This window comes from Rhagoletis zephyria, unplaced genomic scaffold (assembly GCF_001687245.7).
Source record: "Rhagoletis zephyria isolate East Lansing unplaced genomic scaffold, Rhagoletis_zephyria_1.1 Rzeph_scaffold_02122, whole genome shotgun sequence".
In the NCBI taxonomy this organism is placed as follows: domain Eukaryota; kingdom Metazoa; phylum Arthropoda; class Insecta; order Diptera; family Tephritidae; genus Rhagoletis; species Rhagoletis zephyria.
The window spans coordinates 9,311-81,399 of record NW_016159206.1 but is presented as its reverse complement, the minus strand read 5'-3'; the positions used below and the strand labels follow the sequence as shown (position 1 = coordinate 81,399).

The 72,089-nt window shown below is 33.8% G+C and overlaps 5 protein-coding genes across 7 annotated transcripts; 3 read left to right on the top strand and 2 right to left on the bottom strand.

Moving 5' to 3' along the window:
* Positions 1 to 16,679: 16,679 nt before the first annotated feature.
* Positions 16,680 to 20,400, top strand: LOC108366064 (venom protease-like). The gene is made up of 6 exons (XM_017620336.1): positions 16,680 to 17,016; positions 17,197 to 17,389; positions 19,171 to 19,445; positions 19,513 to 19,697; positions 19,755 to 19,856; positions 19,986 to 20,400. The coding sequence occupies exons 1-6, from the start codon at positions 16,988 to 16,990 to the stop codon at positions 20,324 to 20,326; spliced, it is 1,125 nt and encodes a 374-aa protein (XP_017475825.1). The 5' UTR covers positions 16,680 to 16,987; the 3' UTR covers positions 20,327 to 20,400.
* A 5,200-nt stretch (positions 20,401 to 25,600) lies between these two features.
* On the top strand, positions 25,601 to 32,050 carry Ttc7 (tetratricopeptide repeat domain 7). Of its 3 annotated transcripts, none has more exons than XM_017620333.1 (9): positions 25,601 to 26,634; positions 27,124 to 27,403; positions 27,465 to 27,576; positions 27,644 to 28,592; positions 28,645 to 29,235; positions 29,911 to 30,008; positions 30,076 to 30,189; positions 30,368 to 30,564; positions 30,637 to 32,050. In XM_017620333.1, exons 1-9 carry the CDS (start codon positions 26,511 to 26,513, stop codon positions 30,767 to 30,769), a joined length of 2,598 nt encoding a protein of 865 aa, XP_017475822.1. In that variant the 5' UTR covers positions 25,601 to 26,510; the 3' UTR covers positions 30,770 to 32,050. The 3 variants fall into 3 exon arrangements, with proteins under 3 accessions (XP_017475822.1, XP_017475823.1, XP_017475821.1); XM_017620334.1 differs by having other exon boundaries at positions 25,602 to 26,634; positions 28,645 to 29,205; XM_017620332.1 differs by having other exon boundaries at positions 25,603 to 26,634; positions 28,645 to 29,205; positions 29,881 to 30,008.
* LOC108366062 (uncharacterized) lies at positions 31,948 to 33,773 on the bottom strand. Its single transcript, XM_017620335.1, has 2 exons — positions 32,747 to 33,773; positions 31,948 to 32,671 (listed from the first exon to the last, which is right to left on the bottom strand). The coding sequence occupies exon 1, from the start codon at positions 33,480 to 33,482 to the stop codon at positions 32,796 to 32,798; it is 687 nt and encodes a 228-aa protein (XP_017475824.1). The 5' UTR covers positions 33,483 to 33,773; the 3' UTR covers positions 31,948 to 32,671; positions 32,747 to 32,795.
* Positions 33,774 to 34,157: 384 nt separating this feature from the next.
* LOC108366060 (SAM50-like protein CG7639) lies at positions 34,158 to 50,845 on the top strand. Its single transcript, XM_017620330.1, has 8 exons — positions 34,158 to 34,369; positions 43,916 to 44,053; positions 44,132 to 44,253; positions 44,327 to 44,647; positions 44,725 to 44,836; positions 44,911 to 45,342; positions 45,414 to 45,540; positions 49,244 to 50,845. The coding sequence occupies exons 2-8, from the start codon at positions 43,994 to 43,996 to the stop codon at positions 49,393 to 49,395; spliced, it is 1,326 nt and encodes a 441-aa protein (XP_017475819.1). The 5' UTR covers positions 34,158 to 34,369; positions 43,916 to 43,993; the 3' UTR covers positions 49,396 to 50,845.
* On the bottom strand, positions 40,391 to 43,551 carry pcs (SH3 domain-binding protein parcas). The gene is made up of 5 exons (XM_017620337.1): positions 43,514 to 43,551; positions 42,676 to 42,883; positions 42,099 to 42,276; positions 41,782 to 41,984; positions 40,391 to 41,692 (listed from the first exon to the last, which is right to left on the bottom strand). Exons 1-5 carry the CDS (start codon positions 43,549 to 43,551, stop codon positions 40,550 to 40,552), a joined length of 1,770 nt encoding a protein of 589 aa, XP_017475826.1. The 3' UTR covers positions 40,391 to 40,549.
* Positions 50,846 to 72,089: the final 21,244 nt, after the last annotated feature.

Below are 72,089 nucleotides of genomic sequence, written 5' to 3'. Positions count from 1 at the left end.
GTACACATTGTTTTATGTGAATTGTTTATTTAAATAATTTGAAAAATATTTAGTAGTATTTTACAGTCATCTTATATAAAGAAAATTAAAGCGAACAAAACTAGAAAATCAAGCGCAAAAGTTTAGATCAGTTTGAAAATATAGCTGAGCTAAAAATCTAACATTATTTTTTCAGTTTTGTATTTCAATTTGAAGAATGTTACACGTGCAGGCTTCAAAAATGTTGTATAATTTCTACGAGACTAAAATTAAAATATTTTTACGAATATGGGCTAACATAAGTAGGAAACACATACCAGTACATATGTACGAATATTTAACTATATAATATATATGTATGTACGCAAATTTAAGCGACTTACTTTTTGCCAGATCTGTCATTAATGGTATGAAATATAATCCTCACAAATTACCTACTTAAAGCGTACATATTGCACTCAAGCGAATTTCACAGCTCATTTACTAAATGTCGTCGATAACAGCAAACAAACGCACCTGAGCCTGAACGAAAGGAAATTTATGACTGACCAAGACAGAAGCGAAAACGAAATTTTTTTATGGATAAAAATTTGGTAAACTAACTATGTACAAGCATGTAAATACACACTTACGTATGTAAATTGCAAAGTATAAATAAGTTCATATATTTACACCTACAAATATACATAAATATATTCATGGATTCATAGGAATATACTCTGAGTATGAATGTCTACGAGCTTAGGATGAAATTTTCTGCAGACAAATTTAGACATAACGCATCTAGCCTCATATCCACGCATACAAATTTCCGTTATAATTAAATATATATGGATATAAATGTGAGTAAATAAATGTGTCAGCCTCTCCTCGTAGTCGTATGCACATTGAGCCCAAGATCTTTACTTGAGCCAAAGTATCAAGCGCTGCCACTCGCGCAGGTGAGTCAATCAGGGCGACATGCCAGCAACCAAGTGTTCAAGAGATATCACACTACCAACTTAGTACTGTTGCATGATTCACAGCTTTGAGCTGTTAGAGGTGTTGAACACTCTGAATTAGGACGAGTAGTTTCTCTTCTCAGCAACCACAACTAGGCATGGGGTGTGTCGATGGTGTCAGTTTGGTACAAGTAGTACTTGCCGTGTCACCGAGGCATTAGATTCATACATGTACATTGTACAAACATATAGTATGTATTCATCTCCCAGTGTTGGCATGGTTTCGTTGGAAAGTAGCAAGTAGCAATGGCATGCGACAAAAGCGTGACTGACGGTGTTTGACGCATAGCTGTTGACATAAATGGGTCTGAGCTTTTGAAAGTATTTGTGTATTTGATGCAACGCGTGTGCGTGGGTAGATAGTAGGTGGAGGAGGATATTGACATTGAAATTTTTTGAAAGTGAAGGCAGAATGCAAGTATTGTTACAAACGTACATACTTAAATGTAGTATAGACAGCTAATTTTTATACAAAAACTCGTCTCATTCAGTACTACTTACATATATATGTACGTGGTAATATGCATATCGCAGGACGACTTATTACTATTAGTTTACTTTGCTTTAATGCTTCAATTTCCTTTTTTGTGGAGATTTCGATCGGAGTTTCTAAAAGCTCTTAAATTATGCTATAATTTTTTATTGTTTTATTAAGATATTAGCCAAGTTTAAAAAGTGTTTTCGACTTAAAAAATTACTTTTACTCAGAAAAATAATAATGGTTATTTAATTTTGTTTTCATGACTATTGTAAGCAAAACAAATTTGTATGGTGCAAGAGTTAGTCGAAATTTTTGACCTATGTAATAAGAGAGAAGAAACAAAAAAGTATTCTCCAAATGGTCGAACCATTTTTTGAGTTGTTCAAAATTTCCGACCAATTNCAGAAAAATAATAATGGTTATTTAATTTTGTTTTCATGACTATTGTAAGCAAAACAAATTTGTATGGTGCAAGAGTTAGTCGAAATTTTTGACCTATGTAATAAGAAAGAAGAAACAAAAAAGTATTCTCCAAATGGTCGAACCATTTTTTGAGTTGTTCAAAATTTCCGACCTTTTTTTTTTACCAAAAAACTTAATTTACTCTCAAAGGGTTACATATTGAAATTTATTACGTTTTTTTAAGGTTAGACCAGTTTAGACCATATTTTAGACTAGTTTGTGAATAGATTTTAACCATATTTAGGCACAATTTAGATAGAAAAAAATATAATTTTAAAGTTTGTGCTAGTTGGTCAGTTTTTTCTAATATATACATACATATGTACATATACAAGCAGTGAGACCTCGATATAAAGAAATTGAAGGGGTTGGACAAATGCTTGGTTATATCTATAGTTTCGCTACATTTTTATTATATCAAAATCTCAATACAATGATGAATGCAAAATTTGAAAAAAAAAACTATATAAGTATAATTTCGTTTATCAGACTGCGTGCCCTCAGGTTCTGGAAAGAAAGACCGTTCGAGCACGGTTCCATCGTATACGCACTACCATCTGAAATTAATCCGGTCGAAGACCTGTGCTCACCACAAACCTCACACGAAAACCCCAAGCCGCAGTGACTGGAATCAAGATAGGGGCGAGTTCTTGCAAGGCTTAATTGTATTTACGGATTGGTCAAAGATGCAATGCGGAGTTGGTACAGGGGGTTTCATTGAACAATATAACCTAAAGTTATCCTTCCGCCTACCAGACTATGCAAGCGTTTTCCAGGCCGAAACATTAGCTATTAAGGAGGCAGTAAGATACATCAAAGAGAATATACCGGCGAGAACGCAGGTCAACATCCTCTCGGATAGCCAAGCGGCCATTCAGGCACTTTCTTCTACCTCCGTTAGATCTTGAAGTGCACAGATTTACTGGAGTGTGCATAGGGCACTGGCCCATTGGGGTGCATGCCGAAAGGATAGAACTGCCCTTCAACAGGTTATGTCGCAGTTGCGATAGCCCGGGCCAAACGAGACATTCGAACACTTCCTGTGTGAGTGTCCAGCCCTCGTACTCAAATTTATTAAAGCCGCCAAATGGCTGTAGGTTGTGCGAGTTGTGGAATCACAATGTCAAACTTACTAATTTCTTATCACCAGGGTGACAATCCACTTAAACCAACCAACCAAACATAGTTTCGTTTTTTTTTTTTCTTCTAACGGAACTCCAACTGTCAACATATTCAGCAATCGTTTTATATAGAAGGTTGTTCTAATGGGACTCTAACCGTAAACATATTCAGACTTTTCTATGTAGAGGCCTTAGACTTCGTTATATATATAAGCTTTTGCTAACGGGGTTTTAACCATCAATGTATTCCTAAGGTTTTCATGCACAAAATTTCTTCATTATATTCATATCTCTGAAGCATTTTTGTATATAAATTTCGCAACATCGAGGGTTTCACTTTATATACTGGCTATCAATTTGACATAATATGAAAAAATTGCACAGTAAGTGCGTATGTTCCGGTGGCGTTAAAAATTACGTGGGCAGGCAAGTATCATTATCATCTCGCACATCATGAAATGTGCTTATTTTTACATATGTATGTATGTAAGTACATACAAAACTCTAGAAACTATCCGGCGTGCAACATTTCACACTAATTGGACAGGCAAACATTGCTAAATGTGAAATGCTACGAATTCGAGTGCATAAATAAAGACGAAGCAGATTTGTGTAGGAATTGAGATGTGGATAATTTTCGCATTATTTATTCATCTCGACAGACAATGTACTTCTTTTAGTGCTCTTTAGTATCAAAATATATATTTTAGATATCTCGAAAATTTCCCTTTGAAGATATACCTACACTTCTATTAAATTTGAAAACAAAATACTATAATTTATTTATACTTCATTGGAGTCATATGAAAAATTGTTTACCAAAATCATAATTTTTACTCACTTATTTCTTTGTACTTTTTGAGGTGGAACATTTTTTTTTATTTCAACTTCACAAAATTCCACAACCGGCAATTACGAGTATTAAAATCATATCATTTCATCACATCATTTTACACATAAGCCCACATGCTAATCTACGCGCTCACATGCCACATTCCACGTACTTATCACCTGCTCAGGAGGCAACAGTGCCGACTATCCCGTCGCAGCAAGCGTCATTGTGCTCTTTCCAGCCGACAATAATGCTTTTTAATTATACTCTCACGTACTAGTTGGCATGTTTTGCTGTTTTTTTAAACAAATTTAAAATGAGCTTCGTTTTCATTGTTTATGTTATATTTATAAGTACATATGTGTGTACATATAATTTTTTTGCAAAAATTGTTTAGCCTGATTTCTATTTTGAAATAATATACATAGGTGCGAGTTTCTATGNTTTTAGTGCTCTTTAGTATCAAAATATATATTTTAGATATCTCGAAAATTTCCCTTTGAAGATATACCTACACTTCTATTAAATTTGAAAACAAAATACTATAATTTATTTATACTTCATTGGAGTCATATGAAAAATTGTTTACCAAAATCATAATTTTTACTCACTTATTTCTTTGTACTTTTTGAGGTGGAACATTTTTTTTTATTTCAACTTCACAAAATTCCACAACCGGCAATTACGAGTATTAAAATCATATCATTTCATCACATCATTTTACACATAAGCCCACATGCTAATCTACGCGCTCACATGCCACATTCCACGTACTTATCACCTGCTCAGGAGGCAACAGTGCCGACTATCCCGTCGCAGCAAGCGTCATTGTGCTCTTTCCAGCCGACAATAATGCTTTTTAATTATACTCTCACGTACTAGTTGGCATGTTTTGCTGTTTTTTTAAACAAATTTAAAATGAGCTTCGTTTTCATTGTTTATGTTATATTTATAAGTACATATGTGTGTACATATAATTTTTTTGCAAAAATTGTTTAGCCTGATTTCTATTTTGAAATAATATACATAGGTGCGAGTTTCTATGTATATACATATAATTATGTATGTATGTATAAACAGTTTATTTGCTTATTTAAAATGATAAATCTACANGTATATACATATAATTATGTATGTATGTATAAACAGTTTATTTGCTTATTAAAATGATAAATCTATTTATATGTATGAGTGTTAAGAATTATTTCTTTCTTCAAAGAGTTATGAACTGGAAATATGCTTTTGAAGTATTTAAATATTTTTGTTTCCTAATTTGAAAGAACCGGATACAAGAAGAGTATCTGTGCTTGATTTATGACTAGGAAATAATATATTGTCTATGATTTATAATCCTGTTTTCATAATTTTCAATATTTCTTAATGAAAAATAATCTTTTTAGACTCAATTAAATACTTAATTTATCCCATATCATGTTCATATCTCTTATACATAGATATGTACATACTTCTTTGTCATATTTTGGAATTAGACCAGTTTCGAAAAAAAATTCGACCAGTTTTAAAATGCTTTATAAATTATACTGAACTAACCTAGCACTGTTTTTAACGTTCGATGCAGTTTTCCCCGTTTTGGTTATATTGCATTTTTTATGTCTGCTAAGTATTGTCCACTGAAAACATGTTTAATGAATGATTGCTCTCAATCACGGCAGACACATTTTGGAGTCAGCTTTTCACCTTCAAGTGCTGTTTGCAGCTCTCAAGAAAATTCACAAAAAATTGTTTAAATTTTGCTTTGGCTCTAAAATTTTTTTGAAGAAATAAATATACGAGCATTTTTTCTTGAGAGCTGCAGACTGGTTTAAGAAATTTTGATAGAAAAAAATGCTTTTGCATTACTTGTGCGTCATTTTTATGAATTTTTCGTTTTTCTTGAGGGCTGCAAACAGCTCTTCAATTTCCAAAGTACTCTTTTGCTGGTTGAATATTTTAGTTATAACAGCCAAGTGTTTCCCAGCGAGAAAATGCCTGAAATTACTTGAATGTCCAGTTCTAATTAATATTCAGTGGAATAAAAGAGAAAGTTTTTGGAAAACTGCGATTATCAAATACTTGTACATGTATACATATGCACACAGTCGACAATCTCATTTTATTGTGAACGCCCCATTATTGTACATTGTACATTATCGCAATTGTTGAACAGCACATGTTTATAGAATATACTTAATTTTATTTGTCATAAAAAAACTCGTCTGAATCAGATTTTTTAGAAAAATTTAAGTAATTAATTGTTTCCGCTAAAATTTTAAGAAATAAAAACAAAATGTTTCCTAGATTTTTGCGGGGGATAACAACATTCGTTTGTTTTGTATATACATAAACAGGAAATTTAGCTGAAGCATTGCGATTTTTAGTAAGTCATGATAGCCTTGTATGTAGGTACATATGTAAATAAGTATGAATTTTTCGGCCTTACAAATACCTAAAAATTCAAAAACACATTAAGAAAAAATATTTACATAGAATGCTAACTGAAACGATTAGCAGCTCATTGGATTTTCCTACGTCTACGTCTTCAATTCAAACAAATTTTTAAGAAGCATTAAATTACTTCGCTAAATTTACCAGCAAAAACAATACTTTACGAAACCAATAAGTTCCAATAATTAAAATTCAATTATATACTTGTTTTCATTTTATTGCAGCTCTTGTGGTTTAATATTGCGCATTTCATTTCGTTTTTTTCTTTTCATTTCTACTTCGGTGGCTTGCATGTACTTAGTATGTACATATGTATGTAATAATGCGGGTTTATTTGCTTTTTTTAGCGGTCTACCATAAACTATTGCCGCTTGGCTTTTATGTTTTTTCCCAAGAATTGTTTTTAGAACATTTCCTACTCATTTCAATATTTACTTTGAAATATTTGTGTAAATGTAGTTATGCATTCTTGTTTATTTTTTATTTCTTTTAAGATTTTATTTAGAAAAGTCAAAAATTGTGTTGAAATTTTTTCATATCCGCTGAAGGCAAAAAAAACAGCTGTAGCGTTCGTCCGAAAGCTACCGATTTTTTAATGAATGTTGGAAATTGGTCTTAAACACTTGAGCTACATACATCCCATGGCAGTGACATTTAGGGCAGGGTGGTAAAATTTATTTTTTTGGCGAAAGGATAGAATACTCAGCACTGGGCGCCCACACTCCCGGGCTCACTCAGAAGCACAACAAACTTACACTATGCCTGCAGGTCTACAGAGCAGTTGAGTGTCTTATCAAAATCTGTTCACAATTTTCTAAGAATTTCGTTTTTAAGAATATTTCTAACTTCACAGACATAAAAGATTATCTGCTATTTTCATTTTCATTAGATTTTTCCAATCGTTATTCTCAGACTGAATCGCAAACTTCTGGCTCAGATAGTAAAAAGTCTTTCATAAGGCAAATCAAATACGGATTGCAAGATAGTTCGGAATTTTTTTTTATTCTAGCACAAAAGTCGTAGAAAAAGCTCTCTAATTCAACAATCGTGGTAAAAATCTATGTCGAGAGGGAGCACTTGTAGATAATTTAGCTCGCTTCGCTCCAACAATCGCAATAGTCGACTGAACAAAGCACAGGCGTGTCAGGCAGTGGCATTTTTTCCTTTTTATTTTAAATTTTTTTATTTCATTTACTATTTATTTATTTTTATTTAATTTACTTTTTAAAAAGTTATTCAATGTATTTTTTTAAATTTATTTTTCTTTCATAATTTTCTTTTAATTTTTAGATGTTATTCTTTTAAAAGGAAAACTAGTATTTTTTTAATTTAATTTAATCTTTAGGAGCGTATTTATCTTTTTCTTTTTTTTTAATAAATTGTTTCTTCATTTAGTTTAATTTCCTTTAAATTTTTAGACTTTATCGTTTTAAAAAGAAAAATACTTTTTTTTAGTTTAATTCAATTTTTAGAGACTTGTTTTATCTATTTTTGTTCATTTGGTTTAATATGCTTTTCTTTTTTTAATTAAATTTTCTTAAAATTATTGGGTTTTTTAAGAATAAAAATATTTTTTTGTTAATTTTTCGGTATCTACTATTTTCTTCTTTTTTTGATTTAATTTTTTTTTCTTTTTTGATTAAATTTTTTTCTTTTTCTAATATAATTTTTAGATTTTATTGTTTTAAAAGAAAAAAAATATTTTTAGTTTCGTTTAAATTTTAAAAATATTTTTATTTATTTTTGCTTTGTTTCCGAAAGGCAGAAGTACACTCGAGGAAAGTTTTTATGTTGGACGTGTTCGGAGCGGGAATCAAAGCTGGGTCCTCTGCTGATAGTATGCGCATCGGAGTATGATTTTGACTTAAAAATTGTACCTGTTTTAATCCATAAAAAAGTAGTATTTTTATATCCGAATGCATTTATGCATATGGGTATATTAACGGTTGTTTGTAATAGCCTAGCGGCATCAAGAGAGATATAGAGTCACGTATACTATACATATATGAAAATGTCTGACTGTGCGTCCGTCCATCCATACGATAATTCGAATTGAATTGATATATATTTCAATGCAAGTTGCTGTCTGGGTTATTCTTGGTTCAAGGTTAGTTTGTATTGAAAATGGGAGCAATAGCACTGAAACTATGCCTACCTCCCGAAAATGGGCGTAACACCGATTATTTATGATAAAATGGTACACGCATCTTGCTTTTGATCTCGCTAAGTTAGACGTTGAAATTTTTTGCAATAACTAGGCCTACTTCCCATATAACAATATTTCATAAAAATGCAAAAACTGTGACACTTAGCTATGTAATGGTGCTAAATTGGTCAGATTTGATAGTTGGAGTCAAATTTTAGCCAGAAATTGGATTGCTGCAAAATTTTGGAAAAGGACTGTGTGGCCACGCCAACGCCCGTATCCGGCAACGAACGGAAACGACTATAATATAATAATCGGGTTCGAATGCCATCAGGCGCTTCCTTATTTTTCTTTTTTCNAATATTTCATAAAAATGCAAAAGCTGTGACACTTCGCTATGTAATGGTGCTAAATTGGTCAGATTTGATAGTTGGAGTCAAATTTTAGCCAGAAATTGGATTGTTGCAAAATTTTGGCAAAGGACTGTGTGGCCACGCCAACGCCCGTATCCGGCAACGAACGGAAACGACTATAATATAATAATCGGGTTCGAATGCCATCAGGCGCTTCTTTATTTTTCTTTTTTCGAACCATGAAAAAGTATCCGTGAAGTGCAGAAGGAAAGCGTATTGAACGAAAAATTCAATCAATCGAAAAATTTCAGAAAACAGCCAAAAAAGTAACCGCTCCAAAACAATTTTCGGTTCTTGCTCGATGTATACTAAGTAACGAATAGCGAGGGGAGCTCGGAGCGAAATAACATACCGGAGCGGAGCTAGAGCGGAGCGATGAAAAAAAAACTCTGCTCATAAGCCCTGGTTATTAGTGTTTCTCTCTGGCGGCCGCATTTTTTTATTACTTTGAAGTTTTAAAGACATGATTAACCCAAAAAAAAAAATTATTTATAAAATTCAGTGCAATGTAGGATAATTATAGATTGGCGCTTGCAACCATATGTTAGTGTTTGCCCGAGCTGATATTGTCATACAACGAGGGACCTACAGTTTTACGCCGACTCAGAACGGCGATTGTATGCAAATAGAAAATTTTGTTGCATTGAAAAAAAAATAAATTGGTTAGTGCACTATTACGAAGAGATATTGAAAATGTCCTTTTAAAACTTTATGCTTGAATAGCCTTTCAATTTCNCTCGGAGCGAAATAACATACCGGAGCGGAGCTAGAGCGGAGCGATGAAAAGAAAACTCTGCTCATAAGCCCTGGTTATTAGTGTTTCTCTCTGGCGGCCGCATTTTTTTATTACTTTGAAGTTTTAAAGACATGATTAACCCAAAGAAAAATTATTTATAAAATTCAGTGCAATGTAGGATAATTATAGATTGGCGCTTGCAACCACATGTTAGTGTTTGCCCGAGCTGATATTGTCATACAAAGAGGGACCTACAGTTTTACGCCGAACGGCGATTGTATGGAAATAGAAAATTTTGTTGCATTGAAAAAAATAAATAAATTGGTTAGTGCACTATTACGAAGAGATATTGAAAATGTCCTTTTAAAACTTTATCCTTGAATATCCTTTCAATTTCAAATTTTCAATACCTATTCGTCTTTGTGCAACAAAAGCTTTAATTCTTTTCAATTCAACAGAATTTTCTCCTTTATTTGGTACCCATCTTAATATTGTACATTACACCGAATTTTTAAAATAATTGTTTGTATCAATCATATGTTTTAAATTTCAAAGAGACCGGCATAATAGGTCTGCGGTAAAAAAATTAGAAAAATAAATTTATTTTAACTTTAACTACAATAAAAAACGCTCGTTGAACGTTTTCTTATTTGCTTTAAAATTTATTTAATGAAACTATCTGATGTCTTACTGCATGTCATAAAAAATGTGTGGAAACCCAAATTGAATGTATGTAACTCATACGCCCCGTCGCTCTGTAAAATAAAAAGCTACAGGCTAGCAATTGCCGTTGGCAAATCTCATTTACATATTTATGTGACTTTGCTTATTTACAATTAAAGCAAAACAATTTCTGAAAACAAATAACAAAACAAGTGAAAGAAAATGGCCACGCAGAGAAAGTCATTACAACATATCNTTAAAGCAAAACAATTTCTGAAAACAAATAACAAAACAAGTGAAAGAAAACGGCCACGCAGAGAAAGTCATTACAACATATCGAACCCATTTCCAAAAAAAAGGTGTATTAGCAATCGTAAAAAAAAAAACAAGAAAATAGAAAACAACACCCCAAATAGCCAAATTTACCAACAAATGCGCATATAATATCAAATAAAATGTACCCGTGAATTGGTCAACTGCTGTTGTGTTTCCTCTTTAACTGCGCTGCGCTATGCTTGTCTGGTTGGCGTTGGCGTACACTTCCGCTTGTTCGATTATTCAGTTGAAACTTTTCATACACCACTTAAGTAATTAAGCAGTTAAAATTTGTTTATGCTGTTACACAAATTATTCTTTCAAATTCAAAAAGCACTTTTTACTTGCTCAGAATTTAACACGAAAAAAATGCTTGCAAATTCCCAAAATATTCAAATTTTTTTATTTTTGAAATTTTTTTTTTCTGTGGAATATTTTTGCACTTCCAAATAATTTTTGTACACAAGATTTTCAAGAGCGCGTCGCTTTTAACGTTTTAGCTGTTGAAGCGTTTGCTTTGAGAATCCTTTGCAGACTGTTCAGTTTACGTTCCGAAACAGGGTTTTTGCTTGAAAATTCCTGGCGATTGGTGGTGGTGTATCGGCATAAGGGCTCATATTATTGCCGAAGAGTTCACCACAGCAGCGCTACAATGTGGACAAGAGAGTGTGGAAGAATTGGAGAGAGAGAGAGCGAAATGGGTTTGAGTGTGAGCTAATAAATATTCCTGGGCATTCCATTATATACAAGAAAATCAGAGGGGGAAAAACGAGGTGGCGCGAAGCTATGAATGAAAATGTGAACTCCCTACGGTTGTGCTTGCAGCTGAATGAGGCAATATGTTGCTGCAACGAATGATGTCGCATGCAGATGGGTAAATGTAAGGTGGCGGTGAATGCGCGCGTGTTTGGGGTTCGACTCTCAATCAGCAAAGGTCCTTCTAACAAGATCGATTAGTACAAAAGCCTTGTTTCTTCCGACTTGATAGACTCTATTTAGATTTTTTGCTTAGGCATATATACATTAATTATAATTATAAATATTGTGTTGGATGAAGGCATTAATATAATTTTTTTAATCTATAATTGAAAATTTCATGATAAAACTGATCTTTTTCATGTGCACTTTTACTCAGAAAGGTATTCAAATGGCGAATGTGAAAGTTAAATTTACACTTCCCATCAAATTTTAAAATTATACCAGTTTTAAATTCTATGTATACTATACTAAAATAGTAGTAACTTTTTAACGTTAGACGTTTCTATATTTTAGACCACTTTCGACCAAATTTTCGACCACTTTCCATCAAATTTTCGTCCACTTTCGCCCAAATTTTCGACAACTTTCGACCAAATTTATGACCACTTGACAAATGATTTTCAAACCGGTGAACTTTTTTATATCTTTATCGAAATTGCACACTGTAGCTAAAATTCACCACACGGGCATCTCCACTCCAACCACCACGTCCTTCGCAACCTATGTAAATGTTGCTGCCCTGGCCAATACACACTCAGCACACATGCGCACCGAAAAAAATCACGTATAAACAGCAAAAAAACGCACAGAATTCTGCTTTGACTTGAGTTCTCTCTCGCGTTGATTTGATTTCAAAACAAACTGTTGGACGCGGCTACAACAACATATAAAAACAAAAATAGTCAAAATACGCGTAATAACAGTACAAAAGAAAAACAAAAACAAAGATGGTCGAACCTAGTGTGCACGATTGGAAAAGCAGAAAAAGAACTGAATCAATGTTTGTGAAGACACAACTCGGGATGGCTAAGAACCTACGAGTGAAACTAGACCAAATTTGGTAGTGTGAGATATTGAGCTGGGAATGGAAATGGGGGGTGAATAGATATTTGAGTAAATGGTTTAAGGCACGGAATATATGTAGTATGAATGTATAGTGTGATGGTACATACATATGTACACTGCCGGAAAAGAGATTTGGCACTGAGAATTTTTCCCAATGTATGCAAAATTTTTATTTTCATTTTTGTCCACTGATTTTTAATAAAAATAATATTACATAAATCGAAAAATAAAATTTCTTAACTTTGGGCAAAACGCGAGAAAATTCTATAAATATGCATACAAATTTGCAACTTTCTAGTCACATTTTGTTTCTGACGGTGTTATTACTTTGTGTGCAAACTATATTAAAAATATGCAATGGAAAATTTTAATAAAAAAATTTACATACACACACCGAACAAGCACAAAGAATTTTTCACAATATATGCAACAAGTTTAATTTTTTTCAGCTAATTTTTTATAAAAATACGGTTCATACTACAACAAAAAAACATAACAATATGATTTCTAAAATTTGTGATAATCTCTAGAAATTTGCATACAGATTTTCAACTTTTCAATCAGATTTTTTATAATTTTTTGAGTACGTAACCAATTTGAGTATCAAAAAATTCAAGCTTGAAGTTGTGGAAAAATCGCGTTGATTTTTGAGAATTTTTCTATACAAAGTATTTTCGAACTTTTTTATGGAAAAAGGGCTTAAAAAAGATTCCAAAAATCAACGGTAAGTTCTAGCTACATTAACAGGGCAATTCTGGCAACTATCCTCACCTCACCACAGTCTTTCGAAAGACAAAAGTCTTTCGTAAGACAGTTGTCTATTTGGCAACTATCTTATTTAAAAGCTCTTTACTGTCTTTCGAAAGACTAATTGAAAGACCTGCTAACAAGGAGGTTTTAAGTTATGCTGTTCGCCGTATAAGTTTTTTTAATTAAATTAAATTAAAAAAAAACATGTATTTCTCTTTTTAGAGCAATCGAAAGTGATGAATAAAAGTAATTTAAATAACAAATAATAATAAAATTCAAATAAAGCAAAACTAAATAAATAAATGGTTTTAAGAATCAAATAAAATTCAAATAATTTTTTTCTTAGTTAATTGAAGAGAAAAAAATTCATTAAAAAAAAGAAAAAAAGTTCCGTCGCCCGATAATCGAACTCGTGATCTTTCGAACTGCACGCCTATGCTCTGCTCACTCGGCCATTGAGACTGAAGCGACGCGAGCTAAATGACATACAAGTGCTTTCTCTCAAAATAGCTTTTCACCACCAGTGGTGAATGAGACAGCTTTTTTCAAAGACTTTTGTGCTAGAATAACAAAAGTCTTTCAAACTATCTTGCCATCTGTCATTCATTTATCTTACGAAAGACTATTTACTGTCTTAGCCAGAATTGCCCTGTAAACTTGCACTTTATTGCACTAAAATTTAATGGGCTAACTGCATACTCGAAAAAATTAGCGGAGACAAATAAAACATTTTGCATTTATTGTGAAAAATTCTCTGTGCGAATACTTATTTCCGACAGTGTTTGTATGCATGCATAAACTTATAAATATTTTTGTGAAGAGTTATTTAGACTCGCCTACCACCGCACAGCCAATGATTATCAGCCTTCTTCTTCTTATTTGGCACTACAACCGTTTGTCGGTTTGGGCCGAGACCAAAAAGCTTTTCCAATTGCTTCTCTCCTGCGCGAATTTGCGCCAGTTGGTTATCCCGAGCGCAGACAGGTCCTTCTGCACTTGGTCCTTCCAATACGTTCGTGGGCGCCCTTGCTTTCGTTGTCCACCCATGGGTGCGGAGTCGAAGGATCTTTTCACCGGAGAGTCGTCATCCATGCGTACAACATGTCCAAGCCAACGCAATCGCTGTATTTTTATGCGCTTAACTATGTCCATGTCGTTAAAAAGCTCATACAGTTCCTCATTCCATCTTCTCCGATATCCGCCATCCACGAAAACAGGGCCGTAGATTTTGCGTAGAATAGTTCTCTCGAAAGCCCCCAAAGCCTTCTCATCTTTGTTCGACATCGTCCAAGATTCTGCGCCATATAAAAGGACGGGCGTGATGAGAGATTTGTAGAGCGTGAGCTTCGTTCGTCGAGAGAGGGCTCTCCTTTTCAATTGCCTACCGAGCCCATAGGAGCACCTGTTGGCAAGAGTTATTCTTCGCTTGATCTCCAGGCTGACGTTGTTGGTGGTGTTTATGCTGGATCCTAGGTAGACAAAGTCCTTCACTACTTCAAAGTTATATCTGCCAACAGCGACGTGTGTCCCGTACCGCGTGGACTCTTTATATGTTGCCAGGAGGTACTTTGTCTTTCCCTCGTTCACCGCTAGACCAACCTCTTTAGCTTCTTTTTCTAAACTGGAAAATGCTGCGGTTATGATTATCAGCCACCCCTCGTATATTTAAGAACTTTCGTACATGCCTGGTATGTTTTTACAATGTACAAAATTGTTTTTTTATTTTTCTCTGCTATCATTATCCGATTTTTTTTTTACTACATATATACATATATTTTTCTATACAAATATTAATCATCAAATTAAATACGCGGTCTTGTTAAAGCAAGCGAAAATTCACAAACCAGCGGCTGTGGCGTCAACATAAACAAACGCATGTTTAAAAACTGTGCATTTGTTAGGGATGTACTTTTGTACTCTATAGTTATAGCTTTGAAATTTTACAGTACATACATACTTATTTGTTATTACATACGTACGTATTACATACATATTGATCATCATTTGAAAATCCGTTATCTCGGTTTTGACGTTCTATACAAATTAAATGCCACTTTCAAAGCGTCTCATAAAGGCATCAGTAATTTTTGCCGTAGTCTTTATGCAAACTGAAGAAGAAGAACGACCTTTTATCTGGTGTTCCGTAAAATTAACGGAAATGGGAGCCGTTCTTTTACTAAAAAGTTCCTTGGGGATACACATTTAATACATTTCACATTGTAGTTTTATTTAAATTTGGCCTTAAGGACACCGAAAAATTAATACAAAAAAATTATGAGATGTCAAAACTTTCATTTTTCCAAAATATTTATCTAAAATTTTGTGACCCAATATACCTACGCAGATTGTAAATTTTTTTTTTTCAGAAAAACGACCAGATTAAATTAGGACTTGCCTAATGTCTAAATATCAAATTAATGCACACATACATACCAACGTAAATAACTAATTAACATATTCCCAAGTCTGATAAGTTGCTAATATGGGGAAATACGTTGCGATTTCTCAGTGATCACCATGCATTATTTCCCACTGAATGTATGTATGTACAGTGAATCCCAGAAGTATTTTGCATTGATCTGTTTTTTCGATATTCCAAATTTTTTCATGTTATATTATTTTCATTATTTGTTTATAAAAATATACTCATTCTACAGGAACAACCATGCAAACCCATTTTTCAACCGTCGGATAAAATTAGGCAAAGTTCAGCAGATTTTTATCATATTTTTAAAATTATCTGAGATTTTTTACAAAAAATTCGAGCACGCAGTTTTCATAGCATAATATCTAAAGTGCATATTTGAAGTTGATAAAAAAATACCGTTGATTTTTGATAATGCATTATACGGAAAGAAAAGGTCAATACAGTCACCAAAAAAAATATCAAAAAATCAACGAAATTTTTTGGCAATTTAAAACTTGCGATTTGTTATACCAAAATTAAATGGGCTATAAAATTGCATACTTGAATTTTTCGTAAAAAATCTGCTTAAAAAGTTTGAAATTTCGATGAATACTTCTTGAATTTTGCCTAATTTTCTACGAAGTTTGAAATTTAGATTTACGTGGTGTTTGCTGTAGAATGAGCTATATTTTTTTTTATTAAAGATTAACGAAAAACATTGTAAATATCGTAAAAAAAATCAATGCAACATACTTCTGGGAGTCACTGTCTGTACATATATAGTATCGTTGAAGCTTGCATTTAGCGATAAGACAGCGTTGACTAGTGTTGTCTAAATCAAGGTACATAATTAATCGGTTTATTTAATGCTCGAAATATTATCAATATGTATTACTTTAACGATTTTCTTAAAAACTTAGGTATTTAAGCCGAAGCTCAGCAACTGCCGGCGAAGAAAAGAACTTGATTTTTTTTTTATAATTNCAATATGTATTACTTTAACGATTTTCTTAAAAACTTAGGTATTTAAGCCGCCTTTTACAAATTTCCGAAGCTCAGCAACTGCCGGCGAAGAAAAGAACTTGATTTTTTTTTTATAATCTAAACCTTCTTTACTGTTTATTATGATTCGGGAATCACCATCTAATTCTGCTATGACGCACTTGTTTTATCAATTTCTACATTTATGATTAAAGTCATCACAACATTATTAAATAACCGGTTTTTCCATAAGTGCTCTAATAGCCAAGCTTAGCAGCTGAACAACACTAAAGCAGCTGCAGCGACTTTCACATTAAATCTCAAGTTATTTGTAAACATTTCAAAAGATCACTTTTATTTCACGCCGAGACAGCGGCTACGGCAGATAGTCGGCAACAATTCGCAACTGCATACAAAGTAAACGGCTTGCAATGCGAAATCAAACATTAAATATTTCTTGGTAAGTTGAAGGGCCAGCTGTATAGTAAAAGATAAGACGAGGCTAATTTTTTCCACGAATTGCGTTGACAGATTAACAACTCAAACTTAATTTACTTAAAAAAACTAATTCAGATACATAAATAATTTTTCCACAATTTTTCTCAATCTCTGTTTTTTTTTTTTTAATTATCTTTTATAGTTTAACGCTACTCCTACTTTTGCAAGTGTGCATCCTGCCTAATGTCTATGCTCAAGCGGAAACTTGCATTGCGCCAAATGGTTCGGCGGGTTACTGCCTAGTCTATACAGAGTGCGCCAATTTGACGCAATGGCGCGAGCATCATAATCTTAAAACTAGCGAGGATGTGCAGAAAATGTTTTGCAAACAAGATGTGAGTACAATTTACTAATATTTATTTTTTGACCTAAGTCTTTTAAAATTTGCACTAGTGTGGGAACCCTAGCAAAAAATCGCGAGAATATTTGTCTATGAAAGTGGTGCATTTTATTTAACGCATACTTTAGCAAATACATTGTCCAGAATTCAAGTTAAAAAAAAAATAAAAAGTTAAAAAATTTCGATGGATAAAAAAAGGTGAAATTTAACATTGACTTGATCAATTTCAATTTTATGTTTGCTATAATATTCTGTTTTGATCAAATTGGCCTATGTGCAAGAAAAAAGTGAAATGTTTTTGCCAAAGAAGGAAACTATGAAGTGTTTAATAATAAACGAAGCCAAACACCTCGATTTAAGTGAAAACGAACTACACCTTTTTCATACATATAAAAAGGCAAATAATGAGGGAGAAGGAACTTATGCAAATTTTTTAATGCCAGAAATAAATGAATCAAACGAAATCAATGCTTGCTATCCTGGACTTCGAAAAGCCAAATGGCCAGAGCTACAATTTAATCAGGCTGCTTCAGATACGTAAGTGTTTTGGTCTCCCATGGGGACTTGCTGTATAAACGATTCGAAGGTAACTCTAAACCCAACAAAAAACAGTTTTAATTTAACAGCTGTTAGTTGCGTGCGACATAAGTCGAGGCCAGGTCAAGATTTTGTGTAATCTTCCCTCCCTACCTATTGTACCACCATTTTTTTTGAAAGCAAAAACATTTACAAAGAAATTTGGTGCGCTGAATCCGAATCTGGCCGCAGAATTGTTATTTCACGTGAGATTTTTGAAGGGGTATAAAACGACAAGACTTACTCTTTTAGGTGCCGTTGCTCAAATACCTATTTTTCGCTGAGCTTTCGCGTTCTCTAAAAATGTGTGGTTCAAAGGATTAATGGATTTTTTTTATTCATAAATATTAAAATTTTCAAATGCGATATCTTCGCGAAAGAAAAAAATATTTGGGCAATGGCATTGGAAAATGGGAGATTTGGTTTTTAAGATAATTTCGCTACTTTTCTGTGAAAAAATTTATTTACACTTACAAAAACACTTCGGAAATATATGTTAGTATATCTGACTCTTGTTGGCCGGTATTATTCATTATAATGAGACGTTACTTTTTTCGACACTAACTAAAAATGCGTACTTGTTTTAAATATTAAATATTTTTCATGAGAATTTGGGCTAGACTGTGGATAACTAGTGGAAATGGTCAGTTTGCAGAAGGTGAATGAAACATACAGCCATATCTTGAAACCTTCTGATTTTCAAAACTAGGGCCAACATTTTTTTCAGAGACGTCTAAAATTCTACTCGTAGTTCCTACTTATCATCTGCAGCAAAAATATTGTCTAGTTCAAAGTTTTACGCAGCAGTTTGTAGTTTTCGCATGATTTTTCCAGTTGGGTATTTCCCAGCAATATGACATACCTTGCGTGGTATATTGTTCACTGATAACATTCGGCCCTATGTCGAATATCGTCATCATTAGTAAAAGTGACGATACGGCCATCGTCAGCCTATTAGTTTACAGCCAAAAACGAACGAACGAAAGGATGCATGTTCGTCCGTGCATACTTTGCCGATGGTAAACGGATTCTCCAGTTATTAGTAACTTTGTGATTGGCCTTTGTTATTGAAAAAGCGGCATTTGACGATACCTCGAAAACTAGCGGGCTTGAACTGGTATAAGATTTCTGAATGATCATCGATTTTGGCCTTCTATTTTTGTAAATAATCTCCAAATAAATTATTCAACATTCACTTAGCAAATCCACGTTTGCTGCAACTACACCAATCCCTACTTCACCGGCGTCGACTATTTGTCCCAGTTGAACCCTGAAGGCTTGGCATTACTCCAATCAGTTCAATGTACTCGACCAATTAGCGACCGTGTGGCCAATGGAGAGAACGCGATACTTGGTGAATATCCCTTCATGGCATTGTTGCGTTACGACGAGGCAAAACGTCCATATTTATGTGGTGGATCGCTGATAACAAATCGTTTTGTGCTCACGGCAGCTCACTGTATCACACGAAAATTGTAAGTGCATGCCGATGCTGTGAATACCTCTGTACGAGCGTTTGTTTTATATTTATTCAAATTCCAGAGTTGGTGTTCGTTTGGGTGAGCATGATCTTAGAACTGATATCGATTGCGCGAGCGATACACTCTGCCTGCCGGAAGCAGAAGATTTTGAAATTGCACAGATAATCAAACATCCAAGCTATAATCAGCCATATATGACGCACGATGTGGCTTTGCTAAAACTCGATCGTAAAGTGAAATTTAAAGGTGAGTTTTTATTTGTGAAATAAATGATTTATTAATCATTTATAAATGTGTTCTTAGTGCACATTAAACCCATTTGTTTACCAATCACACCACTCGTCTTGGACTACAACAACCTGCCAAAGTCCTACTACATTGCTGGTTGGGGGCATACGGAGAATAGTAAGTCCAGTTGCTACATATGTATGTTGCCTTGTTTGTAGTATTTCTCATTTCCAAAACTACAAAATCTTACTCAAAAACATTAATTTATTTATACTTATGTATGTATTTGTATGTATTTTCGAATAGCAACTAGCACCTATATTTTGCAGCGCGCTGAAATTCCCCATCAGGATCGTGAAGTTTGCAAAAGAATATTCGGTCCTATAGGTGTAGGAATTACGAATGATCACATCTGCGCTGGTGGCGAGCGTCAAGTCGATACGTGTAAAGGAGATTCTGGAGGCCCACTTTTTGCTTCAGTGCCATTTAAGAAAGTCAAGAAAATTACATTTAATCGTCAAGTGCAATATGGCATAGTGTCGTTCGGCTTGATTGGTTGCGGGGGTGAGGGTACAAGCGCGGCAGCCTATGCAAATGTCTTTGAATATATGCCATGGATTACAGAAATGTTAGCCGAACATACTTGAGTAGAATATTGTTATTTATTTACATACATATGTATATTTAGAGATTTTTTAATATACACACATCCATAATCGTAGACCTTCAGTTTTTATTTAAAAAATTGTGTTTCAAAATTGGAATTTACGGATTTCCTTTTAACACATACACTAGGCGACAATCGAAAGTGTACATCTTATTCTAATATAATAATCTCAATTATTTTCTTGAACAATTTTTTGCATTAATTGTTTATGAAAATATCGTTCATTCCATGATACAAGTATTTTTTGAAGTTTGTCTACTTTATAAAATTTAAATTTTCAGAGCATCTCAAATGCCAAATAAAAGTAAAACAAAAAATAAATAAATGACGATATTAAATTTTGCTTTTACTTGAGACTGAGAGTGGGAATGTATGTGTGAGATTGAAAGTTTGAAATCATTTTTGTTATATCAGCAAACTTCAAAAATGTTGACGCTGTCCCTTAGCGGTTTAACCTTTAAATTTTTGTACCATGGTTTATTCTATATATAATATTAACCATAAAGTTTCACACTTTATATAAAGTTCCCAAAAATTCAAAAAATTTTCAAGTTTTTATTCAGAACTTCTAACTAGTAGGCATATTTTGTAGCCCATTCAATTTTAGTCAAGGCGAATTAATATAAGGTGATACCAGGAGTACAAAAACAAAAATTTACATGTATTTTGTTTTTGCTTTGGCGGCATAAACTGTCAAAATCTGTAAGAGTGTGTGTAGAAATTCAAACAAAATTTTTCAATTTGATATCAGAAGCCGTGCGGCGAAACACATACACAAAATCAGCTGAGCTAGTAACACCACCTTATATAAATTCGCCTTGATTTTAGTTTAATGAAGTGCAAGTTTCGAACGGCTAAAAAATCTTTCATTCTTGTTTTTTTTTTTTTTTGGTGACGGAGTTTTGCACTTTTTTCCATATAAGCATGAAGTTCTTATTTCAAAAAACGCGAGTTTTTGTAAATTGTATTTGTTATATAAAAAAACACAAAGGCAGTCCCCAAAAAAAGTCTCAAAAATGAACGCGATTTTTTAGCGGGTTGAAACTTGCACTTCAAGAGACAACTTCAATGGGCTACAAAACTGCATACTTGAGAATTTTCTAGAAATGGTGAATAAAAAGTTGAAGATTTTGATGAACATTCTTTTTAATTTTTGTGAACTTTATATAAAGCGAGAAACTGTGACTTATATGATTTATATCAAAGAATGAACTATATGTTCACAAATAATTAATGCAAAAATTTGTTCATGAAAATAACTGTGGAGTTTATATTAGAACAAGGTGTACACTTTCATTTGTCGCCTAGTGTAAGTGTGCCTAAGGGCCTGTAGTCATAGAGAAGTTAAGACAAGATTCTAACGACTATAATTGTGTTTTATAATAGTTGCGATCCCGTACGAGTCCGGACTAGTCAGAAATAGTCAGAATCAGTCAGATTTTACAGGAAATCGATCCCGTACTCGGTTCTCTGACTACTGAGAGGACAACAAAGATAGTAAATGAGGTCCTCTCTCAGTCAGAAGTTACCAGTTTTAGTCCGAGAATTTTTTGCTGGTAAATTCTGGTAAATGTGTCAAACGATCTATGGTGTGTTTGGCAACCAAATTGTAAACAAAAGAAAAGTGCACTCTGCTAGTTCATGTGGAAAAGTATAAATTACTTGTTTAAGTGGATTCTAATGAATTAAAAAGTATTTTTGGTTACTTACATGCATGATACAAATATTTAAAGGTAAAACCGCTCGCTCAATTCGTCCGCCATTGGATTTTTTTGCCGTTTGCTAGCATTTTGAGTTTTCTCTCTCGAAATGCGTTTAATATCAAAGAAATTCAAAATAAACAAATGAAAATTTATGATTTGAAGTATTCATTTATTCGGAAGTTGAGAAAACTAAAACAATTCGAAACGAAAAATTAGTTGCTGCTTTAACGGCTGCCCATATTCCTTTTCCTCTGCAAGCAAAGGAATCTAAAGATCCTCAAGTTCCCGCAACTATTGTATATATAGCAAAAATGGATCGAGGTTTCTGGTGTTATGAAAACGGATTTGCCAAAGTGCGCCTATGTATGCTCGACTCATTTTTTGCCACACCAGCTGACCCAATGTAAGCACAAGATAGTTCTTTGCAAAAGTGCAGTGCCCTTAAGGTTAAATATCTTCAAAATGCATGCCAAAAGCTTCGCCTTAACATGCGGGCACCTGAACTTTTCAATGTTACTCTCTCGCTCTGAGCGAATTTTTATTTTTTGACAGTTTTACTAGTTTTAGTCCGAGGAATACGGGATTGCACCTAATAATCACCATTTTAACACAATCCAAAAAAAAATTAATTGCAATTACAATTAACAGTTGAGAAGTTGAAAAAAAGGAAGGAAATATGTATGTATGTAATAGATTATTTTCTTAAATTTCTGGCCAAGTTTCGGGCAATTGCGTTACAAAATGTTTCTTAAGATGTCTACGATTGACAAAACTTAAAAATCTATACTAAACTTAAAGTTTACGACTATGACTATGGGCCGTTAAGCAAACGAGCGTGAGTATGAGATGCTCTCACAAATAAGGAAAACTGCCGCAAACCTTGGAAACCCAAAAACGCCCAATTTCGTGACCGAAACTAAACGTCAAGTCGTATAAAATGTTTGATTTAAAATTGCGCGAAAAGGAACTCATTAACGTAAAGTCGTAATGACTTATCAAAGAACAAACAGCTGAATATGCTTCCCACGACCCAGCTTTATATCTGGCCAGGAACTGTTCCTCCAGCATCACTCCCCAAAAACTCTTTGGGTAATTTTTATGCTGTTACAACGATAGCAACAGCTAAATATGCATATATTTGTTAGTTAAAAGCCGCCTGTTATTCATTGTTCTTCTGGCAGTGCGACAGTTTTTACAAACCAGTGATGCCAGATTGTGGGTAATTTCCCTATTTGAGGGATATTTTGCAACAAAAATTATTAAAAGGGAGAAAAAAGGGATTTTTACTTTACACAATTATCGATCCATAATTGATCAGAATTCAAGAACAGTCGACACTCTTACGAAACTAATCGTTCTGAAGTTGTGATGTGGAGTAAAGCTATGTATAAGTATTAAAAAAAGGAAAATTTGGAAATTTTTCTCACTTTAACCAATTCGAGCGCTGACTAAGAATGAATCTTTCCAATTGTAATTGGGTTTTAATGTAAAAAGCAGCCCAAATTATCTGATGAAAAGTTAAATAGTACATGTATGTATATAAAATAACGGTTGCTTTTGAATCAAAAAAAAAAATGTAAGTGATTCAGCTTTAAAGTCAACAAAAATCATATTTGCTTAGACAATGCAAATAAATTGTAACAGTGGTAGTTTTAAGAATTTCCAGAATTCTTTAAGGTTTTTAGTGCGTAATCTACCGATCTTTGCATTTCGAAAGAATATTATACGTACATGTATATTAATGTAACGAAGTAAGTACATATATGAATGCTAATTTTTTACTACTGAAATACATGTTTTGAATTGTTTGGGAATTTTGTGGGATAAATTTTTAAGATGTGGGTAATTGAGGGATTTTTTCCCGATTTCCGTGGGTAATTTAGCAGAAAATATCTGGCATCACTGTTACAAACTTGCCCAGAAAAATAATTCGGACTTTCTCGGGCTAGTGAGAAGCTCAAATTACTCTCACAAAGTGGCTCTCAACAGTCCGAGAACTCCAAGTTTCGAGCAAATGCTTTACAAAATAAGCCAATATTTACTCCCAATGAGTGAAATATGCAAGAAAGTACGAAAACGCAAAACAAGCAAGTTGCTAGTTTTATGAACAGATGATTAATTTGTGATTTTCCGATGCAATTTTCTTAGAAAACTAGTATTTTCCATCTTATTATATATTTAAATAGGTTTATTTTGTCAACTCCCTGCAAAAATAGCGACTACTCCATGCATGCATGTAAAGAGTACTCCCGAAGGACCAAGGAGTACTCCAAAATTAAAGAAGATATATACAAACTTTACCGAATCAAAAGCCTGTCAGATAGACGAAAGATTGCGGATTTGACCTTCTTCTACAAGGTGGTAAATGGTATCATCGATGCTCATGACATACACAGCTGCTTCGAATTAGCACCATCTGGATTAACCCTTAGACGAAGTCGATTACTGAAAACAACTATGTTTAACAAAAACTATATGATCCATTGCCCACGAAATAGGATAGTCAACCTTGTAAACTCGCTACATATAGATTTAGATTTCTATGGAGGCACATACAGCGCTTTTATCCGTAACATCAAAAATCATATTTTCTCTTAACAAAAATAAATAAATTTATTGATACACATGTCTGTGCAACGAAATATTGTAAACTCTCTTCATATTTACTTAGTGTTTTCATCCTCTATGTAATTTTATACCGTTTATGTATAATGCCGTTTGGCGTATGATTAATAATAAATTAAATTAAAAATTAACCACAATTCATATAAAAAATATGGCCCAATTAACATTGCGATGTCCCAGGGCAGGACCATATACTCCATCCCTGCATTACATCAGAGTAGCACAAAACTACTCCAACATATTAACAATGGCATTGTTGTTATATTTTTTCGTTTGTACACGCTTTTGTTCTTCACTTCTCAGATGCTTTTTCGAAATTAATAAAAACCAAGACAAAAATTAAAAATTACATGTTGCCTCTGACGGCATTCGAACACGAACATGCTGGGAGCTCACAATTAACAGCTAGCATCTCTACACGTTCAGCTACAGCCAGACATGCAAATGTACTTTCAAATGTTCAACTTCAATCACATTTCGTTAAAACACGAGCAGTTATCGGGTAACCAACAATAAGCTGGCGCAGACACGAGTTGGTCCGCTACAGCATGACAGAGGAACACTTTTGTAAGTACTCCAATATACCACAAATAGACTACATGGTCCAATGATTTTTGCAGGGTTGCAACTCCAAAATCACCACAAACAATTATTTTGGTAATGTGAATTACATTAAGCATCATGCCATCAGCTGTTTTTCTTACTAGCAAATAGTTGCTAGTAAAAATTCATCCAGTAGAAATCCAGTAAAACTTGCAGGTTCAGCTGTCATTTTTGCTCTCTCAATTTCCTCACTTTTGCTAGTTTCTTGCAAGTTTTTGCGTACGAAAACGACAACCAGTAAAAAAGCAGTAAAATTAGTACTGGATTTACTGGATAGTGCGTACGCGAACAGGGCTAAAGTTTCACAAAAGTGTAGAAAATACAAAAAAAAAAAAAAACGGGAAGACAAAAGGAAAATGTTTACTTACCTTGAATTAAACGATAAAACTTCATAGATATTGAGTTTAAATTTCCATCGATCGGAAAGCGGAACAAAGAAACAGTATTAAATAAAATATACATATACAGGCCGATTCCGAACAGAAACTCCCTGGGAGTTTTTTCTCTTCTTCCTTTCCTCCTCTCATGAATAAATATTCCCTGCGAATTTTTTATATTAATCGAAGTTCGAATTTCGTCTCAAGTTTTCGGGGAAAATGCTACTCCCTAGAATTAATTATTGGAGGATTTCTTTCCCAGGAGAAACAAATTCCCGGAGAACGAACGCCCCTGGAATATTAAGAACTGGGCTGATAAAAATTTTATAAAATAGGAGTGAATACGAAATAAAATTAATGTATAAAAAAATTGTGTACTTCTACAGCGTCACCCTGCGAGAACCTTCCTTGTACATGGCATAAAGCTGCTTTCTGGCATGTAGGACAACAACAACAAACTTTTATAAGCAGATGACAGCAATGACAGTAGTTGAGAAATATCAGCGAAAAAAATAAAAAAAACAGAAGTGCAAAAATTGATTAGAAAAAATTAAAAAAGCAAAATTGAAGTGCTTATTAAAAATAAATTTTAAGGATTTGCCTCGGTAACGAAAACTGCAGCGCAAGTACTTATGTAGAGCTGAGCAATTAGACATAAGCTAAAAGACTACGGGGCCCTCCGTTCAAGGAGGTGACGAAGTCCAGCAATTGTGGCATTTCCAGGTGTGACTTAACACTATCGCTCGCACATAAACCCAAGCAGAAAAAACCACGTTTGTATATGTACATATGTGCAGTTTAGTTAAATAAATAATACGAAAATCAAATAAACAAACGCTGGTGGAGTTAAAAAGTTATGACCGGCAGAATGCGTAACACCACAAAAGTTGAGGCACTTATTGAGAGCTGTCGCAGCGAAGGCAAGTGGCAGCGTGTCATCGAGCTGACCGAGGAACTCAAAACGGGCTCGCCCAACAATGGTGAGTGCTTAATGTAAATGGGTTGGAGAAATTTTTAATTTAATTAAACAATTAAGGTAAAAAACTTCAATTGTATAACGAAAACTACTTATTTAGCCATGAAAACCATAAAAAAAAATATTAAACGCTATTTAAAACAACAACAACAACACCGACCTTTGTTTAAGTGTGTCATTGAGAATAATAAATGGCAAATTAAGAAAGTAGTGTTAAAGGTTAAAGTATTATGTCATCAAACAGACAACAGCAACAAAACAAAATAAAAGACGCACTCCGCATGCGAAAGTAGTAGTTTCTTAATTGTGTCACTCACTACAAGCCATTGGAAAAGCGGGTCGCTTTTGCCTTATTGTGTTGATAGAAATCTACAAAACTTTACTTAAATTTTTAAGACAGTTGCGTATATAAAATTAAAAAGTTGTTTCATGTTATAATACGCTGAATATTAATCCCACAAAAATCTTGACCATTTTCTTATTTCCTTTCCAGAATACCTTGCAAATTTCCTTATTGGTGAGGCGAAACTGGAAAACTACCTCGAAGAAAATGCACCCATCGAAAGTAATTTTGCCAAAGCCAAAGCCGGACTGCAAGATGCGAGACGCTGTTTGCAACTAGTCACCGGTGAAAATGGCCAGAAGGCGGGCATTGCCCTTGACGCGTACTTGCTTCTGGCTAAGCTGTGCTACGCCTGCGGCGAGTACGAGAAAAGCTTGGAAAACTTTGTTAAAGCCGAGCTCAATACCTTGGCTGAAAAAGAATTGACACTGTAAGTTGAATGGTTTGCGGATTGCCTATATCGAGTATTTTACTTTTTATACATATTACAGCCGCAGCTTAAAAATCTTAGCTGAATCATATGCCATAAAAGGGTTGTGTTTGGAAAACCAGACCAGTAAACCCACATCGAAATTTAAAAAGGCCGAAAAAGAAACGGAAATGGTAGGATGAAATTTCGCTTCATATAGACCCAAGTTTTTATATACATTGTTTCCTCTATATCTCATAGATTTCTTGCTTTGAGCGCGCCACTGACTTGGGTCTATTGTATTTGCAAGAGCAAGATATTGCCACATATTCTTCAGCGACGAATAACGCAGTCAATGCGGGTTCTATGTTGGCCATAAACACCACTAGCAATATGGTTGGTCTACAATCTTCGCTGGGTGGTAGTAGTCTCACGATAAGCACCACCATACCTGCCAATCCACTCGAACTTAACCGTCGCATGGGTGCCATACTCGAGACAGCACTGCAACGCGCCCCAATTGTGCTCATTAAGGCGGGCAAATTACAAGAAGCCATCGAGCGTTATCGCACCATGCTGAATGCGATCGAAACGAAAACAACGCAATCATTGCGCTTAACACTGGCACGTCAATTGGCAGAAGTACTGCTGCGCGGTGTCTCAGGAACCATTTATACAGCGCCATTCACCAAGAAGCCAACAGGACAGGCACTCCGTTCGACCACAACAAAACGCTTGTGGAAACCACGCAAATATGCGGCACGAAATCAATTTACGCCACGTAACCAGCACGAGGAGACGATTCTGTTGTTACTTATTTCAGAAGCATTAGCGGTGCGCGACACAGTGCTCTCACAGAGTCCAGAATTTCGTGTAGCTCGTCAGCATGCAATGGGTAATGCTTCAGCAGTATATGATTTGCTTACACTTGCATCAGTGCGTTGGGGTTTGGTAAATATGCTGCAGGAATCTTTTGAAAAGGCGCTGAAATTCTCTTTCGGCGAACAACATGTCTGGCGGCAGTACGGTATAAGTTTAATGGCCGCAAACAAACATGCACATGCGCTGCGTGTTCTGCAGGAATCCATAAAATTGACGCCAAGTGATCCGCTGCCTTGCCTGCTGGCGGCGCGACTATGCTACGAGTCGTTATCGCAGATCAAGGAGGGTCTGGACCTTGCGCATCTAGCCCTCAAGCGCGAAACGAAAGGTTAGCAAAAAAAAATTTTAATTTTCAACTATTTTATCTACGCTCCTCACAGGCATACGTCCGTCACGCAGTCAGCTGTTCGTTGGTATTGGCTACCAACAATTGGCTATACTGACAACGCTAAAATCGGAGCGCGACTTGTACAATAAATTGGCATTGGAGGCTCTTGAAAAGGCGGTACAAAACGATGGCAACGATCATCTCTGCGAATATTATCTTTCGCTGCAATATGCGCTGCTCGGCAATATCACCGAAGCATTAACACATGTACGTTTTGCGCTGGCGCTGCGCACTGAGCATGCGCCCAGTTTGCATTTATTCGCACTGTTGCTGACCGCATCCCGACGTCCACGCGAAGCTCTGGCCGTTGCGGAGGATGCATTGGACGAGTTTCCGGACAATTTGAATTTATTGCATGTTAAAGCCCACCTTCAACTGCATTTACAAGACGCCGAATTATCACTGGTTTCGGTGCAAAAGATGCTGGCCATTTGGCGTGAGCTGTACGAGGGGCAAGTGAGTGCCGAGGAGGAAAAACAGTCGGATACCAAAAGTATTGTGGTGCATGTCAATCCGACGGCAGTCTCATCGCAAATGTCTGACAAGGATTCAAGTAAGTTGAGAGAGGACCAAGGAGCGTGTGGTAAGAAAAATGAGGGGAAAAAAATTGTTTGACGTCTTTTATTTATTTAATAATAATAAAATTTTAGATCAAAGTCATAATAAATAAATAAAATTCTCGATAATTGTGCATTTACAATAGTCAATTGAAGTTGAAATATATTTTTTTTAATATCCGAATAATTTTTAAAAAAACTTTTCTGGTATTATTTTACTTAAAACTTCATCTCTCTTACCTTTAGCGAATCTTCAACTAATCTTACAAATATTTTTACGTAATTTCAACTAATTTTCATTTACTTCACATGTTAAAAATTATCTTATTTCTACTGTTGACCACTTTTTGCGCAACAACGCATTTTGTAATTGTAAGTGTGACTTATTTATCTATACATTTTTTTAAGAAGAAATGACTTGGCTATGCTTGCAAATCACACGCAAATTTTAAATTTCCTAACTAAGTTTAAAACGCGAGCAGCATCACTTGCACTAACTAATTTACTATTTACTGCTAGTTTCCATTTACGAAAACAATTCTATTAGATTTACTCGTATTGCTCAACCTTTTAAGCTACTCTCAATTTTCACTCAGCTCTTCACAGTTGGCGTTTCATTTCTTATAATCACATTACTGCTTATTTGGTTAATAATTAACCTTGTTTTAAAGATTCGGTTTATGCTGCTTCCCTGGCGGCAGTTTCCCGCGTCGAACAGGCTTTGAGTGAGGCGGCTAGTTCGCTGAGTTCTTTTTCGCCGCGTCCCGGGCCCCAGCGACCATGGATGATACAGATAAAGGTAATTTTTAGATGAATTGTTTTACTGAATTTTGGACTTTGTAACGTTCGGTCTCTTTTATACACAGATTTGGCTTTTACTCGCTGATGTCTACTTGAATATCGAACAACCACATGAGGCTTTGAATTGTATACAAGAAGCCTCACAAATATATCCGCTCTCACATCAAATTATGTTTATGGTTAGCAGTATTTTTTATAAATTTCAACCTTTGATTTCACCCGCATAATGTTCCCCATTTTTGCGTACTTTACAACAATTTGAAAATATCACCAAATTCGTCCACCTTGAAAAAATAGTTTATACAGCATTTAAACAACATTAACCAAACAATTTACTCTAAATCCTATTTCTTTTAGCGCGGTCAAATTTACTTATATCTAGAGCAATGGAACGATGCCAAACAATGTTTCCTTAATGCCGTTTCGGCCAATCCAAATCACACAGAGGCATTGCGTGCACTTGGCGAGACACATCATGTACTTGGTGAGCCCAGGCTAGCGGAAAAAATGTTAAAAGATGCAGCACGTTTGGATCCCAACTGTCCGAAAATATGGTAAGCTATGTTAGAAGACACTGATTTGTATATTTTACTAATAAACGTTTCATATTTCCTATACACATCCAGGTTTAGCTTGGGCAAAGTCATGGAGACGCTAGGCGATTACACTGCCTCCGCCGATTGTATGGCTACAGCGCTGCAATTAGAGCCAACATGTCCAGTACTTCCATTTACCTCAATACCCCTGACCTTCGATTGAGGGCGAAAAATTCAATATTTGCGCGAAATACTGCTGCTGCGTGGAGTTGGTTGCACGTTGAGTTTAACCGGGTTGAGTATGTACATGGTAATACATTTAAAATCCTTGTGACTTGGGTGCAATAAAAATAATATGAAAGATGGGCGTAGTATATAGCGGTAAAATTTACTTTAACTTTTAACTAACTTTATCGGTGTGTCTATTGTATTATTAGCAAATATTAAAGTAGTTGATTGTTAATTATACACCGTTTAATTTTGATTTATTTACTTTCATCGTTATTTGGTATGAACCCCATGTATATTCCAAAAATTAAAAATGTGCATTCGTAAGTAGCAATGGTGCGAGATGGTAGAAAGAATTCGTTTATTTGTTTTTTTTTTCGACGCTATACAAGTACGCCTTTGGAAATTGCAATATTTACTTACATACTTGGAAACAGATAAATAAATTTGTTAAAAAGATGTGTATGTACATATATATATAAATTATCTTTCTATAAAATAAATGTGTGTTTCAGGAATTTATAGTTATACATTTACCTACATATGCATATACATACATATTTAGTGTATGTATTATATATACCTCCTTCACATTCATATTGTATATCAACAAATACTGTATTGCAAATAAACACTATTATACTTGCAAAAATATGTTAAATAAAAAATTTGCATTGAACGTATTTTCAAAGTTTACAAACCCGTACTCCCTTGTTCTTATAACTAACAGCAACTAATATCAATACACATTTGAGATACATATGTACATGGCATATCCCCCTATTCGGAAATGCAGCAAACCGAAGCTTCGGTGTCTTTTACTTCTAAACTATAATTGCCCAATTGGCGCAGCTAAGTTCCAATTCGGCATCTAACCACGTTTGCGCATATTGCAAATTTCCATCAATTATAGTTTAGAAAGAGGCTGATGCTTTGTTTGCTGCATTTCTGAATAGTCCCATATGTACATGTTATATAATAATAAAAATATATGTAATAGTTATGCTAATATTAAAAACTAATAATGTATGATAACAACATAGAAACGTATACTTTGAAACAATTATACAACTATGAACAACAACAGTATTAAAGCTCGTTGTATTTACAATTGCAACTTAAATTTGGTATAGGACTATTCCACTCACAGAGTATAGTTTCTTTCTTCTTTTGTTCTCGGGTGTTTTAGTTTTGTTTTAAAATACAGCATTAGTAAATTCCAGTTTAACGTAAGTTTTTTGAAACCAACGAAATATTCCAATGCGAGATTTGGTAATGTGTGTGGTACAGTTACCAAAAATAAATACAAATATAAAATTGTTGATGCTTGTTTGTGCACTTTGAAAACGGTATATTTTCTTCAAGATATTTTTAATACTTTTGACACCAAAAAATTCGGTCAATATTGCACTATTTAACTTTTCCCAATTATGTGAATAATGCAAATACAAAATACAAATAAATACAATACTTTGCATAGTATTTAAACATTAAAAAAAATATATAGCCAATCAACTGTGAATTTAGTTAAGCAATAGTTAAATTGTTCTCTTAGTTGTTTAGTACAAGGAAAATAATTCTTTAATTTATAATCGCTTAAATACATAGTGCATATTACCTTGGAGCCAACTGATTTATAATTGATTAGCTGTTCAATTACATATTTTTGTGTAAGAAAACGGAAAAATAAATACTGTACCCATAAATAAGCATGGATTATTAAAGTATTTAAAAATATCAATTATAATTGAAAAATAAATGTTTTGTTGATGTTTTTTTGGTCTTTTTGGATCCTTGAAAAAATAACAATTTTAAAAACAATAACATTGGGAGTGTGGCCATGACTAACTGTCCAATGGAAGGAAATTGCTCACCATCTATTACATTTTAGATATCCCTAACCGTTTAAATAGAAAAAAACTCGTGCAATTAGAATTTCGAATAAATGTGTTTTAACATTTGTTATATTTACTTTTCGCTCAATAACTCCTAATCCATGAATAAATACAAATCAAATACATTTAAAAATTCTTTGCTGCCTGCAGCAGCTTTTCTTCTTCAAGCTTCTCCTCCGCCAACTGTTCCAAGCGTCTCATTTTCATCTCTAAACGCCAATTCTGCATCTGTTCCTTATATGTGATATACATAGCTATCACCGCTTGCCCGGCAATTGCCGCTCCTAGCACCGGAAATATGGGTCGCGTCATATTTCGCCATAATCTAAATACCGCGATTGGTTCTTTTGTTATTGACGGCAAACGGTAGGTGAAGTGACGAGTGGCGAACATGAAGGCTGCAAATGGCGCCAATACGGTTGGATAGCAAACACCCACTCCTGCTTGAAAAGCGCCGGCGCGTATTTGTAAGCAAAGCGGACATTGGGTACCTTGATCCAATAAGACATTTCGTTGTATTAGAAATTTGTGTGACAGCACTGAGAACATAGCTGGTATGACTACGATGGGCAAGTAAGTAGATGCCTTGCCATAATTGCCCAGCTTTAACTTGTGACGGTAATGACTGTTTACGTAAATGCCCGTAGCCGCAGCCATTGCTCCAAGTGAACCGGGTCCGTACCGTAAGCTCCACACTTCCCAGCGATTCTCCCAGTTCGATATGACCCGCCACTGGTAAGCTAGCGCCTGCTCCTCATTGATAACAATGGCATCTTTGGGAATCTCTTCTTTGCGGGCGTGTGAAAGAGCCATTTGGGAGAAATGCAGCGATTACGTATATGGTGCACTACCAATGTGGTTTCCAGAGAGTATTTATAATCATGCACAGCTGTTTGTAGGGGGCGGCGGGCGGAATTGTTTTTATTCGAGTGAAAAATTAACAGCGATGCCACTTTGGAAATGCAGGCCCATTTTATTGTTTCTTTTATGATAAAGTTAATAGGAAGTGTTTAACCATTATTTTTAAGAGCACAAAAATCGCAATAATTAGGAGCAGAATATTGGTCTTCTTTTTGATTTTAATTAGCTGATTGATTTATATTTTTGCCAAAATCCACCACTAAATATACCGACTATTTTCCACATTGAGGAATTTCAGCGATGGGCTTGTCAGCTGTTTGATANAATGCAAGACTTTGCCATGCTAAACACTGTGGCGAAGCGAGAGAGTTATATGGACAAATATGAGCCACTATGATTCAATTGATTCATGTGAGCCCTACGGCATCAACTGAGTTACTGAGTTACATTTTTTTTGGACAGGGAGTCTGAGTTACCGATTCTCTTATAGGAATCAACTCAATAACTCAACTCTGAGTTGAGTTACCCACCTCTATTTGCTTGTGATTTTTGTAATTTTTGCACCAAATCGGGGGAAAACAAGTGCATAATTTAAAAAAAGTTGTGNAACTGTTTCCACTGACAGTTTTTACCGTTTGACAGTTAGCTGTATTGTTTTCTCGCGTGTGATTTGCATTTGCTTGTGATTTTTGTAATTTTTGCACCAAATCGGGGGAAAACAAGTGCATAATTTAAAAAAAGTTGTGTTCAGTCACTGAACTTCAGTGAATAAATAAAAGTGCATAAATAGAAAGAGGTGCTAATAGTGTGTAGCAATCAGTTGGCGTCTAAATTCCAAGGCAAGTTTAGCATTGTACAAATTTAGGTTATATAATTTGTAAGAAAATCGTTGGACGCTGTATTGGAAAAACTCGGCTTTTATTAATAAAACATCTAATTAGCTATATTACAGATATAAAATAATACAAAAAGCTTAAACAATACTTTGGTAAATCCATGGAAAAGAATATGTGCCCGAAATATGCAACTTTCGTGGGGCAACCACCTGGATGCCTTTATCCAGTGTCGGCAGGTGGTGAACGTCCAGCAAATAACTAATATAACATTCATTAGATTTTACCTTTTCCTACGCGTGTTTTAAATCAATGTAAGCAGTCGAGTGCAACAGGCGCATTTTCCCAAATATTTCACAATTCATTATTAAAGATGTCTAAAAAAATGTATGATGTCATAACTCTGTAATGTTGGACCAGTTTTGTTTCGGGTTCTTTGAAACGAAAATAGCATTTTGTAATGCTGAATAAAATTCGGAATTTAATGAAGAGTTCTGGTTGACACAGACGTAGGCACTTAGGTATGTACATATTTGTTCCGCCTCCGAACTTTTTTAGATACTTTTTCAAGGCATCGTTCGAAATGCAATCACAACCGCAGTGTTACCGCTTTTTTGCGAACAGGCCCGCACTCGGTGACCGATGGTAGAAAAAACTTTTTCTAATTTAGATGTTGCCCGGACCAGGATTCGAACCCTGTTGTTGTAGCGACACAACCCAAGTCCCACATATGTGTGTATATCACATTAAAATCAAACAAGAGTCTATATTTCATTATAATAATATTTATTCGATTTTCCTGAATTTATATAACGGCCTTATCCTGAGTTTCGCCAAAAAAAAATCACCTAAACATTTTCCTTCTGCCCATACTAAATACATAAAAATAAAAAGTGAACGGGTTCGGGGAAAATGTACCTCATGATAAGACTGATTATTTATAGGCTTAAATTCAAACATTTCAAGTGTGCATATTCGCCTGTTACGTATTACACTTAATTTTTAGTACATAAGGTGCAATATATGCGTTAAAATCGATAAAACAAATTTATGTCTTAAATTTAAATATACCGATTTAGAACAGCATCAAATGCCTACATAAAATGTAATTTTTATTGATGCATTGACATATGTTTGCACATGTACATACGTTCATTATTTTATTTTTATAGTTTATGTACATATTTGTATATGTACATACGTAGTAGTATGTACTTAGGTATAATATACACAAAGTATCACAAAATTTAGTTTGTTGGTTTATATCGTAGTAAATGTTTATGTTAACAAAATAAGACATATTAACTATTAAACTCACAAACTTTAAAATTTTAAAACTTGTAACTCATAAAAATCTTCAAAGATCAAGATAATATTGGGCGCTTTCGAAGTATTCAAATGCTTTTCCAATTCCTCTTTTACTTAGGCTTCTTAACAACGATTGTTTTCATAGAGATTACCGTTTCTATGTTTTAATTCTGGACAACGGATTATTTCCAGTTTTTTATGGGTCGAATACGGATGGCAACCGAACTTCAGATGCGTTCCCAGTGGCGAAAATGGTATTACAGATGGCAACTGAGTTGTTATCTGCACTTTAGTGATTGCAGCAGCGATTTGAATTAAGATTTTTTACCTTTTTCAACTGCTTCTGCAGCTAATTTCTTCTGTTACTCCAAAATTCTATAACCTTAACTTTCAACTATAGCTGCTACCAAGGTCTTAGTCGCTATTCGTAATATACAACCTAGGTTGTTATTTTCCAATAATTAGTCCCAAGTATTCCCGTGGATTTAAACGTTCTATTTTTTGAAGTTTTTTGTTTGATTTATACAAGTTTTCAATAGCATTTATTTATTTTTTTTTCAGTTTTGCAGATGTTTTTACACAAACTAATTACCTGCTTATATGGTATTCCATAATCTTTGAAATTAATAGGTACACCTTAGATATTTTTCTCGTGCCTACTGCGTACATACTTTTAAAGCTTTTATTTGTCTTTTCTTGAAATCGTTCTTCAAAAATCTGGCAACCCTTATACATACAAATCAATGCTGTTGAATAGCAGAAAGACTTCTATTAGGAGAACAAGCATTTTAGGACGATTACATATCTCGGTCGTTGAGCGATTTATCTTTACAGTCATGTTTTCTCAAGTGGGCCACCCAAAGTTGACTTCGATTTTTTATATTTCATTGACCGATTATGAAAGTTAGAATGGTGTGCAATGTTGACACCAAAGATTTTGCGCCAATTTTACTTTTTTGGCGAGTTATATGCAAACAAATTTGTAAGCAGGCTTTTACACTTGAAATATTTCAGAAACCATTCATTCGAATCTTATGATTTTTGACAGCATTTATAGAACTTTTTGGACAAAAGAAATAATAAAGGTGTCAGTTTGTAAAATTTCGATTCTTGTTTTATAAAAAATTTAATTTTTTAATAAATTAAATTTTTTTACCAACTTCTCATATACCTAGGAAAAGAATTCAAAAAACATTATTTGCGCTAAATATTCAATTTTACTTTCATAAAAAAATTTCCGTACCTTTGATGACTTAAAGCGTTTTACCAAAAAAATGAACCAAGTTTAAAAAAATATAATACAAATGAACTGAAAAGCACAAAATAAAATTTTCAAACTTAAATATCAACGCAAGAATTATCAAATTATATGTTTTTTTTGCTTTTCAGTTCATTTGTATTATAATTTTTTAAACTTGGTTCATTTTTTTTTTGGTAAACACTTTTAAGTCAATACAGTATTTTTTTTTTAAGTAAAATTAAATGTTTTGCGCAAAAAATGTTTTTTGAATTCTTTTCCTAGGTATATGAGAAGTTGATAAAAAAATCAGTTTATTAAAAAAATGAAATCTTTTATAAAACAAGAATCGAAATTTTACAACTGACTACTTTATTTTGTTGCCCAATAAGTTCTCTAACTGCTGCCAAAAAATTATAAGATACGAATGATAGGTTGCTGAAATATTTCAAAAAGTTTAAAAGCCTGCATAAAAATTTGCTTGCAAAAATAACTCGTCAAGGAAATAAAATTATCGCAAAATCTTTGGTGTCAATAATGCACACCATGTTAACTTTCAAAATCGGTCAATGAAAAGTAAAAAATCGAAAAGTCAGCTTTGGGTGGCCCAGTTGAGAAAACATGACTCATTAGTTACCCATTTTGCTGGGTGTTGAGCCGAGCTTCTCTAAACGGAACAACCGTTGTTAAAAACCCCCTTTTGGACGTCCANAATCTTTGGTGTCAATAATGCACACCATGTTAACTTTCAAAATCGGTCAAAGTAAAAAATCGAAAAGTCAACTTTGGGTGGCCCAGTTGAGAAAACATGACTCATTAGTTACCCATTTTGCTGGGTGTTGAGCCGAGCTTCTCTAAACGGAACAACCGTTGTTAAAAACCCCCTTTTGGACGTCCATCCGACCAGGAATTTCATCCTAGGTTCTTCCGGGTGTAGTACGTTTCTCGAACCACTTGGTCAAATCCAAATCTAAGCGTTTCCACATCTCGCCCTTAATCAGTAGTTCCAAAGTACGCCAAATAAGTTAAATTTATTTCCAATTTTTTTTTTGCAATACACAACCTAAAAAATAATTGCTACTCCGATATTTAAGCCTATTTTGCATGCTGCTGCGCTTTTAAANATCCGACCAGGAATTTCATCCTAGGTTCTTCCGGGTGTAGTACGTTTCTCTAACCACTTGGTCAAATCCAAATCTAAGCGTTTCCACATCTCGCCCTTAATCAGTAGTNGGTGTCAGTTTGTAAAATTTCGATTCTTGTTTTATAAAAAATTTAATTTTTTAATAAATTAAATTTTTTTACCAACTTCTCATATACCTAGGAAAAGAATTCAAAAAACATTATTTGCGCTAAATATTCAATTTTACTTTCATAAAAAAATTTCCGTACCTTTGATGACTTAAAACGTTTTACCAAAAAAATGAACCAAGTTTAAAAAAATATAATACAAATGAACTGAAAAGCACAAAATAAAATTTTCAAACTTAAATATCAACGCAAGAATTATCAAATTATATGTTTTTTTTTGCTTTTCAGTTCATTTGTATTATAATTTTTTAAACTTGGTTCATTTTTTTTTGGTAAACACTTTTAAGTCAATACAGTATTTTTTTTTAAGTAAAATTAAATGTTTTGCGCAAAAAATGTTTTTTGAATTCTTTTCCTAGGTATATGAGAAGTTGATAAAAAAATCAGTTTATTAAAAAAATGAAATCTTTTATAAAACAAGAATCGAAATTTTAAACTGACTACTTTATTTTGTTGCCCAATAAGTTCTCTAACTGCTGCCAAAAAATTATAAGATACGAATGATAGGTTGCTGAAATATTTCAAAAAGTTTAAAAGCCTGCATAAAAATTTGCTTGCAAAAATAACTCGTCAAGGAAATAAAATTATCGCAAAATCTTTGGTGTCAATAATGCACACCATGTTAACTTTCAAAATCGGTCAAAGTAAAAAATCGAAAAGTCAACTTTGGGTGGCCCAGTTGAGAAAACATGACTCATTAGTTACCCATTTTGCTGGGTGTTGAGCCGAGCTTCTCTAAACGGAACAACCGTTGTTAAAAACCCCCTTTTGGACGTCCATCCGACCAGGAATTTCATCCTAGGTTCTTCCGGGTGTAGTACGTTTCTCTAACCACTTGGTCAAATCCAAATCTAAGCGTTTCCACATCTCGCCCTTAATCAGTAGTTCCAAAGTACGCCAAATAAGTTAAAATTATTTCCGATTTTTTTTTTTTTTGCAATACACAACCTAAAAAATAATTGCTACTCCGATATTTAAGCCTATTTTGCATGCTGCTGCGCTTTTAACNAAAAATCAGTTTATTAAAAAAATGAAATCTTTTATAAAACAAGAATCGAAATTTTACAACTGACTACTTTATTTTGTTGCCCAATAAGTTCTCTAACTGCTGCCAAAAAATTATAAGATACGAATGATAGGTTGCTGAAATATTTCAAAAAGTTTAAAAGCCTGCATAAAAATTTGCTTGCAAAAATAACTCGTCAAGGAAATAAAATTATCGCAAAATCTTTGGTGTCAATAATGCACACCATGTTAACTTTCAAAATCGGTCAATGAAAAGTAAAAAATCGAAAAGTGAGCTTTGGGTGGCCCAGTTGAGAAAACATGACTCATTAGTTACCCATTTTGCTGGGTGTTGAGCCGAGCTTCTCTAAACGGAACAACCGTTGTTAAAAACCCCCTTTTGGACGTCCATCCGACCAGGAATTTCATCCTAGGTTCTTCCGGGTGTAGTACGTTTCTCTAACCACTTGGTCAAATCCAAATCTAAGCGTTTCCACATCTCGCCCTTAATCAGTAGTTCCAAAGTACGCCAAATAAGTTAAAATTATTTCCGATTTTTTTTTTTTTTGCAATACACAACCTAAAAAATAATTGCTACTCCGATATTTAAGCCTATTTTGCATGCTGCTGCGCTTTTAACATTAATTTTGAGAGAACTTGCTTACCTACCACTTAAAACAATTTTCTTAAAAATTATCAAGCAATCCAAAGCTCAAGTCGAGTTGTTACATATGTATGCATCGTTCTGAACTTTAAGCGTAGCTGTGATCTTCATTCAAATTGAAAGGTGCCTTTTCTTTGACAGAGCAATTTCAGATTTATTTCCATTTAATTTTCATTATGTGTAGTTGGAAATTTGCACTTTTTCTTCACTTTAATGATTTACCTATTTACATATAATAGCAATTAGTAATACAATCATTATTTTTAGNAATGATTTACCTATTTACATATAATAGCAATTAGTAATACAATCATTATTTACTTTTACAATTTCTCAAATAAATATTACATTCGATTTTTCAAACATGTTCACTTTTACATGGTAAACAATTTTAACTGCAAATATATTCATTGCAAATTTTTAACCTTTTCTCTATGCACAAAATAAATATTCCACAAATATATATGCATGTATGTTTAAAATTAGTGGCTTGTATGCTGTGTACCTAGTTGTAAAGTATTTTAACCCTCTTTTTTTCCACCCCTTCAGTAGTTCATATTCACATATAAATAGTACTCTCCCCGCTTAACGCTAATTAATGCTCCCTTAAATTAACCCACTTCAGGTGGCCACTGCAACTGGCACAAACACACACCCCCTTTTAGTCTAACGAACGTCGTCGCAGCTGACGGCCTTTATTATAGATTGCTGCACGATCTAGGATTTCGTTGGAGAGTCGCGCTAGCAGCGGCAATTCGCGCATCGAAACATTCACTGTTGGCAAGGGCCCCAATTTCTGTTGCAACTTTTTTACGGGTTGCACAGCATGTTCGGGTGTGGCTGGATAACTGACTACACCGGCATCGCCTTTCAGCTGCTGGAGCGACTGTTTGGCGTGTGTGATTTGTACGAGCGGTCCAGCCTTGCCCGCCACCATAATGACGTCAACGTCGTCTTCGTCGATTTCCTCAACAACCGCTACCGGCTTAGCGTGTACAATGTCATACATTTGTGCTGGTGCTTCGGCGCCCAACGAAACGGGGCGTACACCAGCGCCAATCACAGGGCGATCTTGCTGCTGCTGTTGTTGTTGTAGCTGATGTTTTACTTTTAATTGTTTCTGTTGCTTTAGCGCGCATTCATTCATTAGCATTAATTGATCCAGCTTGTCAACAGTGGCGGTCAACTCATGCTCCCACATATCATTGCGCTGTTGCTCACCATCGCCGCCCTCGATGGGACGCACTGCCAGTATTTTAACTTTCTGACGTAGCTCTTCAAGATCACGTTCATCAACAACTCCACGCAATTCGCCGCTATCCGCATAGTCGGCTTCACATTCTTCGGTTTCGGATTCGTCGCCAGCGCTGTGACCGATGGAGGCAGGTTGTGTGCTGACGCTAGCTAAATCGCTGGAACGATGCGAATTGCCACTCAGCGAGATCTGACTGCCCGCAATCGAAGGGTAATCACACTTCTCCAACTCTAGTTGGAAGTCGGGTAACGGCGGTAGAGTGGTCGTTGTAGGCGAATTCAGTTCGGCGCCGACACCAGGTTCACGCGGCCCTGGTGGTGGTGCGCCCATTTGCGGAAAATCGCCACGTTGGCGATGAATATCGTCGCTGATGCGTTCCAGGTTGCGTAGCGCTGTAGAATAGGTGTTCTTTGCCGATTGTACTTGCTGTTGCAATTCTTGAATGCGGTTCTTTTGAGTTTGCAGCTGGTCTTGGCAGATTTGCTTCTCCTCAAAGTAAGGGCGCGATTTTGTAATGCTACGACGAAAGCGCTCCTCCAACTGCTGGACCTGGAAGTTGAGTGAAATATTAAATTAGATTTTTTGTGTTTTAGTGTTCTCTAAATAACACGCTAGGCTGGCTTATAGCGTTTGCTTACCTTTTGCTCAGCTGTATTGAAGATTTTAGTGCGACGTTGGTGTTCCGCATGGCATTCGGCCTTTTGTTTTTCCGCGTCCATCACCTTTTGTGTGGCATGATTCAACATTTCCTGCCAAGCATTGTCGAATTGCCACTCATGTGAATTGGACATGAAGCGTTCTTCAGCTAAGGCTACAGTCTCCTTGGCAGCGGTGTGAATTTCTGAGGAAATTATAAAATGAGTAATTTTTTCAAATCTTTAAGTGCTAGAGAAAAGCTTTTTGAAATGAACTTTACACGTTGAAGCATTAAAAAGAAATTTTATATTTCACTCACCATTGGCGCGTTGAAATTTCACAGCTGCCTTCTGGCACTCAATTTGCGCTTCTCGTGCTTTCTCCAACGCTTCATAGTAGGGACGAGCCTTCTCAATACAGCTACCTAATTTTTTTGATGATAATTTCAGGCGTCTTGTAGATTCATTTAACAATATGCGGAAGGTTGAATTTGCTTCCTATAAGGAAATGAAAGTAAAAAAAATTTTAAAATAAGTTTAAAAATTGCAAGTACTAATTGAGGAAATTGATTGGTGCATGCGCGGTTCAAAAGGTTCATATGTACATATGTACATTCAGTCACTCACAGAAGTATTCGTAATTTAGTTTTTTCACAATATGGAAAATATTTTCCATCATCATCTTTTTTGTTAATTTTTATTTAAAATATAGCTCATTCTATAGCAAAAAACATATAAATCAATTTTGCCAGCTTTGTACAAAATTCACAATAATTAGTCACAAAATTTTCATCAAATTTTCAAACTTTAGAACATACGCTTTGAGCTATTTTTTTTTGTTTTTTACCGACACCAATCATTTTGCCTTCACAGTTTTACAAAAATGTTTATTTGTACCTCTAATTCAATTTCGAGTTTATTAATCTCATCTGTTGCACTATTGAGATTCTCCAATTCGATCTGCAAATAAAAAGGAAAAATAGAATTAGACAATTTCGTTTCAACCGTGGAATATAGGATAGATGTGCTTTGATATGAAAGTAGGTATTTTTGAATAATCAGAAGATCATGGAAAAGTTGGTGAAAGTTATAATTAGTTGTATAACTAAAAATATTCAGAATTAGAGCAGAGACAATATTACAAATTAACGAGTTTTGTCAGTCTCACCCCTTCAATCGGTAACCCCTGCAAACCAAAGTTCCCGAAATCTTAACGAAATCTTTAGGAGTATCTGATTTCTGTAACGATTTTTTTCCGAATCTTCAAAGAAAATTATATGAAGTGGTTGACACGAACTCGTAAAGAAATTTCTGTACGAAAAATAAAGAAAATTCTGAAAGAAGTCTGCAAGAAATTCTTCACATAGCAGCATTATTTTCATTTCTTTACCGATTTTCTTCCGAAATTTCGTAAAAGAATGGAAGTGTGCGTAATTTATTTCATTTTAGAAAATTCGGCAAAAAATCTGATGGGATCTTTCCGAATTCTTTAAAAATTCTTTACGATTCAGAATACTCTGAAAAAATGGTTTGCAGGGACACCACTGTCATAAATATCACATATAAATGTTGGTCCCGATGGACTCAAAAAATTAAAAAATATGTGTTTTCATTTAATGCACATATAAATTTTAGTCCCGATTGAAGTCGGTTAAAACGGCGTCATAGGGTAATCTGAACTTTGACCTTTGTGCGACACGCCAAAACCGACTTCAACCGGGACCAAAATTTATACGTGATATCCTCGACAATTATAGCATCGATTTTGGGCATTAGGCGAAAAAAATTGATTTAAATTTTTCGAGTCTCCATAGAGCTGGGAGCTTGAGAAGGCAGCGAAAGCTTCATTCAATTGCACGACTTGTTGGCATGCACACAGTGACATCAATTACACGCACACTACAACAATTCTCTGCCGAGGCTGCGCACGTCTGCCATAGAGGAATCTGAAGTTTGCCCCCCTGTGCGACACGACTTTATCGCTTCAATCGAGAACAAAATTTATATGTGATATCTACGACTATAGTAGCATCCACGTAGGGGTTAGGAAATCTGATGTAAAAATTTTCTCCCTACATTTATGGACCACCCTAATGTACATATATTGATACTAATATAACTTATATTTTCTTTACAGACGTCATTATTCGCATTAATTGCATTTAAAACAACGGACATATATCGTATTAGAAAATAAATTAAAATCAGCAGCAAAATGCCGAGACCCACACGTACGGTGAAGGAGCAGGCAAAAGTGGATTTATCCAAAATACCGGTGAGTTTATGCCTCACTACTTATTGTACATATTACGAAAAGAGATTTCATGCTCTATCCCTTTTTTTTAACTTCCAGGCACACGTGGAGCGCGTTAACGTCAGCGGTTTGTTGCGCACACACAATGACTATGTGTTGAAGGCAGCCGAAGGGCTCTTCAAAGCGCGTAATTTTCAAGATGTTATGATTGAATCGATGAAGTAAGTAGCTAATAAAGACATACAAGTCGCTTCTTTTTTGTCTAATCTTCTAAAATATTTTTATTACCAACAGCGCCAAAACGTACCTACATGAATTGGGCATTTTCAAGGATGTGCTAGTACGCATCGATGTTAGCAAAGGTGAGAATGCCTCACCCAATGGCTATGAGGTCACATTAAAGGGTCAAGAGCTTTCGCGTCTTGTCGGCTCTGTCGGCACTGAGGTTGGCCAAAATGAGGGCTCACTACGCACCGAATTAAGTATACCAAATTTATTTGGACGCGGTGAAAGCATCTCATTGCATGGTTCCTACGCAACAACACGCGCCAATGAATTACAGCTAAAATTCTGGAAGTCATTCTTTCACACGCATTTCGTCGAAAATCGACCAGAGTGAGTAATGCATGGCAACATACATACAATAAGCGGTTCAATAATTTTTCAAACTTGATTATCTTATCTTTGCACAGAGTCTCCTTCTCGCTCTTTCGTCACGTCGATCGCATGGACATCAGCTCATTCCAAAATGCTAATTTGGGTTTCGTTGCTGACTTCTCAGTGAATTCACTGCTGCCATTTGAGGTAATAATTTAGCAATATATTTTTTTGTTTAATATTATGGTTATTTAAGCATTTTTTTTCTTCTCCCCCAACAGCTCACCCACTCCATACAGTATGAAGCCTCTATACGCGAACTTTCGCTGCTGGCAAAGACCGTGCCTTTTGTCATACGCGAGCATTGCGGTCCAAAACTGGCATCATTAGTGCGTTATTCTGTAATCTATGATCAACGTGATAATCCTGTTTTTCCAACACAAGGCATCATGTTGAAATCAGTCAATGAGTATTGTGGTTTGGGTGGCAATGTAGCTTATATGAGTACAACAACGCATGGTGAGATCAGCGTACCCTTGTTTGCCGGACTTGTAGCGCAGATTTGTGGCCGAGTTGGTGTGATCAAAGAGACTAAAAATACGACAGTGCTGCCTATTAGTAGCTTATTCTACTGCGGTGGACCGCTGACACTGCGAGGATTCAAATTTGGTGGCGCTGGACCTGTGGTGGATGGCACATCGATTGGTGCGCAAGTAAGTTGATACACATTTATTTACATACATATGCTTACCGTTTCTAATAACTTTTCCTTACAATTTTTCAGACTCACTGGTCCACAGGCTTTCACTTATGGGGACCACTGCCATTCAATCATGTTTTCAAGGGATTGGCTAAGAACTTCCGCACGCATTTGTTCTACAACTGCGGTGGCTTCAACACGCTTTCCGCAGGTAAGTGAACGTTTATATATTTCGAAGCTAGTTTAGTCGAGTTTTAAGCATTCCAATAAAATGTTGCCGAATGCTTAAAACTCAGCGAATTCGAAAGTAGCTTAAATTTGGTATGTTTATAGTTTTAGTTGAAAATGAGAACAACGCAAAATATTTTTAAACGCAATAGTATGATTGAGATGGCTATACAATTAAAAACATATGTAAATATAAACCTCTAAGTTCGTATGAAGTATTAGAATGCAACATTTAAATTTCAATGTTAAAAAAGTAAAAGGAAAAATTTCTGCTTACAAATTTTCTTAAAGGATATACAATGTTATTCCACTTTCACTTTCAAAGGTTTAGGCTTTGAAAGGAAGGAAATTACATATAAACATATGTATGTAAAATGAGTCCACTGCAGATAATACTTTGTGCGATTTTAAATGTCTAGCATAAGCTCTCCTATCGCGCCGATCATACTAATGAATGAATTTCAAAAATATTTTGCGTTCTCAGTTTCAACTAAAGCTATAAATGTGCCAAATTTGAGAAAAATTTTGATGGGGGGTGCGTTTCTTCGTTTTTTTAGATGTACACTGCATAACACAGACTAACCTTCCCCCCTAGAAAAGTTAGCACTTGAAATAACACATTTTTACCAATGCTTCCAAATCAGCTAGAGGCATTTCCCATTTTTGTAAAAAATTGATTTGAGCTGGAATTTCATTAATACACTATTGCTGTCGCTTCAATTGTTCTTGATTACGGCTTTTGTTCATATAAAATGCACAATTTTCAAGGATAAAATGGGTTACTTTGTATTCAAATTTTGACTGAAGAAAACCCTTTAGAAAGCGAGAGATATTGAAATTAAAAGGTGTTTGAAGCAAAGTTTATTTATTTCTAAGAATTTCAATTAAAATGCAACACATTCACTGACAAAACCCATATAAACCCTAGTTTAAGACTTTGTTGTAAATTAAAAAAATAACAAATATTCATCCAAATTTCAAAATTTGTTCTCGGAAGTTTTCGAATTTTCGAGTATACAGTTTTATAGCCAATGTAATTTTAATAATGTGTAAGTTTCAAGTGGCTAAAAATTACCGTTAAATTTATAGAATTTTTTCTCCGAAGATGACGCGGTTTTCTTCCATATAAAAATTAAATGTGTTTATTCGCTATATCCCTGCAGTGAAAAATTATCGGTCGTTAAAAATAACCGATTTATACTTAGCTTTTTATTGGGATTTCGACAAATACCTCACTTTTAATTAGGTATGAGTTGTAAAGTCACGCAGGAGTCATGCAGACGCAATCGGGAGCTTGTTTTCTTTACAATTTTTTATTTAAAAATCCTCATACAAAAACTGCTTGATTACATTTGATTTTTGCACTTCACAAATTCTTGTTCGACAAATAAAATAAAGTTCCAAATTTTACATTATCATTTTTTATGTTATGTCTGACGGAATTCCTATATAGTACCACCTGCTGCAGAATATGTAAACAAATATGCAACGTTGAATATAAATAAAATAAGTAAAAATTAAAAAAATAAAATTAATAGAATGTTTTTTTATTGATATTGTATGTCCAAAAGTATTTAATTACAAATAAGTTGACATGTAATGCAGAGGTATCCACGTCTGACTTTTTTGCGGTCATCGCCCCATAAAAGTAGTTAGCTTTTTTCGAACAAAATATACAGTTAATAGTTAGTACTAGTGTAAACAGACTAAAGTTGGATTGGGTCACGTCCTGCAGGTATGGAAGTAAAATCGACAAAAAAAAATCTAAAAATTCAACGCCAATTTTTAGCCACTTGAAACTTGCATATTTTTACACTAAAATTGAATGGGCAATTAAACTGTATACTCAAACAAAATTCTAACACTTCTGAAAAAAAAAAATTGGAAAGTTGGATAAAAATTTGTTGAATTTTGTTTAGCTTGTTTTAAACTTGGGTTTTTATATAAGTTTTGTTAGAGAATGAACTGCATTCTAAATGAAAATTTTTAAAAATAAATAAATAAAAGTGGCAAACCGATACCGTATTTGTTATCTTTTTTTCGCTTTGTCAGTTTTCTTTTTGTTTAAAACACATTTCAATTCAAATTTGCATTTTGAGGCTTTTTCATAGTTTTAAGCGTAGAAAAATCATTTTATCCTTAAAAATTATGCAAAACTGCTCAAAACTGAATCAAGGACATGCTCACGGACAAAACAAAATTTTACAAAAATGGGTTATCTCTTTTTTGCTAGCCAGGAAGTATTGCTAAAAATCTGTTATTTCAAATGCTAAGGAATTTGGCAGGGGCACGCTGCTCGATTTTAAAAATCACACACGAGAGTCGCGCGAGTACGCTCCCCCGTTCAGTGTAGCTGAATCCAATAGTGCAAGAGTGTTTTCTATTCTTAAGTTTACTCGTGTTTTTGTGGCATTTGAGATTTAAATAAAGTTAAAATTGAATTTTGGAAAACAGGTAACCATAAGCTTTACTATAAACTCATGCGTCCACCAAATTTCTTGCAATAATATGCTGATGATTTTCGAAAAAAATATGAAAAATTTAATATGTACCTGCGAAACTCACATTACAAAACCATAAATAACTATTTCCAATTTAAATCTCAAATGTTTCAAAAACAAGAGTTGACCAAGAAATAGAAAACTCACATGCACCATTGGTTTCAGCTAGATTTGTGGTAAATTTAAAATAATTAGAAATTGTATTTTTGATAATTTTGCAAATGAATAAAAAAGTTAAATGTCGAAAAATAAAAAAAGGAGTTTTAATTTGTAATCTTTGGTAATGAGGGGTTGGAAAAAAACTACTACTACTATTAAAATAAGTTCAATAAAATAGAAGTCTTTAAATAATGAATATGCAATGATCTAAAAATTAAAATCCGCAAAATAAAAATTTTACACCTGAAAATGTCAGGTATTCTTTGCCTCTTCAAAATTTAACTTTTCAAAAATACTTTTGAACACTATTTTGATAACTTTTATAGTAATAAAAAAATATAATCAAGTCTGAACATTACGTTTTTTTTTTTCGAAAACATAATATTCAAACACAATTTTAAATTTGAGTTGTCAATTTCTAAATGAGAAAAAAATCGACCATAAGTTTTTTGGCGAATGTTAAAATGGGAGAATTTAAAAAAATATATATCTACATCTACAGCCAAAATAATAAAACACGACTTTGTGCAGTAATTAGAAAGAAATAAACAATTTCATAAAAATCACCAACTTTTTAATCAGAATTTTTCGAATAATTTTCTTCCATACTATTTCCAACATTTTGTTTTTTTCGTGGGGAAAGTGTGCACACCCGCAGCAAAAAAAATATATATATATATATTAAAAATCAACGCGATTATTAAGCAATTTAAAACTTGCATTTTGATTAAATGGGCTATAAAACTGCATACTTTTTTTCTAACAATTCTGATTAAAAAGGTTGAAATTTTGTTGAGACTTTCTTGGCTTTTCCTAATTTTTGCACAAAATTTTAAATTTGGTTTTAAATGGCTTTTTTAGATAAAAAGCTTCAAATAAATAAAAGAAATGTAATAAAAATTGGTCAAAGCGTCGTGTTTTTATTATTTTAGCCATATATGCCTCCCAGCTTATAGGACACCAAAACTGAAAAAATTTAAAGACATTTTTATTCTCAATTACATTTTCTTTTTTTTTCTTTTTCAGACAACATGCGCAGCGCTCTCGGCGTTGGTCTGGCATTTAAATTAGCTGAACGTGCGCGTATCGAATTGAATTATTGCATACCTGTGCGAAAATATGCCACCGACAAGCCAGTGAATGGTTTTCAATTTGGCATTGGCTATGAATTTGTCTAGGTGGGTTTCTTGTTGCATAGATGCGCTCATAGAGCTGGAGAGCATGCGCCTAGTAGCAGAGGAAAAGGCGGTGGAAGGTAGCAATGTAATAACACTACTACGACCACCATACAGCTCCTTTTTTATCGTTAAAAATCATTTATTCATTCACTGACTGTCATCTGTTTGTCGTTCGACTTTTTGTTGTTCGCTAATCAAAGACATTAATTGTTTAATATTTGTTATTATTGTAGAGATTTAAGTTAAATATCAAATAAGCCAGACAAGTCACATCATGGAGACATAAATGCGTATGTACATACATATGTTTGCATGAAACAGCAAGCATGAAAAAAGGCAAATATGAAAAAGGCTACCAGACGAATAACGTAGAATACGTGTACAATTATTTAAACGAATACAAATAAATTTAAATTATACGAAAAAAACCCCAAATAAAAATTTATTTAAAAACGAAATGCGTGGTTTGTTAAAATGTGTGTATAATTAATTCATGTTACAACCCTGCAAAATTGTTTTTAAAATTAATTACTTTAATTTGAATAATTATTTAAAAGCTGTAATTATGCAACAGACAATTGTAAATTTCAGATTATAAAATATAGACATTTGTGGCACTAACAGAGCACACAAAAGCATTCTTCCATCAATTAGTAAACCTCCCCCACCCCATCACAAGTAAGATATGTATGTGTGAAAATTTTACCCCACTATTATGAATTCCCATACGATAGACAATAAACACTTGCAAGCGGGTCATATGAAATGAGTTTTCGTATTATCGTTTCAAATGCTCTATCCTCTTCTAGAGAAACTACCTGTGAAGTTATGTGTATACAAAAATTAAACGATTAACTAAACGATCTTAATCAAAACGAATGAACTGAAAACGAGCTTGCACCCAGCGACGTGCTTACAATTCAATTAATTTAAAACATCATACAAGAGATTTATTTTATTACGAACAATAGAGAGGAACTCTGGCTGATCAAGCGTTATGCACTTCCACTAAGCACTTCACATGCGGATGATGCTCGCACTGCTACGGAAAGTGGGTCAGTGCTATTAAAAAAAAAAAAAAAAAACTATTTAAAACAATTTAAGTAATCTTCGCCAAAGAACATTCATTTGCAGCTTCAGTAAAGCAACGTTTAATTTGTTAACTTTGTGGGGGACACAATCGAATGAAACTGAGTTTTTTTAGACTATGTTAAGTGGCGTAGTTTCTCGAATAAACAATTTACACAATGAGAATTTTTGTTTTGATTTAGTTATTTTCTTTTTTTTAATTTCTCATAGAAATTTTTTTTCTAACATTGCATTTGTGAAGCGCTCAGAGCTGAGAAAAGTGATGATACATTATAGAACTGTTGAACAAATGTTTGATCATGTGTTATATGGAATAAAATGCGCAACACCCTCCATAAAAAAAATTCTAAAAAATCGACGGTACTTTTTAACGGCGTTAAAATTGTAAATTAAACTAAAATACTAAATTATACTAAAATTGAATGGGCTACAAAACGGCATACCCGAAAAATTTCCAAATATTCTAATTAAAGATTTTGCAATTTTGATGACAATTTTTTGAAGTTTGATTAACTTTTTTGCAACTTGTGCAAGCTTTTAAACTTTTATTATTGTGGTTTCTGTTATAGAGTGAATTATATTTTAAATGAAAATTATTAAAAATAAATAAATGAACATAATATGCAAACAATATCATTTTGAATTTCGTTGCTAATTAGTTGATCGCATATGTACATATGTGCTCCTCGATTCGAATCACAAGCGTTCAGATTTAAAAATGAAAACTGGTCCATAGGCATGTCGTTCTCATGAGCTGTTAAGGCGTCAAAAATACCGAATACGGGACATATAAGGGACATTAAAAGAAATACAGAATATTTGGCGTTCCATATGAAATAAATAAATTACCAGGACAACTGACGAAAAAAGAGGACTGTCCCGTATAATGCAGGACGGATAGTCACCTTATGTATGGTATCAAATTGCTTAATACATAGATATTTTTTAGTTCAATACTTTATATTATTTTACAACTTTCCTCCACCAATTTAAACAATCTGAAAAAGTGGGCACGCCAAAGATTTTTGCTATGAATACTTCGCTTTAGTTTTTAATCGTTTCAAATAAAAATTAAAAAACCTTAAGTGAATGTATTTTCAAAATGTGCCAAGATCACCTTTCGAAAAAATTTGGTTGCCTTCATTTCTCGTTTCAAATGCAAAAACAAAAACAATCAGTTAAGCGAAGCGTTCACAAGTTTACTATTATTTTTGCGGTTTTACTTTGTGCTTCTAATTAAAAATATTAAATTTTAAAAGCTTTCTTGGGAAAAAACTTCCATTTACTAAAAAAAAATTCCAAACAATTTGAAAAGAAAAAATCCTCAGAATCAAGCCCAAAAATACTTTGCAGATTTATTTACAACAAAGTAGTTATTTCGTGAAAATACCAAAGTATTTTTATGTATTAGATAATTTTAGTATCAAACATTAGGACTTCCGATTTCGAGCTATATCGTTGCTTTTCCAGCTTATTATTGTTTATGCTTTTTATGTGCATATGCATGTATGTATGTACATATGTTTGTATGTATGTATACTGTACTCAACTTTTATTTTTCATTATTTTATTTATTAATAACGCTACTGCCTATACGTACTTATCGTTTTTGCGGCTTTAAAAATATGCATTACATATACTATATCCCCATAGCTTTTATTTACATCACTTATTTTGTATTTATCACTCGCAGATTAGTTTAAAATATTGTAAATAATAGTTTTTAAGTTAAACTATTCTTTGCTTCTAGTAGCTTTAAAGTTAAACTGGCCTAAAACGTAAAATTCCTATAGTTAATATAGATGTACATACTTGTGTATTTTTTCCTCTACATTAAAATTATATAATAAACGAAAGAAAAGAAAAAAAATATTGTATTCCTCTGAGAGTGGGGTCGAAAAGCGCTCCATTTACGCAATGAGCCCGCGGCTGGGTAACAAAGGGGAAATTAATTATAATATTTTTCTATAGCCTCGTCTGTGTAGGAAAACCGCATTTAAAACAGCAACTTCCCCTGTTGGCATTGGGCAAACATAAAATTCTATAAATACAACAAAATTTCCAAGCGTAAAAACTGCTGCGCCGCGATTCGAACTCGCGACCACTTGGTAAAGCAAGTATTTACAACAAAATCGTCACATATCTAAACCACTTTGGCTACGGAAGCCATCGTCCTACGTTGTGTCAAATGGCTCAATTGACTGCCAAGCAGTGGCGATGTTCTTCGCTAATTCACAACGGTGTGAGCGAAAAAGAAATATGTACATGCGTAGATGTTAGGTAGCACAGGGTGACCACAGATTTTATTTANGTGGGGTCGAAAAGCGCTCCATTTACGCAATGAGCCCGCGGCTGGGTAACAAAGGGGAAATTAATTATAATATTTTTCTATAGCCTCGTCTGTGTAGGAAAACCGCATTTAAAACAGCAACTTCCCCTGTTGGCATTGGGCAAACATAAAATTCTATAAATACAACAAAATTTCCAAGCGTAAAAACTGCTGCGCCGCGATTCGAACTCGCGACCACTTGGTAAAGCAAGTATTTACAACAAAATCGTCACATATCTAAACCACTTTGGCTACGGAAGCCATCGTCCTACGTTGTGTCAAATGGCTCAATTGACTGCCAAGCAGTGGTGATGTTCTTCGCTAATTCACAACGGTGTGAGCGAAAAAGAAATATGTACATGCGTAGACCACAGATTTTATTTATTATTTTAGTTTTCACAAAATATCCCAGTGAAAATGGGAATGCATTACAACGCTGTCTTTTCGTGCATAGGTTATAGGGGCTATCCACTACTTTATGCATTCCCAAATATTACCTTTTCGCTCTGGATCTTTAGATAAAAAATTATTTATATGTATGTACATACATATGTAGTGCGCGTGAATCAGTTAGTGAATGTATTCTATTATATTCTCATAGCTTTATTTACATCACAGTAATATGAACTTGTGTATTCGTTTCCTCTTGATTAAAATTGTATAATAAACGAAACAAAAGAAAAAAATATTGTATCCCTGGGGTTAGTGGGGTCGAAAGCTTTGTATTTACGCAGTGATCCCGTGGAGTGAAAAGGGAATATTTCCTATAGCCCCGTCGTGTACTGGAAAAACGCATTTAAAACAGCAACTTTCCGTTTGGTACAGCAATGGGGCACCACACAAAATTCTATAAATACAACAAAATTTCCAAGCGTAAAACCGCTTGCGTCGCGATTTGAACTCGCGACCACTTGGTAAAAGGCACACCTCAACCACATCGGCTACAGAAGCGATTGCCATGCGTTGTCAAATGTCTCAATTGACCGCTAAGCAGTGGTGATGTTCTTCGCTAATTCAAAACAGTGTGAGCGAAAAAGAATTATGTACACACAGCACAGGGTGACCAGATAATTAATTATTTAAAATAAGATATGTATGTAAAAAAATGTGAGTGTGATATCTACCGTAAATGTTTTTCACAAAAGTTTAAATACATATTTTAAATAAAAAATTATTTATATGTATGTCCATAAGCAGATTGTGTGAATCGAAAATTATGGATAGATGAGAGGAGGTTATTAACATTTATGATGTTTGACAAAACCATAAAAGAATTGGAGGTTTATGTTTAACAGTTTTCGTCAAAATGTGCCTTTTTAAATATTCACAATGATTTCCAAGTAAAAATGTAATATAATTTTTTATAAAATATTTTTCATGCTATAACCATAACCGTATGAATCAGCCAAAGTTTCAAACTTTATAGACAGTTTAGGAAAATTCAACATATTTTCATCGAAAATTCAACCTTTTTAATCTACATTTTTGCACTTTTTAACCGACTTCAAAAACAGCAGAAGATTATCAATGTATGTTTTTTTAATGTATGTATGTATGTTACCGCATAACTTTGGACGACGTTCACCGACTTTGTATTTCGATTTTTAAAAGAAAGCTGGTACCTCAGATGTGGTCCCATACTAATTTGGTTTAGATCAGATTATTGGATCATGAAGAAAATAACGGTACTCTTAAATTTTTATATGAGAGTTGAACTCGGTTTTGTTTTTTGCTTAAAATTACTTGTTTCCATATAAATACGAATCCCTTCTGGAAGAAATGCGTAATACCGTTTGCAAATAAAATTCAAAAAATAACGCCAGTTTTTATAAGACCGCAAAAGACCGACGAAAAAAAAAAAATATTAAAAATCACCGCGAATTCTTAGGTACTTCAAATATGCACTTTGTAATCCTAAAATTTCATTGGCTATGAAACTTCGTGTCCAAAAAATATATACAAATTCAGATTAAAAACTTCAAATTTTTATGAACACTTTTAGTAAATTTTTTATAAAGTATGAAACCTTGATTAATACGGTTATGGTTATAGCAAAAACAAAATGGGTATTCATGGAAACGCGTAAATGCTTCGTAGCCACGCAAACTTCTTAAATAAACCGATTTTCCATACAAAATTAAGCAAGTTTAGATAAATTGCCCTAAATTGCCTGTTTAAAATTGTAACATGCCGATGTCTGTACCTTATAGATATTAAACAAAAATTCATTTGGGGGGTCTTTATTAGAGCAACAGAAGATAAATCAACAATTTTTAGAATTTTTGTCTATCTTTCTATCTTTCTGTCTGTCTGTATGTTTGTAAAAATAATGCATGGAATTGAATGCAGTTTCCGCCTTGTATTGCTAGAGGTCTAACTTAAAATATAGATAGAAAAAAAATTGGAGAGTTGCCCCCTGTTTGAAAATTGCAGCTTAGGTAAATTGGCAAGATAAAGAAAATATTGCAATATGGCTGTCAAAAGAAAGACGGTTAACAAGGCTCACAGCCAAAAATATTTTTGTTGCAGGTTGCCACCTGTTTTATAATATTAATTTAATGTAATTGATAAGCTAAATTGCATATGCAATATGGGTATCCAACTAAAGAGGTTTACAAAAGTTTACTGCCGGAAATGTGTTTGAGGAGGGTTGCTACCTGTTTGAAAAATTTAATTCAATTAAATTGATCAAATAAATGAAATGTTACAATACGAGTAATACTTTTAAGTTGCAGTGAAGCACGCCGGTTATTTGCTAGTATTTATGTATATAAATATTAACAAAAAAAATGTTGGCTTAAAAACTATTGTTAATATTAAAAAAATCTTCACTCACTCAGTTTTGGGCGCCAGAGTACGTATGTATGTATGTTCAATGTACATATGTATACATAATATGTTGGACGATTTTTCTTGATTAAAGCAAATCAAAAAATATGTATGTATGTACATACATATGTAGTGGGCCGAAAATCCGCGTTTTTAGAATTTTGATTGGGAATAGCAAAAATATGGTTAATTATACTTTAAAAAAATTTGTGTGAAATTTGGAATTTGTTGGCTAATGTCCTAGGCTCGCCCAAGTCCATCAAAGTTCAATATGCTCAAAAAATAAAAATTTATAATTTAATTAATTAATACATTTTTTTACTAAAATTGCAATAATCTTCTTAGTCCTACATAATTTGGTATATGGACCTTTTCTATAGAGAACTGACGTTAGCTAAGAAAAAAAAATTGTAGTACTAGAACTTTTTTGGACTTGGGCGAGCCTAGGCTATTGACGCAAAAATTTCCACATTTCACACAGATTTTTTTTAGAGCATAATGAACCATATCGAGCCCTAACCGCCAAAATAACGTAAGCGACATTTTTTTCAAAATTTTCTTTTTGATGCAGAAATGCATCTAGATGCTCTAGGAATATTTCTGCATCAAAAAGAAAATTTTGAAAAAAATGTCGCTTACGTTGTTTTGGCGGTTAGGGCTGGATATTTTTGCTATTACCAATCAAAATTCTAAAAAAGCGGATTTTCGGCCCACGCTAATATGTAGTAAGCAAATATTTCAACTTAAACTCATATGTGTTTAACATTTTTACAATAAAGTGCTTTAGAAACAGCGTCACCTCGAATTTCAATTACTTAAATATAAGAAATTACGACATCATCATCAGTCGATGTTTATGGCATTCATTATTAAACATTTTTTCATAGCCACAACACATCCAATTCCTACAATCGTATCTCTGAGCACGCACTCGTAAACAAATATTTGTTTTTTTAAGTACACTTGAATGAAATTCCCAACGCAAATGTGCATTAATAATTTAATAATCAAATATGTGCTCAATTCATTTAAATTTGACATAAAGCAAAAACAACACGGTTTCGCATAAAGATTAAGCGAGTACTTACCCACTCAGTTCGATTGCCTTTGGTATAAAAGAGAGCAAAACAAAGCTGAGCAGAGTAGGATATATCCAAAATTATGATAAAGTATTGTTATAGCAACAAAATTGATGATAGTAATAAAGCGGTAAAGTGAATGTCAATGCGAAAAATATTGAAAGTTGTGCACGTATGAGCATAGTTATGAAAAGCCAATATGTGGGAGTTTCACTTTACACAATAAAAAGGCAGTTGATGGACTTATTTTAAAATGGGAATAAAAAGAAAGTTGTACGAATTTGTTAGTGGGCATTTCAACATCTTTGACAACCATAACTCATTGCCTCAATAAATCTAAATGTGGTCGTACAACTCGTTTGTTTTGAAAGAGGTTAGCTGGCAGGAAAGTCCGTCTCATAGACGTTTTTATCGAGTAAATGGTAAAAATAGTTCCGTTCCACTTTGCTTATGAGGTGCGAGAAATGGATGTAGCGGTGAAAAAGAAATCAGTGTTCTTGTTTGTTTAGTAAAACCAACTGTATCTATTTGCTTAATACATACAAATGTATTCAAAAGCTATGAATTTTACTACATAAAATAATAGGAATGCGATATTTTGACCAGTTTCGTTAAAGGGCTATAAAACTGCATACCTAAAAATTTTTTTTTAAACGTCTGAATAAAATGTTTGAAATTTGAATGGAAATTGGGCTGGGTTCGCGAAAAGTATCTGCTAGTTCAAGGCTGGTACCAAAAAATTAAGGGGGCGTGGTACCGTCACTTTTCCAGCTTGAAAGAGCAAATACCAAGGAATGAATCTTTTTCTCGTCCGACACCAGGGCTCCTCAGAGCCTCCTCAAAATAGGGGAAAAATGGTTGATTTTGCTTACAACCTGCCACAAATGTTTAAAGTAAAATAAATAGCAATTTTTTGCTGGGACTAAAAATATTCGGAACATTTCTCTGGAAATTTGCTGAATGTTTGCCTTTGTTTTGGATTTCACGAACAATCGCAGTAAATCGAAATGATAGAAAATTTGTTTCACATACAATTAGTAAAATTTCNCTTTGTTTTGGATTTCACGAACAATCGCAGTAAATCGAAATGATAGAAAACACATACAATTAGTAAAATTTTTCTAATTTATTTTAGGTAAATTATTTTCTCTCTCTGCAACCAGCATAAATTATTTTCTCTATTTCGTGGAGTACACTTATCTTTATGGAGAAATAGTTGACTAGGAGTTTACAACGAGGTAATCTGGCAATCGAGGGCGGCGCAACACAGCTAAAAATTGATTGCTGAACTAATTAGTAACATCTTTTGTGGTCGCTTTTTTAACACAGTAAAGCAGAGACTCTACAAAACCATGTCGAAATCTTAGTTTCCTTCAAACTCCTAAATGATTACGCTTCACTGAAAAATTAATAGAAAACGAGTTCATCCCATTTCATACATACTTTTTTCCATCTCTTTTTGCCAGCCGAAAACCAAATGAGGTACCTTCAGAAAGTAAACCAAAATCTAACTATCAAAAAGCTGAGCGGAAAGAGGCAACTTTATCAAGTTTACACAATGCAACCGCTTCGTGTGTTTGTTTGGAATGAAAGCAGAAAAATACAATCAAAATGAAATAACAAAACAATCGCGTTAGCGAAAAACAGTTAAAAGTGAATAAATGGGAAAAAAATAACTTTGCTAAAAAATTTTCCAGCAGCAGCAAACAAAGTTGCAAATTCAATACGCCCGCTTACTTTTCGCTAAACGCTTTAAATGCATTTCGCTAAGTAGGTATATTTTGCATTGAATATCGTCGAGCAACCCCAACCGTCACGCCATCATACCAGCGCTAGCCCAAGCCGGAAAGCCAATGAACTTTGGACAAAAGCTTGGTTCGAAAAAACGACGATAGCAATTGCTGCCGCTGCTGTTATGGATGCAGTTGCAACGATGCAGCGCGTTGCAAATACAACTTCAAGGGGGAGTAGCAACAAAAGAGGAAGAACGGCGTATAAACCTNTCGAGCAACCCCAACCGTCACGCCATCATACCAGCGCTAGCCCAAGCCGGGAAGCCAATGAACTTTGGACAAAAGCTTGGTTCGAAAAAACGACGATAGCAATTGCTGCCGCTCCTGTTATGGATGCAGTTGCAACGATGCAGCGCGTTGCAAATACAACTTCAAGGGGGAGTAGCAACAAAAGAGGTACAACAGCGTATAAACCAGCCCTAAAATTCGATTTTAGTTGCTTGGTTGTAGGTGCACACAATGGATGGTAAAACTTCAATTGAATACTTAAGCATTGCAAGCTGCAACGGAAGCGAGCGAAATAGCGAACTTTTTCGCAAAAAAAAAAAAAAATACAAACAAAAATGAATGCAAAAGTAGATGAAGATTTGCAATGTATCCACAAAAGCAACTACAGCCATAACAACTCCGAAGTAATGGCATCCAATTCAATTGAAGTAAATCAAGTTCCTGCTGTTCACAGAATAATAGCTCTAAAGAAATTTTAAAAACAAATTCGTAAATGCAATTCAGCGAATTTTTTATCATACAACTGATAAAAAATGCATGCAAGCCACTTACTGCAAATGAAAAACTGTATAGTAAATAAATTAGCATTGAATTAAATGAATAAAGTTCATCTTAGAATTAATTTTTTTTTATTTTTTATGCTACCATTTAAAAAAAGAAAACAAGTTATTGCTATGCATGAAAAGCACACTGTTGAAAAAACTCTAAAAACAAAAATTTAGCTTCAATCGCATTTCTGTTTTTATTTCAATTATGTATATAGTACATACATTTCAATGGAATCTACTGTGAGAAAATTCAATGCTCTTCCTGTTTGGATAAATACAGTGCCGGCAAAAAGAATTGGCACAGCAAATTTTTACACAATACATACAAAAAATTTTTTCTAATATTTTTCCGCCAATTTTTTATAAAAATAAGGTTCATTCTACAACAAAAAACATTATGCAAAACTCGCGAAAATTCAGCAAATTTTCAACTTTTTAATCAGATTTTTTAGAATTTTTCTGAGTATGCAGTTTTGCAGCCCATAAAATTTTAGTAAAAAATGCAAGTTCGGAGTTAGTCAAAAATCGCATTGAGTTTTGAGAATTTTTTTTTGTTGAAGGTGTTTGGAATTTTTTCATATAAAGTATTTTTGAAATTATTTTTTTTTTTGTATAGAAGAGACTGCGTGAAAAAATGCCAAAAATCAACGGTAATTTCTAGCTTCTTAAAACTTGTTTTTTACTATAATAAAACTACTACTACTACTACTACTACTAATCTGCATTCTCAAAAAAATTCTAAAAAATCTGATCAAAAAGTGGAAAATTTGCATGAAAATTTGCTGAATTTTCGTGAATTTAGGAATTATATTTTTATGATTTTTGTTGTAGAATGAACCATATTTTTATATTGGCGGACAAATATTAGAAAAAGAATTGTTGCATATATTTTAAAAAATTTGCTGTGCCAATATTTTTGCCAGCAGTGTAGCTTCAATCACTGAAGGCGTGTAAAGATAAATAAATGAGAATACAAATAAAAAAAACCAGTGCACGCAAAAGCTTGTATAATAGAACTCATCTCAATAGTTGAGTGAATTGCTAAGTACTTGCGCATGAAAGTATTAGGTTGTTCAATTATTCGTCATTTTTGAAAATCGGTTTTCGAGTTATTCGAAAAGAGGCAATTGGAAAAAATCCAAAAATGGCAATTGGAAAAAATTTAAAAATTAAGAAGGATAAACCGGTACTTGCTGTCAGCCAGAAATCATCTACCAAAATTACAATATGACTACTGAAAATAAGCATACAGGCAGGTTTTGAAATTCACTGCCGAGTGAATTTCAACGCCAATTTGAATCCAAAGCGAATTGCAGAACCTGCCTGATTGCTTTAATTTAAAAATCAATAAGGCCAAATAAGTTCGAAGTATTTTGGATAACAAGTAGAACAGATGGGTTGTTCACACTTGCCTGGTTATCAGGTTATCTGGTTATGTAGTTATATTTTTTATTTAGTTTACAACAATAACATACACTACAGAATAATAATTTTTACCCAGATAACCTGATGACTAGGCAAGTGTGAACAACCCAAGAAAGAAACAAATTGGCTAAAAAGTTCACACTTTACGGGGTTTAGATCGTTAAATGAAACTCCTTAGTCTTGGGAAAGGGAATACACCATCCGCTGAATAAGATCGACAACAAAAATGCAGTCCATTATAAACCATTTGTCGAAAATCAATCAACACCTTCGGCAGCTCTTCATTCGATTATCGGAGACCAACGCCGCCTATCACGGACCTCTAGTTGTTTCATTAGGCTCGCGATCCTTTGACTGAACTCCATTCGGGATATTGTAGCAGTTTATACTGTTCAGTCCTATTTGAATAAGTTGCTCCTCCCCAAACCCGTTGGATCTGGCCTTTTCCTGAGGCCGCGATTAGATGAAAATAAAGATTACATGTAGTCGATTCACTGATGTAGACAGAGTTTAATATGCTGATTTAACAAAAAAAAAAAAAAAAACAAGTGAAAGATTTTCGTTCGGTTCTCCTTTTATTTTTTTTTAAGTAATTTTCTGCAATGGAAAATAAAATTTTCCATCATTAAGATATAAAATTAATAAAAATGTTCTACTTTCATTTTCAATAAAATAACTATTTAGAATTTTAGATTCTTGTATATAAATAAACTGGGGCGAAATCCGGTTTATTCGCATGTAAAAATCCGGTTTACTCGGTATTAAAAAAATCAATATTTCCAAAACCGCCTAAAACTATTTATTAAAAAAAAAAACGGTTGAAACCGGTTGGGAACAACCGAGTCAATAACCCTAGTATGTAAGTATGTATGTATATTTCGAAAACAACTTGAAGTCTCAATAACACACAGAAGATTTGTATTCTTTTCGCGGATATCGTTACACTGAGGGAAATAATGCATAGTAAAAATGAATACTTTATATTTGATTATCGTTTAAAAATGTTCGTATTTAAAAATAATATTTTCATACAAAATTTATTACGCACGTATTTGACTGTTCACATCTGAGTATGTATATGTAAGTGTACATACGCACCCCAAGCATGCAGAGCGCCGCTCTGAGAGCGGCGACAACACACACGTGCATACATAGTACAAATCGCGTGCTGTGGTGTTGATGGATATTCAACATTTGAAAGCAGATTTATATGCCTGGGTGTAGCTGAGTGCGCAAAGATGCTTGCCACAAGTTGTTGATATCCGGAAATGGTCGGGTTCGAATTCCACTGCAGGCAACATGCAAATTAAATTGTTTCTTTTAGTTTTTGTCTTGATTATTCACTTCGCGGCTGCTTTTTCAGTACGACCGCGGTCATTTTAATATGCGCGTAATTGAATTGAATATTTACCAATATACAGTACTTTCGTTGACGTTTATAGTAAGATCAATTACGTTTCTATTTGATCTTAATATTTTTTTCCCTCAGTGTATACTAATAGAGTTTGACAGCAAAACATTAAATAAATAAATTCCATTGAGGTGGTGATTTCCCAAATCTTTAATGTACCAGCAACGAATTTCTGTCGAATAATCAAATAAATTTACGCAATACAGCTTTTTTTTTACATATTCAGTGCGATACTTGTGATGAAACCCTGCTATACAAAGTAGTACGACTGCAACATAACAAGCCGTCATCAATCCACAGTGCTTTTCCAGGCGGACCCACAATTCATTAGCATCACTATTAACAGAGCTCTCTTAAAAAAATTACCAAAAAAAGTCTCAGTTTCTCTAGTTCTGATCATGAGCATATTATCAAAGATCTTGCAAAGGCTAAAGATTTCTTACATTTCTTACTAGGTTATTTGGGGATTGAAAAATCTCACTGCGGCATTTCGCCTAGCTATTCACACAAAAAAAAAAAAACAAAATTCAAGATAGGTCTCAGGGGGGCGGCACTTTTAAGATTTTCATGCAGGCCACTTGATGGATAGTAAACTATCGAAATGTCCATTAAATAAAATGCCAACATGGCGCTGAATCATTGGGCTAACGAATGTCTCTTTTGCATCTCAATAATTTTTTCAGTAGCTGTCTGTAGAAATGAGCAGTCACCTCAATTTAAATACATTTGAGATTAACATGAAAGATTTGCACCGCTTGGAATGCGCATCAGATGCTACGTATTTCATTTTTCAAATACGACTTAAAAATTAGACAAAAGTAGCTCAAAGAAATTCAGTTCTCCGAAAGCTAATTTACCGCTTAGAAAACAATTACTGTTTTATATGAAAGACTAAAGTTAAATTTAAAACAAAAGTTTATTAAAGAACTTTCGCTAATTTAGCAATTATCTCGTGCTTAAAAACATGACTTGTTTAGTACTTCGAGCGGCTCTTTAACTGCGTTTAACTAGTTTCTTGACGATTTCCGCTTTTAATTGCTAATACGCATTTAAGAAAAGCGTTGCGTGTGGAAACTTTTAAATACATTCATGCATAATTATTATAAAGCTAATCATTACATTTACGAGTATGTTAAAAGAACTAAAAAATTAAGTATCATAAAGCTTTTATGTATTTCTTGGTACCTGCTGGCAATTTTTGGCTTTTCACACATAAGTAGTAGAATGAACCGTTATTATTACAAATTCTTAAATCCATCAAATGATCACACACATTTTTTATGAAAAATATTCTTGTAAGACATATTTTCCCCAAATATTCGGTCTTATAACTGAAAATACCACCATTTAATGCAAGATTTTATGGAAATAACAGTACTAGTCGCTTTCGATTCACAACTTCTTTGCTCGCTTAAATTCGGCTCTGTTTCCTGGGCAAAAAATTTGTTATAGCACAGTGATTGGCCAAAAAATTACATATATTCCAAGATAATATGAAAGTGTGGCGTAAAATTTGTTTACTTTTTTCAAAGGTAATGGTAATGGGTCGCTGTAGAACCCCCGTTTTGATGTTTGAATAATTCATTTATTGACTCAACTTTTACAAATTCTTAAAATGTATTTAAAAAAACTTAATTACAATACGGAAAAGGCTTTATCCCACATAGACACCTGTAAATTGTGTTTCAAGTTAGGAACTAATGTTTTCGAAGTTGGTATAAATAAATCTAGCCCAAACCAATCCTTAACGAGCCGCCCTCTATTAGAAAGATTTTTCTCTCTATAAAAAAAAAATAATAATGCTAGCAAACAATGAACAATAGTTAACATTTAAATAGCTACATATCGTCATCCTTATGTCAGAAGCGTGAATGTGCAAATTTATCAGTTTTGAGTTATTGGGTTGACTTCATTAACTTTTGGATGTTCTATGTTGTACTAAAACCCGGAATACCATGCGTGCACGGAAACCACATATTTCACAATTTCAATTGCATAAATGTAGAGTTAAGTCTCGTAGAAAAAACTTACAAACATGATTTCTCAAAATTTTCATTTTTACACATTAAGGGCCATTTTCACCTCCTCTGGTTAACACTAATCCCCACTTAAACATCGTTACCGACGTTACTGACTCCAAGCATATAACATTGTGTCGATAACGTTGGTAACGATGTTTAACTGGAGATTAGTATTAACCGGAGATGGTGAAAACGGCCCTAAATTAACCACAGAGAGGTAAGCATCGTTAATTTTAAGAACTCATTTTAATTTAGACTTTTCTAAGCTTTTTCTAAATTAAATATGTACCTATGTAATTAAAAAAACTGTTAAATAAAAATTTAAAACATACTTTGAATTTTTAAAGAAATTCTATAATTTTTTAATCAGATACAAAAATAAGTAGTTATAAAAATTTACTTATAACGTAACTCCTAAGCGGTTCAACATTTCTATGGTTAGAGTCGTAAATGCCGTAACGATAACAAAATCGGTTTATTGGCTTTCGATTGTCATAACGCTTTTTTGTTTTTATTTTTTTTTTGTTTTAATTTTCAAGTACTACCTGCTCTTCAAGCAACTAAGTTATGGCCAGAAACTTTGAAGCAACTCTAGCACAAAAATCAAGTAAAACTGGTATCTTTACACTTGAATGAAATGCAAAAAATTTCTTGGTGACCCCAGAATATGTGTTTATATTTCATTTTTCGCGATTTCATTATTTTTTTTCAGTTTTCATTTTGCGCATTTTAAATGGACGCGCTTCAATAACTCAGTCGAGACAAAGCAAGTAAAAAAAAAAATACATAAAAGAAAAAATGCAAACCCAGCGCGAATTTACCTAAAGATCGCTAACGTTGGTACTGGTTAAGTGTTGCTTTTGTGTTTTCCTTTTTTTTACTTTTTATTTAAACTTTTGGATTATTTTTTTCTCCTTTTTGCTTTTGTTTATAGATGTCGTTCGACTAGCGTGGCGTCGCGTCTTTTCAACCGGTTTCTTATTTACCTTTTTTCGACAGATCTTGCCAACTAGCTTTACGATTTCAATACACAGCGTAAGCTGTTCGCCGCAGAAGGAACTTTAAGTCAAGCACAGAAATGTTGATACCTGCTCGCATCACCACCTTACGGGTTTTACGGTATCTCGATTTGAGTATGTATGTAATTGTATACAAGCAAGTGACGGCGTTGATGACGACCACGTTACCAAGCTCCGTACCACGTCACGCCGAGTACCAATAGTTCAAGCCATTGTTTGTTGTTTGGTAACCAGTTTTTGATGAACTTTTTTTTTGTCTGACCTGTTATGCTTGTGCTTTGCTTTACTTCTCCATCATTTTTATGATTTTTTCGACGTATGTTGCTTTTGTTTGATTTTTTTTTACCACAAGTTTTAGTTACACATTTCTTGTGCTTGGTTGTTTGTTTGTTTTGAACTTTCTAGGAATTCATTGCTGTCCAGAGAAAACCACTTCAGGCGCTGAATATATACTTTTTGTTGTATGCTTATTTATGGCGTAAAAGTTTTGTGCCCATTTTCGGAACAAGCTTGAATTGAAAGGGTCGTCACGCATTAAACGGAGCGTGATAAATTTTGTATATGCGCCATTTCCACGGAATGCACATACATTTGAGAATGTTATTTTTGAGGCTAAAAGGTATTAAAATTCTTTCGTATAGTTGTAAGCGGCATCGCCAAAGGGTTTAAAAGGCAAATTAATCTTGAAACTTGAAATAAAATGTATTTAAATGCTATTCAGCGCTTGTAGAATGCTATTCAGCGCACTTCAATTCACAATCAGCTAACTTTAAGTTATATTCAGTGCATTTTAAATGAGCTAAGCCGTTATTTAATGCTATTCAGCGCCTCCAAAGTTCAATTAAATATTTTTAAACAGAGTCAGAACATAGCAAGTAATGCGTGGTAAATACTAGACTAATGCACAAAACCACAAAAATTGTTGAAGAGGGCAAAAAATCCAAACAAGACGACGCGTTCAGCTTCGTAATGGGTAAAAGAAAAAAAGAATGTGTATGTATGTAATTATTACTTTTAATTACATTAGCCGAATAACTTTCAACCTAGGTAATTAATTCATGTTGTTCTTCCTGTTTGAAAACTTTTAGTACATACAGTGACTCAAAAAAATTTTAATCAAATTTTCGCACTTTCAACCTGAATTTTTAGAGCATTTTTGGGTAAATTACAGGTTTCAGGCGGCTAAAACGCCTTTTGCGTTGTGCTAAAATCTGTCAGAAATAAAATTATTATTAATCAATGCGTTTTTTCAGCAATTTGCGGTTGAGACTTGCACTTTATTATACTTAAATTAAACAGCATCCTAAAAAATGTTCTAAAAATTCATAGTAAAAGTGCGAAATTTTGATGAAAATTTGTTGAATTCTAGTTTGAGTCACTGTATGTATTTTGATGAAAATTTGTTGAATTTTTCTAAATTTTTTGGCGTGTTTGAAATGGTTGGATTTAAATGGTTTTGGGTAAAGCATGATCAATATTTTCATACAAATAAAAAAAAAAATAAAAAAATAAAAATTTACTCGAAAATCATTGGAACTATTAAAAAACATGTGAACACTTTTCTGAGACAGTGTACATATGTACTTTGTATCTATATTTAAAAGTCATAAGTTTTGCTTCCTTTCCATATTCTAAAAGTCATCGAGTGAAAACTAGTGTTATTGCAACGTTATGTATCTTGATAATCTTTTACATATGTATTTGCAAACCCCTAAAGTAATTAAGACAGAACTTTCAGTTATGAATAATAAGTGAAAATATATAATAGCCGTAATAGCGTCATATTATACACAAAACTGGTGCTTAATACATTCCAAAACTTTTACACGTTATTAAATTTCACAAAAAAAAATAAAATAATAAAAACTGGAATCGCTCGCTCGAGTGTAATTAAAATCAATTTTACATGCAGTAATTATAAGAGAAAATATTTCGTTACCAATTTTGAATCTAAATTTTTGACGTCAACCCAATAAATTGCATGCGATTACAGTAAAATTCCTCTGCGCTTAAAAGTTGAATAACGTCGGGAACTTTTAAATTAGTTTTTTCGAAATACATACATACATACATATGAATATTTGCAAATTAGCAACTTGTTTAAAATATGTCTGTCTGTTTCTAAGTGGTTGCTGAACTATGTTATTTTAGTTTGAAGTGGGGTTGTGTGGAAATTTACTGTATCCGCAAATGCAAGCACAACAGCAGCGAATACAAAGCAGATGTGTGCATGTAAAAAAAAAACGAAACATACTGGCAACAATGAACCAATTATGGGCGTCAACAATAGCTGGAGTGTGCGAGTTCAGCGCAATTCATAGGGGATAAGTTGGCGGAATTTTAAATTCCGTTAATCTTTTACATACAAAACGCAGGAAAGAGGTGTAGTTGGCGTAAGCGCAATTATTTTTAATCAAATAAATAAAATGAGATGAAAGCAGTGAGGCGCTAGAGTTAGTGCAAATATTATTGCAAGTATGAAGTGAATATTATTTCAGCGTTTTTTCTAATGAAACTTAAGCAAGTGTTACCCCTTACAATGCTAAAAAGCATCATTCACAATTCTAAGGCAGATCTAGTTGATTGGGAGCAGTTTAGCACAATTGTGATGTCATTAGCGCATTTCCTAAACCCAAGCATGAATTAGTTTAATTTAAGCGTAATTCAGCTGAGCTGAATATAGTTTTAAATGCATACATAAAGGTTAAGTACCATGTAGATGAGACTGAACTGAGTTTGCTTGCTATTAAGTGGAATTCAGCAAAAAATTTCTGTTTGTAATGAGCAAAAAAGGCAAAATAAATGCCACAGGTTATTTTAATTAAATTCGGATGAAGGAGTATAATAAAAATTGCTTAAAAAGCGAGTTCAAAAACTTTTCGGTTGCATGTTTGTGGTCGGTTGCTGCTATACCTACTAACTAAAAATATATGGATAAACATTGAAAATTAATAGTATAGAAATTGTATACAGCCCTTAAAGAAGCAAGAAGTCTCAATTAAAAACTTTATGTTTGTTATTTTGATTTAATTAAGCTCAGCTGAATTTGTGTTAAGATGCTGTAACCACGAATAATTTGATTTTAATTGATTCTGGTCTTACTGAAAGTCATTCAGCGGTGATTCAATTCTCGTAATTAAAGCGTAAACAAATCATTTCAGGTACTTGAATGCAATTCAGCACATATTAAATATTTTACCTGTATGTAAGTTTACTTGAAGTGTAATTTAATTTCATCACAATTATTTATTCACAAAACATTGCTGCTGAATACAAACAATGGCCTGACATTATCCTACAGCAAGCTAAATACAAGAAAGACTCTACACGCAACAAATGCACTTATTCCACACAGGAAAATTATATTCAAATACATACACACCGAATACTCGGATCATACAAGAAACTGCCTCTAAAGTTTATGTAAAGACAAAAAAAAAACAAAAGAGATAATTCCAACACAATGCAGCCACTTCAGCTGTAGAAGGCATACAAAAGATGTAATTTTCCATGGCTATGTCGCAAAAAATAAACCCCTAAAGGTCTTGCAGTACGTTAGAAAAATATTTCTAAACAAAGAGGCGCGGCTCGCCTGCAGTTATAAAAAGAACGAAGAAAATACCCATACGCGCCTTACAGTATGCCACAAGTTTCAGCCAGAAACTGCAATATGGAGAGTGGGTGAAATGTTGGTAAAAAGTAAAAATGCGGAATGAGAAAAGTTATACGTAAGCACTCCCTGTTATAACTGCGTACGCAGGAGTAGCAGCGAATTTTCCCTTTCGCCAAAGAGACTTAAGTAAACAACCTTATGTCAAGCTTGTTAGAAACTTAGGGTACATATAACCATATTGACTCAGTCGCATGCATACTTGTTGTTGCTACCATTCTTGCCCTCTTCCTTATGAAATTATGGTTCAACATAGCTGCTTACGTCTTTGCTGTCAGAGGACAAAAAAAAAAGTGCAATATGCCATAATGAAGGAATGATGTACTGAAAATTGCACTAGAGGTATGGAAAATTAAATGGGTTTGGTGAATAGATACAGAGTTAGCTGAGTGGCTGTTGGCAATGCCTTGCATAAGCCAGTAAAGAGGTTAACTTTTAGGTTTGAAAGGATACTATAATTTAATACTCGTACGTCACTGGGCTGGATAACGACTGAAGCATATGAAAAAATATAGAAATACCTGTTGAGTGTCTTTTCAGAATTTAATATACAAGTTTGATATAAGGCAATAATGTTATCAATAAATTTAACTTAGTATTAAGAACTCAAAGGCCACATGTCGAAAGTAGCTGTCTGTCTAATCGTAAAAGATTATTTACGTAAGCAATCAACTTCACTCAGCCATGAAATCAAATATTTGCTAACAAAGTCACAGGCGAGTTAATTGAATTTTCTTGCCTATTTGCGCAAAACAAAAAAAAAAAATATAACATGGCTCACGGAGAATAATGGCACCCGCGCTTACAAATCTTAGCAGCCTAGCTAATTACATATGTAAATACAATGACGGAAAAATTAATAGGGACGCGACATTTTTTACCATTTTGACTACTTTGCTTTTGTTTATTTAATGTTTACTATTTTTGTAGAAAAGTTAGCTCATTATCGAACAAAAACCATTTAAGTTCAAATTTCAACCTTCTTAATATGAGTTTTTAGAATTTTTTTTATGCAGTTTTCTAGCCTATTCAAACATAAAAAGGTGCAAGTGTGAAGTTGATAAAAAAATTGGTTTATTTTTATATATTTTTTTCCTGGCAGTGTTGCGCATTTCCTTCCATACAAAACATGTTTGAAGTTTGTTTGTATGGGAAAAGTGCGTGACACCGTCGGTAAAAAGATTATGAAAAATCAACGAGCTTTTTCAGCAACTTCACACTTGCACATTATTATACTGACATATAAAGATACATACTAAAAAAGCTGATAAAAAATTGGAAATTTTGATGACACTTTGTTGAATTTTCCCAATTTTTGTACAAAGTTCGAAATGTGGACTTATATGATATTTGTTATATAATGAACTATAATTTTATAAAAACTAGTCTTATTAATTATTATTAAATACATTGAACGAGCAATTCTTGTATATAAATATATAAATACATACATCCACAGGGTTCTCGGAAACGGCTCTTGCGATTGTGATGAAATTTTGTACACCGATAAAGTTTTGGATTTTAAGGTTATCTGAATAGGTATTATCTCTGAAAAGACTCGTATAAGGTTGCCACCCATTCAAAATTAGTTACAAATTAACATCTTAATATGGGTATCAAACGGAAGGTATTTTAAAAATCCCTAATTCAAAAAATATTTTTAATAGCGTTGCCACCTATTTTGTATCGCATATTTATTTAATTTTTTGTTTCGGAAAAAAGTTGAAATATTACTATTTATGGGTACCAGGAAAAGGTTCTTAAACAATGCTTTCCCTATATGCAAAGTGTTATCCCTAAGGATATTAGTGTAAGGTTGCCACTTATTTCCGATTCTACACAATTTATCTAAAACCTCGCAAATTTTTAAGTTTTTGTGTATTTTTCTAACATTTAGAATCGAATTTTTGTGGTACATTGTGCGGCGCACTAGAAGTCACAACAGCTAAGCCAAGTTTTGTGACTCTGTAAGAATAGAGGGGTTGATTGTATTTTATCATGACTTCCCTGTTTATAAAAATTTTCTGGTTTAAGAGACTTTTCATACCGTGAAACAATTCAGCGCACCTCAACTGAAACTCAGCTCTGAATAAACTGCATAGAAAGCAACACACATTTCTTGCTTGAATTAAAGGCAATTCAAATATAAAAACATTCAAAAAGACCGCCAAAGCAGTAGCTGCACTTCAGCAAATTCTTCAAAGAATATGCTTTTTCACTGCTCTTAAGCTATGTATTTCTACTGGGGATGTAAATATTTTTAGATTTTTACGATCCCGGGATTTTCGGGATGTCGTTGGTTCAATCCCGGGATAAGTCCCGGGATTTAGATATTTATTATTTTTCAACGACTTAACATGAAAAAAAAATTCTGAAAAGTCTGATTACAAAGTTGAAAACTTTGATGAAAATTCGCTGAATTTTCGCGAGTTTTGCACAAAGTTTAGGAATTATATTTTTATGTTTTTTGTTGTTGAATGAACCATATTTTTATACAAAATTGTCGGAAAAATATTAGAATAAAAATTGTTGCATATATTGTGAAAAATTTTCTGTTCCAATACTTTGTGCAGTGTATACTTGGCCCTTGGTTTGGCGAATATATTGATTTTTTTTTGTGCGAAATTGCCTGCCGCAAGGTGTTACATGTATATTGAGCTACACATTTATAAAAAAAATTTTAAATATTAAATAAACAAAAGAAATATAGTCAAAGCTGTTCAACATAAAGCGTTTCTATTATTGCCACCAAAGTAAATTACAAATCCCGGGATCCCGGGATTAACATTCCTAATTTCTGCAGCATTTCAGAATAGTTTGCAAAACGAAATTAAATGTTGCATATTTAAAAGCGTCAAACCAGCTGGATGACCTGGTTTTCTTTATGACTTTCATAATGCTTTATGTGCGTTCTCTTTTTACTTTTTACTTTAAGTAAGTACTCATTGGCCTATGAGTATGATGTAAGCCAGCGCACTTCTAAGGATGGGCATCACGAAATATGTATGCTTGTGGTATGTAGTATAAGTATGTAAACAGTAGCTGCTATAGTTTTATTACCATATAGTATAAAGCCTTATAGTCTCTATTTCTGTGTGCCAAAGCAACAAAGAGCAATGTGTTGGGAAGGACGAAAGTATTTGCGTAAGATGGTGAAAATAAGTTTGTTAGGGGCGCGGTAGGAAAGGAAATGCTAGATGTGTAAGTGCTTTTTCTTTTTTTTTTGATAGCATTTGGAGGTGACATTTTTAGG

Excerpts from the sequence above, each read along its gene's own strand:
- LOC108366062 (XM_017620335.1), bottom strand. The coding sequence starts at position 33,482 with ATGGCTCTTTCACACGCCCGCAAAGAAGAGATTCCCAAAGATGCCATT.
- LOC108366064 (XM_017620336.1), top strand. The coding sequence starts at position 16,988 with ATGCGAAATCAAACATTAAATATTTCTTG. Across the intron at positions 19,446-19,512 it reads CACTGTATCACACGAAAATT|AGTTGGTGTTCGTTTGGGTG; the intron begins GTAAGTGCATGC and ends TTCAAATTCCAG. Across the intron at positions 19,857-19,985 it reads TTGGGGGCATACGGAGAATA|CAACTAGCACCTATATTTTG; the intron begins GTAAGTCCAGTT and ends ATTTTCGAATAG.
- pcs (XM_017620337.1), bottom strand. The coding sequence starts at position 43,551 with ATGCCCAAAATCGATGCTATAATTGTCGAGGATATCAC. Across the intron at positions 42,884-43,513 it reads ATAATTGTCGAGGATATCAC|TTATACAACTAATTATAACT; the intron begins GTATAAATTTTG and ends GAATATTTTTAG. Across the intron at positions 42,277-42,675 it reads AACTCGAAATTGAATTAGAG|GAAGCAAATTCAACCTTCCG; the intron begins GTACAAATAAAC and ends ATTTCCTTATAG.
- LOC108366060 (XM_017620330.1), top strand. The coding sequence starts at position 43,994 with ATGCCGAGACCCACACGTACGGTGAAGGAGCAGGCAAAAGTGGATTTA. Across the intron at positions 44,054-44,131 it reads TGGATTTATCCAAAATACCG|GCACACGTGGAGCGCGTTAA; the intron begins GTGAGTTTATGC and ends TTTAACTTCCAG. Across the intron at positions 44,837-44,910 it reads ATTCACTGCTGCCATTTGAG|CTCACCCACTCCATACAGTA; the intron begins GTAATAATTTAG and ends CTCCCCCAACAG.
- Ttc7 (XM_017620333.1), top strand. The coding sequence starts at position 26,511 with ATGACCGGCAGAATGCGTAACACCACAAAAGTTGAGGCACTTATTGAG. Across the intron at positions 27,577-27,643 it reads CCGAAAAAGAAACGGAAATG|ATTTCTTGCTTTGAGCGCGC; the intron begins GTAGGATGAAAT and ends TATATCTCATAG. Across the intron at positions 28,593-28,644 it reads CCTCAAGCGCGAAACGAAAG|GCATACGTCCGTCACGCAGT; the intron begins GTTAGCAAAAAA and ends CGCTCCTCACAG.